Raw genomic sequence first — 72089 nt, forward strand, 5'->3', positions numbered from 1 at the left:
AATAGAAATGACATTGACCAAGCTGTTTCTCCCGAGGAGCGAGGGCAGTACCAACCTTCCAAATATTAGGGTTTACAATCTATCTTGCTTACTGAGAATAGGTCTGGACTGGATCTGACAGTCTTCTAGGTATTCCAACTATGCTCTAGAATCAAACATGGTCAGCCCCTTCAATTTAGCTGCCCTTCTACACAGCTCGCTACAAAAAATCCCAAGTCACATCAAACAGAGCTTACTATTCAGAGATACGATAGTGGCCTGGAGGGGGGTCCGGAAAAAGCTGGGCCTGTCGCTTTTCATATCCAAGTTTCTCCCAATCCACGGCAACCCAATGTTCCCACTCGGTCTTCAAATTTGAGCCTTTTTCCAAATGGAGAGACAAAGGGCTAATAAATGCCCCTCCTTTTTTCTGCATAGGGATGGAGGCTCACTAGACATTGTTGGCAGTGTTCCCCTGCCACCCAGGTGTTGGGTTGCTCAACCACGGACAGGCTATATACCAAGTCCGGGCTGGGCACACTCAGGACACGGTTATTCTGTGCATGTGAGCTTTATCATCATATATACGATGGGTCATGGCTCTGGGACCTAGTGGTGGTTCTTCGTATGTCCGGGGCCCTTCTCTTGTTTGCCTATTCGGGAGCTGTGATGTGCTCTGGATGCCACCCCCTGCCATCCCTCCTTCCGCCCCTCCCAGGGCAGATGCGGGCAGTGGGGGCTGCGCACACAGCGCATCGGCGCCATGCATTCTGCCCAAGTGACGTCAGTTCGGCGTCATGACGCTGGGCGTGAGTTTGTTCTTCTCAGCCGGTGCAATTTGGAATACAGAGTACCTTCCATGGATGGGTTCCGCCTACGTCAGCACTCTTCCGAGTTTGCGCCGTGCTCGCGTGATGCTGGTGTTTGTCAGCGTGCACCTGTGTGGCGTGCTTATAGTGAGGTCCTCCCCAGACACAGATTTGCCTGCACTTTTTGGTGACATCACGTCAGATCACCGCACCCCATCCTGTCCCCATGTATTCGGGTTTCCAGTACGCCTTTACAAGGTTATTCTTTCCACTACTATACTTGGGGAGTTTGTTCTCCATCTGGCCTAGACACTGTCTGACATCCTGGCATTGTATCATTGTTTTTTAGATTTCCTTGGGGTGTTACCATTGGCTTACTATTTTGTGTCACCACACATGCCAAGACATTTCCCTCCGTGTATATGGGGGCCTTCCTCTGTGCACTTTGCCGGTGTGCGGCTAGACATCACCTCAGCTCCCGCGGCGGACCAATTTTGTGGCCTTGGCTCCACACCTACCACACCTACTGCCCAGATTCCATCTAAGTACCCTAGGTGGAACACTTTTTTGACCACCAACCAGATCAAGTAACCATATTGTATCGGGCGACAGAGATGCGGATATATGCCCTCATCGTATTACTTAAGTTGATGAATATAATTTCTAACCCTTGTTGGTTCTACTGGTTTTAATAATTTTTACTTCCCTCATTATTGCTGTTAATATGATATTGGTACATATATAAACTCATAGAATGTATCCATCAACCAATACAGACCACTATGTGGCGCCAGGTTATGCACTGTTGTACCCTTGCTGCTTATTTTGCACATGCACATAATTTATGGGTGTGTTAGCATTATGAAATGACATTTACATGAAATGATTGTTTCATCTACGTGTTTTCTGTTTTTGAGATATGTCATGCAATTTTATGATCAATAAATGTGTACTTTTTTACCCACACCATGTCTGCAGCCTCATCTAAAGTCCCATTTTTCCTTTCTTTAAATACACTGAGGAAAATGCCTTTAAATCCTTTACGCTCATTAAGGAAGAATTTAACTTACCTCCTCACCACTTTTTGCATGTCATGCAATATGGGGACTTCATCAATAAAACCTGCCCGAAGAGGGCCATCAGATTTCAACCTTCTTTTTTTGACAAGCTAATTGCTGATAATCGTTATTCCATCTCAGATATCTATCGTGCACTGAACGGAAAATTTACGAAGCCATTACACAATACATCAATGTCTTCTTGGTTGAAAGATTTGCCAATCCATGCAGACTTGGACAATAGACATGTGCACAGAAAAATTTTTTTTTTGTTCTGTTTCGTATCGTTCCGTAGGTTCATTTCCGTTCGTTTTTCGTAAGACGCCCATTTTCCTGTTCGTTCCCGTTAGTTTTTCGTACGACGAGATTTTTTCGTATTCCGATCGTTTCGTATTTTCGTTACCGTTTTATTTTCGTACATGCGGGATGGTTCGTTATTCTGTTTAATTCATGTTCGTTACTTGTTAGACAATAATTTTCGTGAATTTTCGTCAATGATTTGCATTCTGTGTTTTGGATTCATTTTTCTGTTCGTGTTTTCGGCCGTGTGTTTCGTGTGACATCTATGACAATTTGTTGTGGATGTCATGTGGGCATGCGACTGAAGATACGAACAGAAAAAGGATTTTCGTCATTTTGTACTTTCGTAAATATATCGCGGGATTCGCGGCACTTTCAACACGCGGCTCATCCATATTAACGATTGTTAAGCCCCATACACTTGGTCAGACTTTTTTAACAACAAACATAAAAATGATCGTTTTCCGTTAGTTCTCAGAAAATTTGTTCGTTTTTAAACTCCATCAGAAAACCATTTTTGGGTTCAAAAGTCTGGCCAACTGATCTCCCTTCAGATGAAAATCCACAGAAAAGTTTATTTGGCTTTACTGTACTACTCAGCACAAAAGAGAAGCTGCTTTACTAACTACACTCACTGCCCATTCAAAAAAACGAAAATTACATCTGTGGCAAGGGATTTGCATTCTGTGTTTTGGGTCCTTTTTCTTTTGGTGTTTTCGGTCGTGCGTTCGTGTGACATCTGTGGCAAAAGATTTGCATTCTGTTGAATCCAAAATACGAACAGAAAAAAGGAATTCAAAATACAGGGTGCGGGTCTTTTGTTGTGGATGTCGTGTGAGCATACGACTGAGGGTGCGAACAGAGAAGGGATTCAAACAAGATACAGAGTGCAAATCTTTTGTTGTGGATGTCGTGTGAACATACGGCTGAGGATACGAGCAGAGAGGGGATTCAAACAGGATACAGAATGCAAATCTTTTGTTGTGGATGTCGTGTGAGCATGCGACTGGGGATGCGGACAGGGAAAGGATTCAAACAAAATGCAGAGTGCGGGTCTTTTGTTGTGGATGTCATATGAGCATACGACTGAGGGTGCGAACAGAGAAGGGATTCAAACAAGATACAGAGTGCAAATCTTTTGTTGTGGATGTCGTGTGAACATACGGCTGAGGATACGAGCAGAGAGGGGATTCAAACAGGATACAGAATGCAAATCTTTTCTTGTGGATGTCGCGTGAACATACGGCTGAGGATACGAACAGAGAGGGGATTCAAACAAAATACAGAATGCAAATCTTTTGTTGTAGGTGTCATGTGGACATGCGGCTGAGGATACGAGCAGAGAGGGGATTCAAACAGGATACAGAATGCAAATCTTTTGTTATAGATGTAATTTTCGTTCTTTTGCCGTTTTCGTTTTGTCGTATTTTCGTCAGATCGTTCGTTCGCATTTGCGGTTGTTCGTTATGCGGCTCATTCGTAATCCCGTCGTTTTCGTATTTTGGTGCTTTAATTTTTTCGTATGTACACATTATTCTGCGGGTACGAAAATGAACATTTTCGTACGGAAATAACATTCGTACGAACGGGAATGCACATATCTATTGGACAACATCCTTGCAGGTTATCAGTTGAATAACCATATCACCCCATGTGAATCTTGGAGGGAAACACAGTTTAAAATAATGCATAGAGCCTATTACCCATTCTCGATGAGCCATCCCTCTAGTACAGGGCCTACTTGTCCATGGTGTTCATTACACAAACCGTCTTTACTTCACCGTCTCTGGTTCTGTGCAAAGATTGAAACTTACTGGTCCTCGATACTCCAATTTATTCGCAGTGTTACAGGATTCTTACCTGACAAGGAACCTATGCTTTTATTGTTTGGCTTCCCCTGCACAGCGGAAATCCCTCGACGACTCTCAAAATGATTCCTCAAGGCTCCTTTCATTGGACACTTCTTGCAATCCTCGTTGCCCGTAGGAATATATTATTCCACTGGATTTCTTCCACTCCCCCAACCCTATCTGGAACAATTAGAAATCTCAAGATTCTACTTTTTAGAGAGAAACTGGATTCAAAATCCTATTCTACACAGCTGTGTAAAAAATTTGACAAGAAATGGTCACCTTTTATCGACCAATGCCTGACGTCCTCGGAAAAGAACTGCCTACAGTCACGTCCCTTCTTATTTATGGAAAAGGACTGCTCAACAAACGGAAGTCTCTCTCCAGCCGCAACCTCATCTAACATTTTATTGGCTTCATAAGTAACCTCCTGCTATGTGGACTACATGAGTAGATTTCAATTTATTCTAATTCTTTGTGTTAGTAATTTATACAGGATGATGAGATCACTGGGTTTAGTTTTTTCCTTGTATTTGTTATCTGCTAATACTAAGGTTTTTGTCTCGGGCAGCCGCGAGGGGACGGTGACCTACAGTCCGCCCTCGGCCTCCCTCCCTATGATTCACATTAGCACCTGTATTTTCCATCTTTTTCATTTCTCTTCTCTGGTCATCTTCATCGTGTTGCTAACAATGTCTTCTTCCTTCTTATTTCCTCACCCTCCTCTTGTTCCCCCCAATCTTTTTTCTTTTATTTTCTCTTTATCAAAAATAGAACAATTGTATTGTCTGGTCATCCATGATTTATAGGTTGCTTTGGACGTAATCTTGTCTTTCATGTTGAAGCTTTCTCAATAAAATATTATATTAAAAAAAAAGAAAAAAAATAGAAATGAAAGGCAAAACATTTTTGTATAGATATGAAAACAATTATAAATACCTTTGTTCCCTTTTTTTTCTAAGTGATCACATTCTCTCGGTTCTCAGATAAGTAAGAGCTGGATGGGGGAGCAGCAGCACACTAAGCTTCCCAGTGAATGGCTGTGCAGTGAGGGCATATCAGGAGAAGTCTGATAATTGGAGGAGAGCAGGCTGAGTTCCCAGCATAGCTAGAGAACTGACCACGGCTCCTGCTTAGTGTGGTGTGGTCAGTTTGTAATAGGAAAGCAGAGGGACTGGCAGGAACATCAGGGATTTCACACAATAAGCAATACAAAGAGAACAAGAGATTTTTTTTCATACAAATACATGGTACAGCAGGCATATCAGGAATATGGAGTGTTGGGGTAACAAATGCTTTAATACTATTTCTTTGAATTTTGCAATATTGACGATAAAGAATGTTGTGTATAAGTGCAGTAGGAAAGGCACTGGGGGGCATGCAATATTGTATTACCAGCAGACAGTTTCTTGTATAGGCTGGCAGCTATTGAGCAATCTTTGAGTAATACGAATCATTATATCCATGAATAAGATATTTGGTTTGCCATATTTCATAGAATTTTTTTTAATTGAGGGCATTCTTTCCAAGGATATATACAAATGCTTTCAATTCATCTATTGAGCCTGTGCATATAGCAAAAAATATAATCTATATTCTTGTGCCTTTGATACAGGTATACTGTAATTCTCCCACTGTAAATCTCCTATCACCAGGTAAAGATGTTTTATAGTGGGACACAACACATTACCGCTGCTGTTTCATGTACATGGAGGAAATGGGATCTCCCCCCAACAAATTTTGCCATTTAAAGGACCTTATTATGAGGAATACTAGAATATAGTGCCTTGAAATCTATTGCTATATTGCTACAAGCAGAGAACTTGGGTTTATTAATAGTATTCTTGACATAGGATACTAAGCTGATGGTGCATGTCCTCATATAGTCATCTACCAATGTACCTAATTTTCTGAGAGAATACTTATAATGATTTGTCAGCAGGTTGGGGCACTGAGATTTTGGGCAAAGAGAAGAAAATATGGATTCTTATGTATTTTACAATGGGAAATACCAATGTGTCCCTATCTCAGATGACCTCTCTAAAGGCAAACTACTACTGAAATTCATATATTTTGTTAGAAGAAATTGGTTGGTACCAGTCTTTGTTTTTCATGTGTTTTTGCACATTTTGGCTAAATGACAGTATCTTCTCCATTATCTGAGAGTTTGATATCTGAGTAGTATTAAAATTGTTCTGTAAATTATTTAGTGCTCTAGTCTATCCTCAAAATCATGCTCCCATTAAAATGTAATGCAGGTCTGTTTTTAGTTGTAATTAGTCTATTTATCTCACCACATGCTTAAGAAAGGCCCCTATATGAGGATTTGTCTGTAATCCTGGGAAATTGCTTGATTTTGGTTCGGCCTGCTTCTGTCGAAGGGGCATGAGTGAAAAAAGTCTGCCGACTGACTCCCGTCTATGTTCCCAGCCAATGGGGGGTCATCCTCTGTCAGAACACAATAGAACAGCAATGGAGATTGTAGTACAGCGGCTCCGACCTGAGCTGTTCGTTTTTTTTGTTCAGCCCGCTGGGTTAAAAGAAAAAAAAGTAGCAGTGTGTACTAGGCTTAAGATATAGAAATTTAAGCCTAGGCATACAACCTTAAGTTCCAAGGAAAGGTCATAAGATGACAAATTGATTATGTCTAATTGTTTGACCCTTGCAAAGTTCTATCGCAAATTGATTGACATTGGGTTTCATTTAATAAAACAGTAAAGTGCAAAATCTGGTCCAGCTCTGTATAGACACCAATCAGCTTCCAGGTTGTATTGTCAAAAATAATTAAACAAGGTGAAGTTAGAAGCTGATTGGCTACCATGCACATCTACATCAGATTTTGCACTTTGCCAGTTTTAGTAAATCAACCCCATTGAATGCACATAGGTGTGGTGTTGGCTGAGATACTAGGTGTGAGTGAAGAGAAATGTGATTGTTAAGCATTGCAACTGAAGTGTGTTTTGTGACATGTGTTTTGCTAGCTGAAAGTTGTTTGCATAACCAAATTACTGCTCCATATGAGCCTTTCTAACCTTGTTAAAGTACTTGCAGGATTCCTGCTGGCTGTTCCATAATTTGCAGGCTCCCTGCTGGGTGTTTCATAATTTCATGATTTACAGGATTCCCAGGACCATCACTAACTCCAGGACTTCTACAATTCTCAGTAGCAATGCAAGGTTTGTCTTGTGACCGGACGGGTATTTAAGTACTAGCCTTTAAAGTGGCTGGTGCTGTGTCTTGTCCTCAGATATCTCAAAAGCACTGTAATACCTGCCCGCGTGATAACGTACAGATTTATTAAAACAATGATTAAAACATCAAGTAAAAAACTCACATGGAGCAGTCTTGAGACGGTCACACATCCACGAGCTGCGAGCTCGTCTACCGTCCGTCAGGTGCTGCAAACCAATCATGAAGTCACGTGGTGTGACGAATACGCGTCGGGACTGGAGCACTGGATTGGTTTGCAGCACCTAACGGACGGTAGACGAGCTTGCAGCTCGTGGATGTGTGACCGTCTCAAGACTGCTCCATGTGAGTTTTTTACTTGATGTTTTAACCATTGTTTTAATAAATCTGTACGTTATCACGCGATGTGCCCTCCTTCTTCTCTCTCCCCCGCCCGTATTACTTTCTTTTGAGCTGCTGACGTTACTGATGTGGATGTGAGAAAGCTTTGGCAGAGAGAAGTCAGGAGTTTGACGAGCTCGCCGCTCGTGGCGATAGGCACCCCTTCATATTACACTGTGTAAGTTTACACTCACTTACTTTAACAGAGGTTCCCCAGTGGTGACAGGACTATGCTATAGTGTCTTCATTGTATCTCCCACATGTACTGCCTGGGACTGAGATCCATTAGATTCACCCATTCACACTCCAGGAAGGTATCCATCTACTAAGAGGTTGAAGCGTTTTATCTTGGTTTGGCTTTATGTGACAGCTATGAGGTAAGCTGCTAGGATCACAAGTGGTGTGGGCTGCACATTTTTTGGATTCGTTTGTTGCGCCTCTTCACAGATCTGGCTTTTGGAACTTTCACCTCAGACCATTCACCTATTTTATCCATTCTACATGCTTCACCTGGATTCCTTTTCTTCTCCTTTGATTGTGAGATTGGGACTGTTATGTATGTTCATTTAACCATTTATTCACCTTGTTCTATTCATTTTGCGCATTATATGTATTGATTCACTCAGCCATTAGTATTGACGGTTGCATTGCTTACTTGTTTGTCACATTATTTTTATTTCCTCACCTCTCCACCCACGGGTCCACCCTCCCTGTCACCCCCCCCCCCCTTCCCAACTGCTTATAAATCATAGGCAGCCTTTCACAGCGCAGACATCACCACCATTGTTGCCATTGGTGATGGTGTAAAGATTCAAGTTGCACCACAAAAGATTTATGGACGTTTCTTGTTTTTGTGTTTTTGTTGAAATATTTATTTTTGATTAAATTGGCGTATAACACTCACTTTTTTACCCTGAAAATAGAGGGTAAACTATGCCTGCGTGTTATACGCAGGGGTCTGTGGAAAGATTTTTTCCTGAAACTTCCCTCTTAAAGTTAGGGTGCATGTTATATGCCTGTGCGTGTTATACGCTGATAAATACGGTACTTAAAAACACTGTAATTTCAACACTGGATTATTAAATAATCATTAATTATCATCTAATTGAGCCCTACGCACTTCACTTGTATATGCACTACATTTTGCATTATTTATTAATGTTATAGCGCCCCCTATCATTACACACCCCAAACTAAACAAGGCTAGCACTATTGCACTTTGAGGGGAGCAGCTTATATTTAATCACAATTATTTAGCACTGGTTTATTTAGCTATTCCATAGTGCGAGGTCCTCTATTTTTCAAATATTTCTTTCCTGCTTAACAAAAAAAACATATACTAAAAAGTTTTTGGACACCTGACTATCAGACCCCAATTCAAATCACTGTGTTTGGGTGCTGCTAGTGAAGGGCGCCGAACAGCATACAAAGACATTTTAGACAACTTAGGCCTTTTCTGATGTAGCATCACTATACACCTAAGCATAGGCTCAAAAAGACATGGTGTAGTCAGTTTGGTGTGTAGATATGTAATTAGGCTACACAGAGCCCTGAGCTTGCCTCTGCTGAGCACATTTAGATCAAATTGGTATTTCAAGTGAGAGCTGGATTTTCTCCTTCCACATCAGTTCCTGACCTCACAAATGCTCTTTTGGCTAAATAGGTACACATTTTCTAGTATATACTTCAAAATCTTGAAGAAAGTCTTTTCACAAGAGAGCATGCCGTTATAACCATAAAGGTAGGCCAAATTTATATTAATGCCCATGGTTTTGGAATGGGATGGCTGAAGCCGCGTACAGAAAAAGATTGATTACTGTTGCCCTTGGATGGTAATCAACATCCTTAATAGAATAATATGCCACGTCCTAGTATTATGTAAATAGAAAACAATTCAGGAGGAATTGAAGGAAGAATGGACTTTGTCACTTTTGCCACCAGAAATGACAGAAACACCAGCCAGCTCCCTGGATTGAGAGTAGCTGGCCTGTCTAAAACGAAGGCTTGAGTGACCACACATTAAACCTGCTGTCAGGGTCCATGATCCTAAACGTGGAACAAAACAGTTCAGTAAAATCAGTCGTGAAGCCGTGTACACACGATCGGAATTTCCGATGAAATAAAATCTGATGGAATTTTCCGCCGGAATTCCGATGAAGCTGACTTCCATCAGTCTTGCATACACACTGTCAGACTAAATTCCGTACGTCCAAAACGCGGTGACGTAAAACACTACGACAAGCCGAGAAAAATGAATTTCGTTGCTTCCGAGCATGCGTTGACTTGATTCTGAGCATGCGTGGGTTTTTTCTCCGTCAGAGTTTCACACAGATGATAGGAATTTCCTATAGTTTTTTTTTGTTCATCGGAAAAAAATTCTATTTCTAAACACCGATGGAAAAAAGTCTGAGGCCCACACACGATCAGAATTTACGATGAAAAAAGTCCATCTGACTTTTTTCATCTGTAATTCCGATCGTGTGTACGCGGCATACCAAGCTTTTATAGGAATCTAGAAACGTTTGGCCATATGTTTTTTTTTTTCCATTTGTATTTTTTTTTTTTTATCCTTACCATAATAAATAAAGAAAATAAATGAAAATATATTATTTTTCATAAATACATTATAAATATCCGGTTGTGAAAGAAAAATGGTATATGACCATAAGATCTCTAAATTAGTGAGAAGTGCTGTTTATAACAGAGATTCTGCAGGGCCATACGATTTCTAAATTGGTGAAAAGTGTTATTTATATCAGAGACAATATACCTGGGGAACTAAAATCGTATTATGATTTTTTCTAATAACACAATTTATTTTCATTATATTGCTAATAGAATGAATAGTGTGTGTATTTCAACTGCCCATGAGTATTCCACATGCTTCTTAATATCCATTACAATTGTCTCAAAGCTAATTAAGGACCACAAAATCCTGTGTGCTTGGGTGCATACTAGAACAATTTATTTTTAAAATTGTTGTAGTGCTTTAATTTTAAGCAATAAGCATATTCCTACAGTACAGAATACATTGTGTGACAACCCCAAGAAAAAATACGTTATTATTCAATCTGCGGCCTGATTAATGGTTTCCTCTCCTGTACAGTTAGGTGTATGATGCAGCAGATAGAGCACGTCTTTAATGCAGCTAGAATAAAAATATAAAACACACACACACACATACTGGGACTTTCACAAAAATCAATACAAAGTAAAAAGGGAACAAGTCTTTTGCATGTAGTGTAGGAATTTGGTTTCACTATAAATAGTAAACTGCACTGATAGTTTACTAGAACAGCCAAAGTAGCTACCGTATTTATCGGCGTATACCGCGCACTTTTTTGCTCTGAAAATCAGGGCAAAATCGTGGGTGCGCGATATACGCCGATAACCGCTTCCCGCATCGAGTTTGAACCACTGTGCCGGCATATACCGAGCGCAGTACAATCGGGTATAGTCGGGCAGGCTCAGCTCCTCTCGCGGTCGCGTCCTGTACGTCCAGGACGTGACCGCGAGAGGAGCCGAGCCTGCCCGACTATACCCGAGTGTACTGCGCTCGGTATATGCCGGCGCAGTGGTTCAAACTCGGCACGGGAAGCGGGGATCGAGCGGCGGAGGACACCACGATGGCCGCAGAAGGACGCCGGACTCGACGAGGAGGACACCACCGAAGCCGCAGACGGACGCCGGACACGACGAGGCCGCCGATGGACGCTGCGCAAGACACCAAAACTGTAAGTACTAAAATGTGTTTTTTTTTACAGGAATGCGGGTCCACATTAGGGGTGCGCGCTATACGCCGGAGCGCGCAATACCCCGATAAATATATGGGCTTATTATTATTAATAATATATTGAATATTGTTTGGCTGCCATGCTAATCCAGTGACTTAAATTTGTTGTAAACCTGAATTATGAAATTTAAGTTGGGCACATACAGTATATCTGCAGTGTTTTGTTATCTCTCTTCAAAGAGCTATGTTCCATAGCTCTCTCCTGACCCGTTCCTCTGTTATAAGCCTGATAACTCTTGACAAATTCTTGAACACATCAGATAAAAGCAGCCTGAAATTTCTGTCAGGGGAGGTTGCTAAAATAGATTAGCAAGGAGCTGGCCCTGTTAAAAAACACCTTATGAAAGTCTCTGCCTATGAGGTGCCTTTCCCTCCAATCAGCAATTTTAGCTATCTTGGCTGTATGCCCAGACATCACACTCTGTTAAACAGGAAGATAACATCTCCTAACACGATCTGAACTTTCTAAACAGTATATACTGTAAATACGGAAGCGGGTGACAAACCCTGGGATTTTAACTGTGTTGGTAGTGGAAAATTCAATCCAAAACAATGAAATGAATATAAAAGTAATAATTTATTCAAACATACATATTAAATTTTTAAATACAAAATACAAAACAAGACATGGATGGTCTCATAGATGATATTGGCGACTATAACAGTAGCAAAAGAACCTGTTGGAAGAACCCCGACATGTTTCGCTCATTGAGCTTCATCAAGGGCAGTGCAACAAGCTATAAAATAAAGAAAAAAGAATAACACAAATAAGGCATTGTAAATATTGCCACAACCAGCAACAGTCTGAAAAACAGACCGCTGCTGTTACAATACAAAATGGTATATATTTATGTATAAATAGTATTTAGGGGACAAACATTTGTAATATGAATAGTTCATGAGAATACAGAGGTCACATACACGGGTTGTACAGTGAAAAGGACCGTGAGCAAACTTACCTATCCAGGTCCGAAAACATCCAATCGCATTAAAATCCGCTGTGTGCCATTAAATCAAACTGTGAAAAGAAATTCCACAGTGTTTGTACCGAATCTAGCATGCATCCCAAAACGGAGCCGCACCAACCAGTCAATCCAAGTATGGTATTCACAGTGCTATAGTAAAAAAAGGTGTACAGTGATGAGTACTAGGAGAATGCACCCCCAAAAGAAATTCTAGGGGGAAAATCTCAAGCGGTAGAACTGAAAATCGTAAACAAAAATGTTTTATTTGTATAAAAAAATGTATATATATAAATATATATATAATTACCTTGGGTAGGCAGTTGGATCGGATCCAAAGAGGGACTAACAAAATTGTGTCCAGCACAACAAGGGTTAAACAAACCAATGTGCACTAATCAGTTGGAGAGAAACCTCTGACAGAACTGGTTGCTGGTAAAAAAACATGAAAAAACATATAATCAATAGTGGTGTCAAAATGAACACCCAATGCAATATTGTTGAGATATCAAAAAAGCTGTAGGAGAAGACAAAAAGAGACAAACCTGTTTGAAGAGGTTGGAATCAAATGCCAGGGAAATAATAAGGCAAAGACAGCCTGGGGCTCTGACATTTCAGAGCCATAACAGAGGCAAAAGGAATTGACCTTTAAATACCCCCCAGCTGTGATGCAAAACTGCTGGGGGTGGGCCTGAATCAAGGAGTGCCCAGTGACAGGTGGGCTGGAAGGGGAGATCCATGGTGGACAGCCCCTAGGAGGCCAGTCCCGCCCATGGGACGAATCAGCGGTGAACTGCGCATGCGCGGTGACGCAATGTGGGCGTCATTAGAATGACGCTGGTCGCATTCGCCATTTTGGATGAGGGAAACACCACCTGGCAGACAGGAACCCCCTGCCAGTGTAGGTGAAGCCCCATCCAAACCCGCCAAGCCGCGGAGATGGATAAACTCGGTGGAGGGGAGCAGAAACAGAGAGGGAAAGCCATGTAAGCTGATCCACCGAGACGATTGAATGGCGGCCGCGCATGCGCAGTAGCAACGAATCGTCTCCACCATGGCGATACACTAAATCGCCATCTTGGATGTGGGAAACCAACCTGGCAAACTGAAAACAGACTGCCAGTGCAGGTCCAACAACTCCAGATGCACCGACCCAGAAAGAAGCGGGGCAGGATACTGAGGGAAGGGACAAACAACTAGATTGGAAAAAATCCTAAATGGTTGATGCTCTTCAAGGGGCGAGATGACTGACCTCGGTACCCACAACAAACCGGGGTGGCACAGAGTGAAAAAGGTCACCCCGGCCGTCAGCACCAAGTGGCAAGGGCACCACAGAGAGAAAGGGATCACCCTGGCGGACTTACCGATCGTGGTCCGTAAACCGGGTGCGCCCCTCGTGCCCATATAGCATGGAAAGGCTAGAAGGGATGGGGCCCAAAAGGGATGCATGCTTGGTGGAACAAAATTTGTATAGGAGTAAGAAGTTGTATATAGTGTTGAGCAGAATACGCCATATTCGATTTCGCGATATATCACGAATATATAGCCGAATATTCGAGAAATATTCGCTAAATTCGAATATTCGTGATATTTTATCGAAATGAAATGATTGCGAAATTTCGCTATTGCGAATGCGAACATAATTGCGAAATTTCGGTAGGAGCACTCTGATTGGCTCAGAATATTCGTGATATTGTATCGAAATTTCGCAAAATGCGAATGCGATATTTATTGCGGAATTTCGACAAATGCTGTAGGAGCACTCTGATTGGCTCAGAATATTCGTGATATTTTATCGAAATTTTGCAAAATGCGAATGCGATATTTATTGCGGAATTTCGACAAATGCTGTAGGAGCACTCTGATTGGCTCAGAATATTCGTGATATTTTATCGAAATTTCGCAAAATGCGAATGCAATATTTATTGCGGAATTTCGACAAATGCTGTAGGAGCACTCTGATTGGCTCAGAATATTCGTGATATTTTATCGAAATTTCGCAAAATGCGAATGCGATATTTATTGCGGAATTTAGACAAATGCTGTAGGAGCACTCTGATTGGCTCTGATGCAGAAGAAGGGCAAAGAAAATAATCGCGCGATATTCCTATTGCCGAATAATCGCATTGCGATTTTTCGGCAATATAAAATGATCGCTTCAGCTACTCGTTCCAAGGTCTCTAATCATACCAGCAATGCTTTTAGACGTCGATGGAGATCTCTAGGATGTGATCTGTTCTAAAAATAAAATTGAAAAAATTTGAATATTCGGAATAGCGAATATTCACCGCGAAATTCGAAATATATCGCGAATACTCGAATATGCCATATTCGAGCCGAATATTCGCAATACGAATATTCGTGAGCAACACTAGTTGTATATATGTGTTAAGTAACACAGCAGTGATGTACCCAATCAGCACAAAAAATGTTGGATCGCAAAAATTAACATCCAATAGAGGAGAAAAGTGCCCTGTCACTGGGCACTCCTTGATTCAGGCCCACCCCCAGCAGTTTTGCATCACAGCTGGGGGGTATTTAAAGGTAAATTCCCTTTGCCTCTGTTATGGCTCTGAAATGTCAGAGCCCCAGGCTGTCTTTGCCTTATTATTTCCCTGGCATTTGATTCCAACCTCTTCAAACAGGTTTGTCTCTTTTTGTCTTCTCCTACAGCTTTTTTGATATCTCAACAATATTGCATTGGGTGTTCATTTTGACACCACTATTGATTTTTTTTTTTTTCATATGTTTTTTACCAGCAACCAGTTCTGTCAGAGGTTTCTCTCCAACTGATTAGTGCACATTGGTTTGTTTAACCCTTGTTGTGCTGGACACAATTTTGTTAGTCCCTCTTTGGATCCGATCCAACTGCCTACCCAAGGTAATTATATATATATTTATATATATACATTTTTTTATACAAATAAAAACATTTTGTTTACTATTTTCAGTTCTACCGCTTGAGATTTTCCCCCTAGAATTTCTTTTGGGGGTGCATTCTCCTAGTACTCATCACTGTACACCTTTTTTTACTATAGCACTGTGAATACCATACTTGGATTGACTGGTTGGTGCGGCTCCGTTTTGGGATGCATGCTAGATTCGGTACAAACACTGTGGAATTTCTTTTCACAGTTTGATTTAATGGCACACAGCGGATTTTAATGCGATTGGATGTTTTCGGACCTGGATAGGTAAGTTTGCTCACGGTCCTTTTCACTGTACAACCCGTGTATGTGACCTCTGTATTCTCATGAACTATTCATATTACAAATGTTTGTCCCCTAAATACTATTTATACATAAATATATACCATTTTGTATTGTAACAGCAGCGGTCTGTTTTTCAGACTGTTGCTGGTTGTGGCAATATTTACAATGCCTTATTTGTGTTATTCTTTTTTCTTTATTTTATAGCTTGTTGCACTGCCCTTGATGAAGCTCAATGAGCGAAACATGTCGGGCTTCTTCCAACAGGTTCTTTTGCTACTGTTATAGTCGCCAATATCATCTATGAGACCATCCATGTCTTGTTTTGTATTTTGTATTTAAAAATGTAATATGTATGTTTGAATAAATTATTACTATTATATTCATTTCATTGTTTTGGATTGAATTTTCCACTACCAACACCGTTAAAATCCCAGGGTTTGTCACCCGCTTCCGTATTTCTTTTTTTCTGTTTATATCGGGATGTGGTGTTATTGATTTGAGTATCTGTGCCTCATTTACATATTTATATACTGTAAATGTGAAGACAGCAGATATGCATGTAAAACCTATGTAGGGAGATTTGGTTCATCACTGTGTATCATCTGAGGCTGTTCACTTCACTGGATGTATGGAGGGTTTACATCCACTTTAAGTGTTTCTTTCCGTAAAGACTTGTTTACACTGTGGTGACTGGCATTTTTCTGCACAGGATAAACAGTAGTCACTGCAAGGGCAAAAAGAAAACAATTGTTTTCTATGTACCCAGTTCATGCCAAAATGCTGATGTGATGTGCAGTGTGGTGCAGTGTGGTGCAGTGCAGAAAAATGCATGCATTTTTTTTGTAGCCTGGTGAATGGGTGTGCCTGTAATGATACTACAGTACAATGCACCATGCCGCTGTGTAGAGACTATAGTGACAGTTCAAATAAAGATAAAAATAAAAAAGTACACTGGAACTCACACGCTCCGCCCCATGTCGGACCTTGACAGCTGTTCATGTGCTGCATTTGTCTGTGTAGGCTAGTGTGAGCAAGCACTTGCTGATTCAAGATTTCATGAGTTTTGATTTTGAAAGCATGACTCAGACAGTACTAAAGCCAGACAGTCAGAAAACAATTATTTTTAGAGAGGATTTCAATGCCAGCCTGAATATTGCTTTCAGTACATGCTTAAAAATAAGTTCTAGGTTGTGTTCAAGCATAACAGTCATGAGAAAAGTATTATGTTTTTCTGTTTTACTGCGCATGCTCCCGTCGCAAATTTCCCGACGTGCTTTGCACGAAGTTACGACGCACCGACGTTTTGTGAATCGCGACGGGTAAAAAAGACTTGCGCCGGGAAAAAAAAATATTTAAAAAAAATTTGAAAGCGACGCGGGAAAGACAGGTATACTTTTACATGGTGTACTAAGTTTACACTTTGTAAAAGCAGCCCTATCTTTGCGACGGCAAACTAACACTTGCGGCAACGTAACGACGGGAAAACATTTCGTGGATCGCCCTAACTGCTAATTTGCATACCCGACGCTGGTTTACGACGCAAAATCCCCCCAGCGGCGGACGCGGTACTGCATCCTAAGATCCGACAGTGTAAAACTATTACACCTGTCGGATCTTAGGGATATCTATGCGCAGTCGCATAGATAGAAACAGGGATACGACGGCGTATCAGCAGATACGCCGTCGTATCCCTTTTGTGAATCTGGCCCAGAGATTCCCCAGTCCTTTTCTCTGCAGCCTCAGCTGCACTGCACAATGAATGAATGGGAAGTGCTGTGTGCTGAGAGTTTTCCTGTTCATTCACAAACTGAAGCATAGTAAGCATCGTTTTCTATGCTTCAGTTAAGAATAAATACAGGGGCAATATGTACACATCACTTACTCTGTTTATTCAGGAAATTAAGGGGCCAGTAAATGAAATATTTACTGGCCTCTTCCCCTGCTCTCCATCCTGAAACATAAACCGCAGCAGCTGGCGGAAGAGGAGGGAAGCTGGTAACACTGCGGGGGGGGGGGGGAGGCAAGGGGCAGGGGGAATCTGCAATGCAAGGGGTGATTATGGTGTGCCCAGGCACATACGTCACACCCTGTGCGCACGCCTATGGCCTGTAACAGTACAGGAAATATTGCTGCAGCCTAGCAAAGGCTGTAGGACTTTGCTGAACCTAGCACAATGTCCTATAATACTCCCTGAAAAAGTTTTCTTTTCATTCCTTACCCAGCACACACACACACTTTTCTGAATGGCTTCATTCAAAATTTGTCCTGCTGTGTCCTGTTGTGCTACCTCTTTGCATAGCAAATATACAGTATATCCCTTATATATATATATATATATATATTTTTTGCATTTCTTTCAAACTGAACTTCAAGCAAATGGCTAAATACTAAGATGAAATGCATTTAACATGGCTGTTTTACTTATCAAAGGTTTTTTTCCCTGCCCATCCACTGCAGACATTTACATATGCCAACTGTGCTCCATCAATTTCAGCCTTTGTGCCCATAATATGCAGCCACTGTGCCCGCCCGCTATCTGCCCAGCACTTACCCTATCGTGGTGGCATGTCAGGTAGCTGGTCAGGCGGTGAGCTGTGGGCAGTAGCACGGCGATGGATGCTGTGTCCTCCGACTCCTTCGTGCGTGTCTTCTTCCTGTATTCCTTGGCGCCAATAGGATCGCCCCTGCCTTCAGCCAATCAGGTGCCCGGTATTACAGCCGAGTCTCCTGATTGGCTGAGAGGTGGTTCTGTGTTAGCAAAGCAAATATTAATTTGCTTTGCTAACACACCTGGGTGCACTGCGAGCACAATGGTTTGCGCTCGCAGTGCACCTATTTTGATGCCTATTAGAGCCTATGGCTCTAATCAGGTGCTTCAAAAACACCCCCCCCCACCGCTGTAATTCAGGCGCCTAGTGCACGAAAAAGGGCTGGACGCCTGAATAGTGGGTGGGTACAGTGGCAATGCATGAATAGTACACAGAGGGGGTGGCTGGAGAGAGGGGGGTTGGCGCCCAAGCGACCCTAATGGACGCACCGCCACTGGACCATACTTCCAACAGTTGCATTTATAAAAAAATAGCAATTATTAATAAATATATTGTTGCAAAAATGCAAATGTTTTGTACTAATCTATCTAAAATTCAGTTTTAAGATTTAATTTAAGACAGTTTAGCACTGTAATTTTCAGTAATGCGTCTTCTTTTTTTGATTAAGTGTACATTTCTCAGGAAAGCTTTCAAGAGAGACTGATGGTGAGTGGCAGGAGACATTCTTCTTGTCTCTGGCAGTCAATGAAACCATAGTCTGGAGCAGAATAGTGCAATGTTCTAAGCAAAGGTCAAGGAACTAATATACAATGCAGTTATCTTTCAAAAGCAGCTGGCAATTTGTTATGCCCATTTGTTTGAAAAAAACGAATGAAAAAATATATTCACTTTATAATCCAGCCTTAAAAGGTTCAGAATGGTTGCAGCACATAATAGGAACCCAGCAGATGACTAAAATGATGATTTCTCTTTCACGCTCATATGTGGGACTCCAGTTCCTGCTTATGCCCTGATTTGGACTAAACATCTCATAATAAATTGCTGAATGTAAATTATTATAGATTTAGGAACTACGGCAGGGAGATCTCGCTCAGCCCACCACGCTCCACCTACAGTTTATCCAAAATATTACTTGTGAGTAAACCAACCTTTTAAAAATGACATAGAATACTATATATTTATATATACAGGGCTCAAAATTTCAAGTCATGAGCTACTAGCCAGGGCTTAAAGTTACTCGCCACTATTTTCCCCACCAAACCCCTCCCCTGCCTTGCTGCTAAGTCCGCCCCTAAACACGCCCTCGCAAATTATCTCATGAAATTACACTGTTAAATGTTTTATGCAGAATTAGGGTACAAAAACAAATATTAACAACAACAACTTTAACAATATTAACATGAAGCATATTTCATTGATTTGACTGTGATAAATAAAATAAGGACAAAAAATGATTGGCTACTAAAGGTACTGTACCCCAGTACAGTGAAAAAAAAGAAAAAAAAAAAAAAAAAGGCACCTGGAATGCATCCGGAAACGCATAAAAAATGAGAATGCAGAAATGCATTTGGAATGGCTTTGGAGGTCACATGTGAGGACTTAAATCAAGCTGCCTCCTCCTAAAAAAAAAAAGCATCAGCATGAAAAATGAATAACAAATGCACAATGTCGCACTACAAAAATGTGCTGGTTCCCAATAGAATACATGCATTCCCATTTTGACAGAGCGCATGGGAATATGAAAAAAGTAGCGCAAGCACAACTTTCTCAAATTGTGTTGCACCAAATCGCATTGCTACTGCGGTTACCATACGGCCTGCAACTGATGCGTTTTGGGTGCCACTGCCATTACATATGGTTCTGCGCGCATCTTCCAAGGGCAGTGCATTAACTTGTGGTACAGGAAACCAGCATGAAATGCGATTTTGCCGCAACACATTCTAGTGGCCCAACACAATTTAGCAAGCTGCACAGTGTCACAAATAGAAAGAGAGGGGGAGTTCACTGACAAAAATACACTTTCTGCTCCATCATCAGACTTGGTGTAAAGTTTGCCATTGACATGAGAGGTTGGAGTGCAGAGGAAGAAATCCCTGACCTGGAACACGCCTGCAAACACAGCTCTGAATGAGGACATGCCACATAACTGACCTCTAAGGACTCCACCACTCGCACAGGAAGCCGCTAACATTTCCTGTCATGTCACTGATAAGGTTTGAATGAATGAATGGTAGCTCTGGAGGCACCGTAGAGCGGAGGTCAATCTAATGCCTTGTACAGACGAGCATACATGTATGATGAAACCGGTCCACCGGACCGTTTTCACCGTACATGTCTGCCCGGGGATTTCTGTATGGTGGCTGTACTCACCATCATACAGAAATCCGCGCGTAAACAATACGCGAGGCGTGGCGACGTGTGTCCCCAATGCAGCCATGTGTCCCCAGTGCAGCCATGTGTCCCCAGTGCAGCCACGTGTCCCCAATGCAGCCACATGTCCCCAGTGAAGCCACGTGTCCCCAGTGCAGCCACGTGTCCCCAGTGCAGCCACGTGTCCCCAGTGCAGCCACGTGTCCCCAGTGCAGCCACGTGTCCCCAGTGCAGCCACGTGTCCCCAGTGCAGCTTGTGTCCCCAGTGCAGCCATGTGTCCCCAGTGCAGCCATGCGTTCCCAATGGAGTCATGTGTCCCCAAAGGAGCCATGGGTCCCCAATGCAGCCATGTGTCCCCAGTGCAGCCATGTGTCCCCATTGCAGCCATGCATCCCCAGTGCAGCCATGTGTCCCCAGTGCAGCCATGTGTCCCCAATGCAGCAAAATGTCCCCAGTGGAGTCTGTGTCCCCAGTGGAGCCTGTGTCCCCATTGCAGACTGTGTCCTCATTGCAGCCTGTGTCCCCAGTGCAGCCTACCTGTGCTGGGTAAGAGAGAGGAGCCGTAGCCGCCACCTGGTTGTTCAAAGCGCAGGGAACATAACAGCTTTCAATTCAATTACTGTGTTCCCCCCGCGAGCCGTCATATACAGCCCCTCCCCCTTGTCCAGGAAACTTTGATAGACAGATCACCCGTCCAATACTGGGATGGGTGATCTGTCCATCAAAGTGCCCGAACAAGGGCGAGGGGCTGTATATGACGGCTCGTGGCGGGGAACACAGCTACTAAATTTAAAGCTGTTATGTTCCCCACGCTCTGAACAACCAGGTGGTGGCGGCGGCGACAGCGACAGCACCGCGGCAACTCTCCTCTCCTCTCTCTTCAACTATATTCACTCCTTGCTCGCCCCCCTGCTCCCAGGCAGCCCACACTCGCCAGCCCTCAAAATTTACTTGCAAAATGCGAGCAGGCAAGTGTCAATTTTGAGGGCTGTATATAGTGACAAGTTTTGTAGCTCATTGGTAGTGAAAAACAGTAAGCTTTCTCTGCGTCAAACGTACATTTCAGGGCTTTTCTGTCCACCTATATTTTAAAGAAAGCAAAAGTTCACACATAAATATCTTTCCACACAGGGGGTTCTCACCATTGATCCTCGTTCTGTCTATCTCCTTAAACCATTCTTTTATCCCTGGCGCCTCCTTCAGTTTCCAGTGTTTCGGTATTAGTGCTTTTGCTGTATTCAACAAAAATGGGGTAAGTGACACTCTGTACTTCCAGGCCCTTCCATTGCATGAAATAGAAATTTCCATGGATCTAGTTCTATCTCCTTCCCTTCTATCTGCTTAATTAGATCCAGTATTTTCACCCAAAACGTTTGGATCACGCTACATTGCCACCAAATATGGGCATGGGTTCCTTCCTCCCCACATTCCCTCCAACACAAAGGTGAAATATCATGGTTCATTTTATGCATTTTAGAGGGGACATAATACCACTTAGTTTATAATGTATTTATTTTTTCCTTGTGTCCCTTGAGGTAGAATATACATAGTCCATAACCTTCTTCCTCAACATCTCTGGCACTACTTGGTTCAATTCTATCTCCCATCTTTCTAGGGGACTCATTAACCCATCCTCCAAAGGGGTTATCAGCAGCCTATATATTTTGGAGATCGTCCCTTTACAAGTTATTCCCCCCTGGTCTACTAATCTATCCCATGGATTTAACCTTTCGGCAGAACGGAGGGGTTTTGGAAGGGACTCAATAAAATGTTGGAGCTGCCTATATCTCCAACTATCCCACGATGTTACTTCATATTTTCCTCGTAGTTCTCCCAGTGAGCATAGCGTATTGATTTTTAGAACATCTTTTAATCTCAATCTGTCCGAATGGGTCCATTTTAGATAAAAAAAATTATCTTTCCCTGGGGGGAAGTAATTATTTCCCGTCAGGGACATCAATGGGCTATTATATTGCCCTATCATGCCTTTAGTTACCTTGTCCCACATTCTTAATGTTTCTGTTGTAATTGGTGCTAAAGCCCTGGGGAGATCTCTGTACTTTTTTGGTATCCAGATAGTCTGACCTAGAGCCGTTTTACTCATACTATCTTCTAGTGATACCCATTTCTTATGTGTTACATTATGGACCCAATCTATAACTCTCTTTATAACTGCTGCTTCGTAGTATTTCTGAAAATCTGGGAGAAACACCCCCCCATTGTCTCTGGGTCTACTCATTACTTTATAAGAGACCCGGCTTCCTCTTCCATTCCATATAAACTTCTGTATTAAAGTTCTCATAGTTCTAAAATACGCCCCTGGAATACAGATTGGGAGGCTCTGGAAAATATACAGGGCTTTCGGAAGGGTCATCATTTTAATTACATTTATCTTTCCTGACCATGACAATCTGTGTACTTGGTATGCTTTCAGATCATGTTTAATTTTATTCAAAAGAGGTATATAGTTATCCTGGTATAAATCTGCAGTTACCGATGAGAGGAATACTCCTAAGTACTTCAGTCCCCTCTCTCTCCAAACAAAGGGAAAGAGGGCTCTGAGTTCTATTTTCTCCTTTAAGGGGGTACCAATGTTTAATATCTCTGTTTTTTCCATATTGATTTTAAAATTCGAGACCCTTCCGTATTCCTCCATTTCTTCCATAATCTCGGGAAGTGATTGCCTAGGGCTTGCTATAAATAACATGATATCATCTGCATACGCAGATATCTTGTGTTCCTGCCCATAAGAGACATAAGGGGGTTCTAAGGATAATACAAACAGTAAGGGAGAGAGTGGGCATCCCTGCCATGTCCCATTGTAGAGCCTAAATGCCTCTGATAGTGTTCCATTGACCTGCATTTGAGCCGTGGGGTAAGAGTAAAGGACCTCTATCCACCTCAGCATTCGTGGTCCCAGGCTGAATTTATACAGTGTCTGCATCATATATTCCCAGTCAACTCTATCAAAGGCCTTTTCGGCATCTACTGATAAAAAAATAGGAGGTTTCCTTCTCTTTTTTACGTTGTGTACTAGTAAGATCGTCCTTAATATATTATCCCTTGTTTTCCTTCCAGGGACAAAGCCTGCCTGGTCCCTATCTATACAGTCTGGCATGTATAGCTTCAATCTTTCGGCCCAAATCCTTGCGTATATTTTTATATCTTCATTAATTAAGGAAATTGGCCTAAAGCTGGAGCATAATGTTGGGTCATTCCCTTCCTTTGACAATATTGTTATATGAGCCCCCAAAGCTTCCTTACATATCTCCTCACCCACAAATGTACACAGGGTAACACTCCTCAATACTTAAGCGAGAAAATAAAACCCTACGTCACCAAGCACGTGCTCCGGTCAACTAACCAAAACCTTCTCCAAATCCCTAAGTCCCGCTACAAATCTAGGGGAGAACGTAGATTTGCAGTCCAAGGACCCTGGCTTTGGAATGCTCTACCCACGACCATCCGCTTGGAAGAAAACCATTGGGTTTTTAGGAAAAAACTAAAGACCCACCTCTTCTGAAGGATAAAGACAACGCTGGATGCAAGTGCCTTGAGGCGATTAAGTTCGCATTTGTTGCGCTATACAAGTTACTCACTCACTCACTCACTCACTCATCTTCATTCCTCCCCCAATAGAATTCATATAAAGATAAAAATAAGGCGTCGGTATTCCCAGAATTGTTTTAAAGATGTATATCCATCTGGACCCGGACTTTTCCCGCTCTCAGGGCCAGATTTTCGTAGATCCGCGTATCTTTGCGCGGGCGTAACGTATACCGATTTAGGTTACGCCTCCGCAACTTAGACGGGCAAGTGCTGTATTCCCAAAACACTTGCTCCGTAAGTTACGGCGGTGTAGCGTAAATCGGCCGGCGTAAGCCCGCCTAATTCAAATTTGGAACAGGGGGGCGTGTGTTATGTAAAATAACCATGACCCAACGTGATTGACGTTTTTCACGAACGGCACATGCGCCGTCCGTGGAAATCTCCCAGTGTGCATTGCTCCTAATACAGATTCTGCCTGTGAAGGATTTAGCAGCTGAGAGCTGCAGGATAAGAAGCCAAGCTGGCAGAGGTACAACGTTTTGTGCACGAGTACTGGGACCGGACTGTGTGTTTGATGGTCAGGAGGACCGAGCTGCAGGGCTGATTAAGAGCTAAAGCTGAATCCCATGTTTTTGGCCACACAATATGGCGCCAGTCAGCTAAACGCTGAGGCTCCCGCGCTCTGAGCCCATCCCCGAGCGAAATGAGTGATATCATGACCCGGACCTGATGAGCCTGATAAGTGAGGGAGCGCGAGTAAGCATAACATTCTGAAAGCCTGTAACCAGAATTTAATGACCTGCTATTCCTGCTGTTCCTGGAGTTGGCGTGGATCCGATACCGATATCTCTATCTGCCCATCCACCACAAACCATAAGCTTCAATGCGCACAGCCTGATACTTGTAAGCGGCTCTGGCTTAGTGTGCTCCGCCGGCGGCTGTGGTTCAGGACGCGTGCGGTGTGGAGGAGCAGAGTGGTGGGACCTGGTAGAGCCGTGTGGGGGTCTTGGAGACCTGATCTGCCTGAGATACCTGCAAGCGGCTTGAGCCAAGTTTGTTCCAAGGGTGGGGTTCAGGACACAGTGCCGCACGGAGGAGCAGTGTGAGATCATCTGGCTAAACTGGTCGGGAGCTCAGAGATCTGATCTGTCCGATCGGAAGATTTTTTCAATTGGCGCCTAGTGAGAGAGGCGGAGAGGCAGTGGCACTGAGCGGGACAGTGAACGGAGCCAGAGAAGAAGGAAGATCCACAGAGGGAAAAAGCTGATACTTCCTCTATCTTACCTGCACTCCCCTGCACCATATACCTCCAGTCTGGAGGAACCCAGGAATCCTTGGTCGAGGATACATAGGAGACCGCACTTGGTTTGAGAGCGTTTTGAAAGACAAGCAACATTTAAAAAAAAATTGGACTTGAAATACAAGCGATGTCTTGATATCAGCGTCATGTCACAACTGGGTATAAAAGAGAAGGAGGCATCTCTAATTGTAGCGATATGGTTACATTTAATGAAGGTACAACATATTGCTACACTTAGATGCGCCTCTCTTCTCTTTTATACTCTGTAGCTCCTGCTGGATTTTGCTTCTAATCCCCTTGTGGAGGCTTTCATTTGTGGTTGGACATTTTATGGTTACACAACCTATCACATTGCTATAATCTTTTTATATGGATTATAAACTAAAGGACCTATGAATAAATGATTGTGGAATGAATCATTTAAGTTTCCATTATTTCTTATGGGGAAATTGGCTTTGATATACAAGTGCTTTGGAAGTATGTTTCTGGAACTAATTCAGCCTCTGTCTCCTGCTCCTGTTCATTCATTTTCAGTGCAGCTGAGGCTGCAGAGAAAGGGACTGACGAATCTGTGTCCTCTTCCCTTTCCCTGTCTCAAAGGGGAGATATCAGGGGTCCCACCAAAAAACAAAAACAAAAAAACACTGACACCGTCCCCCCCCCCCCCCCCCTCAAAAAAAGTAAAGCTTTCCAAAAAAAAATAACAGAAACATATACAATTGTAAAATAATTATTAAAAAAATGAAATTGCAAATAAAAAAAAAATACTGACACATGTGCCACTGTCACATGACATAAAAAAAGTATTGGTAATCGGTATCGGCCAGTACTTGAAAAAAGTAAAGGTACTTGTACTTGGTCTTAAAAAAGTGGTATCGGTGCAACCCTAACAGCAAGAAAGCAAAAGGTTTGACTATACATATTTTAAGTAGTGTTGTGATTTTGTTTGCATATTAGTTATTTAACAGTCCATACAAGTTAGCAGGCATATACCATATACCCTATATATGTTTACAGTGGCCCAGATTCAAGTAGAATCGCGCAATATTTGCGTGGGCAAAGAGCAAATTTTTTTCTCTGCGCCCACGCAAATATTGCGCTTTGCCCGCGATTCACGGAGCAGTTGCTCCGTAAATTGCGCGGGCAATATGCTAAGCAGCCGGGCGCAAGGCTGCCTAATGTAAATGATCCCGCCGGGGGCGGGAATCATTTAAATTAGGCGCGCTCCCGCGCCGAGCGAACAGCGCATGCTCCGTCGGGAAACTTTCCCGACGTGCATTGCGGCAAATGACGTCGCAAGGACGTCATTTGCTTGTAAGTGAACGTGAATGGCGTCCAGCGCCATTCACGGTTCACTTACGTAAACGACGTTAAATTTGAACGTCGCGAGCGGGAGGCGCAGCTATACTTTAGCATTGGCTGCGCCTGCTATAGCAGGAGCAACCTTATGCTGAAGGCGTCGTACGGAAACTCCGTACCTTGCGTGAGAAGGGCCCGCGCAACTTTTGTGAATCGGTGGTAGTATGCAATTTGCATACTACACGCCGATCACAAAGGCCGCGCCCCCTAGCGGCCAACGCAAGAATGCAGCCTGGGATGTGAAGGCATAAGGAGGCTTATGTTTGTCACATCCTAGGCTGCATTCGGTGTAACGAGGTTCCTGAATCAGGAGCACTCGTTACACCGGAGCAAGTAAGCACTTGCGCCGCGCAACCTATGGTTGCGCGGGCGCAAGTGCTTCTTGAATCTGGGCCAGTATATTTTAGAAAAACACTATTTTATGGTATACAATATATGGTATATTTCTGCAATAGCTGCAGCCTTTAAATGAATCTCAAGAGAAGCAACATCATCTCGCTCACTAAAATAAAAGAAAAGCATTGAAGTGATAAATGAATTTAGTATCTCATGCCAAATGGAATATTTGCCAATAGGTTCCATTTTGCAGCTACAAAAAAAAGATGTATTATATCAGAAATAATAAAGTTTCCCAATTTGCATAATTGCTGGGAAGGTGCAGAATTAGCAGAATCCATTCCATACATAATCTAGACATTTCATGGTCATTGTATACTCTACAGTTTTGATTTTGCTAAGTATATGCATTATTTCCCCACCAATATTGACAGGTAAAGACTACAATTTCAAAGATTTAGTAACACTTTACAATTTCAATCTGTTTTACCTGCACATTGGGCACACATAAAAGTGAAGTAAAGAAAAAGAACACTTTTAAAAGATAATTTTTTTTTTTTCACATGTCAGATAGTGGATAAATAAAAAAAAAAACTGGTAAAAACATATAGGAAATTAATTAATGGATATAAGAAATAACATGAACATATTTAAAACAATCTTTTTTGCTTTATAAACAATAATTAGAAAACCGATACATATTATATGCCAGTAACCTGACTTGGATCTGTCAATGATCTGTGTATGGGGGTTCCCCAGAACAATTAGACAATTAGGCCCCCTGCACTCTAATTACATCTTCATACAAGTTACCTAAATGGTTGTAAAAGCTGTGCTTTGATGTTAACGTTGAATTCTAAGCAGAGATATATAAAAACATATTGATTAATATAGGGCTGTATTAATAAATACATCATTAAATGTGTAAATACCTGAATATGGATTAGTGTCAGCCTCCGTGCCATCTACTGTACAGTCTATACAGAAGATCCCATGGAGTGAGAAAGAGGAGCTGCACCCCCCCCCCCAAAAAAAAATTGAGCACTGATCTGCACCCCAGTACAAATCCCCGTCAATCCCCCCTCCCAGCACAAATCTCCCAAAATCAACCCTCCTAGACCAAACCCCCCCAAATTTCCCCTGCTAGAACATATCTTACCTCAATTATTCCCCAAACTACCCCTTCCAGCACAATCCAGTCCCCCCAATACCCCCAAGCAAAAATCCCTCCTTCCCCTAATCCAGGACAAACCCCCATTCCAAATCACCACTCTTCGCATATTCCCTGCTAGAACAAAACGTACTCCTGTCAAACACAAATTTCCCCTCTCATCACAAATCCCTCCAAATTTCCCCTCCTAAAGCAAATCTTACCCCTGTCTCTCCTCAAATTCCCCCTTCCAGTACAAAGCCACACTTTACCTTTTCCAGTACATAGTTTCCCCCATCTCACCACCTAGCACTAACCCTCTTGTTCTTGCACTGGAATAACACCAGATGTCAAAGCTGAGTGGTGATGTCGGAGGTGGGCGGGCCTGCCCTGCATCCATCCCATTGGATGACGTTTTGACAGCTGCTCCTGTCCCGCCCACCTCTGACATCACCACTCAGCTTTGAAAGCTGGTGTTCTCCCCCATGCATGCCTCCACTTTAGCCACCAGTTTTGACACTAGAGCGGCTGCTGTTAGAACAGCATCACATGCAATAGATGTTGAAGCTATCTGACTGTGCCTTTTTTGATGCCCATGGTGTTTCTTCCTGTACCCCAGATGTTATGCCCCGTACACACGATCACTTTTTGTCATGAAAAAAAATGACATTTTTCATCATGAAAAAAAACGACGTTGCCCACACACCATAGTTTTTGAAAAATGATGAACAAAGCGCGGTGACGTCCAACACGTACGACGGCACTCTAAAGGGCAAGTTCTATTCACCTTTTGACTGCTTTTAGCTGGTTACTTGTTATTAAAAGACGATTCGCGCTTTTTTGTCTGTTACAGCGTGATGAATGTGCTTACTCCATTATAAATGGTAGTTTTACCTGAACGAGCGCTCCCGTCTCATAACTTGCTTCTGGGCATGCGCGGGTTTAAAATGTTGTTTTAGCCCACACGCAATCATTTTTTACAACACAAAAAACAACATTTTCAAAAATGACATAAAAAATTGAAGCATGTTCAAAAAAAAATGTTGTCGTTTTTTCAGAAGACGGAAAACGATGTGAAGCCCACACACGGTCATTTTAAATGACGTTTTTAAAAATGTCATTTTATTTCATGACAAAAAGTGATCGTGTGTATGCGGCATAAGGGTACTTGTTTTTAATAAATTATGTTCTGTTTTAAATTCAGTTCTACTAGTTCCAGCACCCTTTTTTCCTTTTTTAGAATTGAGGAGGAGCCTAGGGAAACTGACATCTAACCCTTTTGACAGGCACCTGGCTAGCAGAGATGCCACTGCGCAGCTACAAGGCTATGGGATTGCTGCTTGGGGACATGCTGGCTATCAGATCAGGACTTTAGAGAATTTGTTAACCCGACCCCTAAAAGATGAGAGAGGGGGCAGGGCTTGCCTTGGACAGAGATGGCCACATGAGAACGGTGCTCCGGGCTCCACGGGGACAAACCGGCACATTGCAGCCCACACAGCGGCGATTGAGACACCCAGCCTGTGCGACCACCTCACGCTGACTCCCGCCGGCATGATGAAGAAGCAGAAGGGGCCCCAGAAGCCGCAGAAGCTGACGGCATACTTCACCCTGGAGCAGAGGCAAGATGGTGCGGGCGCGCCTGTGCCTTCAGCAGCCAGCATTCCTCATCTCCTGCAGAGGAAGGATAAACCTTCTAAACAATCATCTCCTGCTGGCAACAGACACTCTCCTGCGTCCTTCTCTGTATCTGGGAGCCCTGAAAAGGCCAGATTTAAGCTGGATGGCACAAATTCTTCCCACAAGGTGAGTGTGGGCCTTGGAAACTCCCAGACTCTATTGATCGCTTTCCCACTAGCAATCAACCAGTGCTAGAACCGCGCTTAAAGATATGCTGGTCTTTCTGAGGAGTTCCCTTCATAGTGACATGATGGCATGTGTTCATAAGTTTGGGAGTGAGTTGCAGGCTGTGTCAGCATTAGTAGACCATGTTGAGAATAGGATGGGAGAATTTGCCACCACAATCAATAGCCTTGTGGATGCCCATGACGCTAGAGATGAATAGATGGAGGCAGTCAAGGCTAAGATCGCAGACATAGAGGACCGTTCCAAGAGGAACAACCTCAAAATACGCGGAGTCCCCGAATCTGTCCAGCAATCAGATCTGCGCGAATATGTCACCAAGATATTCACCTCAATCCTGCCTGACCTCACTGAAATGGATATAACAATAGACAGGATCCATAGGCTACCCAAACCCTTCTACCTCCCAGACAAAATACCAAGAGACATTATCCTGCGCCTGCATTTCTTTCATGTGAAAGAACGCCTGATGTCCACGGTGCATAACAGGGATCTCCTTCCCTCACAATACAAGGATCTCCAGTTCTTCTCCAATTTGTCTCAATTAACGTTGCAGAAACGACAAAGTCTTAATACTATTTCTAAGGCACAACGCAACCGTAAGTTAGTTTACAAGTGGGGGTTTCCAACCAAACTTATTATCACCAATGATGGAAAAGAGCATATGGTGGACTCCCTGGCCAAATTCTTGGAGCTGCTCAAAACATGGAACATAATTCAAGACAATCCCCCCCGTGGACCTAACAACCGCAGCCCCGATCGCACTGAGAAAGACTGGAATGTGGTCAATTCCAAAAACGCCTGCACACAACGCTGAAGGGGCGGTGGGCTGATATTATCGTATGGTTTACTCTTGTTTGCCCCTGTTCTGGAGGCACCTTGTTGAGCTTGACTTTTACCCCCTCTGGTTAACTGCAGCCATGAGCTGTACTCAGGTTGCCAAGACCTGTATCGCCTTTCAATGGACTCTTTTTTTCTGTTTGTGTGTTTCTTTTTTTCCATTGTCTCCGTTTTTGCAGTTGGTCTCGCAGCTATTTTTCTATCCCCCAAAGGAAAACTGGATGGACACCCACCTGATCGTGTGATCATGGAAGAAGCTCTCCTTAACTCACCGGTATGGGCTATCAAGCCATCTGATGTAAATGTTACCTATGCATTTTTTTGCTTATTGGCACAGTCCCTTGTTCCAGGAAGACTATCACCTTCTTGACTATTAATGCCAAAGGACTCAATCATCCAGTAAAGAGGAAGTCATTATGGAACGAAGCGACTCGATTTAACTGTGATGTCTTGTGCACTCAGGAGACTCACTTCAATAGCCAAAAGGTGCCTAGTTGTGCTCACCCTAAATATCCACATGTTTTTAAAGCAAGTGCTCCTGCTAAAAAGCGGGGAGTAATGACCGCGATTAGGGACACCATTGCATTTAAACTGCATAGTGAAATTGCTGACCCTCAGGGTCGTTATCACATTCTTGTGTGCGATATCAACTCTACCACCTATACAGTGGCTAATATCTACGCACCTAATGAGCACCAAATTCACTTCTTAAATGTGTCAGAAAGGTGAAAAGAGGCTTTCTTCTACTATGCAGAGACTTCAATCTCCCTCCTGATCCCTTGATGGACTCCACATCCTGTTCACGTAGACACCATCACTCTCTACAGTCAACGCTGAACTCACAGGATCTCTATGATGCTTGGAGGTGCCTCCACAGCACCGAGAGGGACTATTCTTTCTTTTCAATGAGTCATGGTGTTTATACAAGATTAGATCTTTTTCTTACAGATAAATGGCTATTGCCTACAATTATTGATTCTAAGATTAATGATATTACATGGTTGGATCACGCCTCTGTGACGCTCTCGGTTGCTGATTCGCCAGGCGTGAATACTACATTCGTCAGACGTTCCAACCCGAGTTTGTTCCAGGCTGATCACTCCAAAAGTGCTTTGCAGAAAGAACTGATTTTTTTCTTGTAATGTCGGCTCTGTATCTGATCCTATGGTCTTGTGGAATGCCCATAAAGCGTTTATAAGAGGGGTTTTAATCAAAATGGGTGCGAGGGCCAAGAGGAAGAGGGGGCAGCGTATACAAGATCAAATTTCTGATATACATACTCTAGAAGCCCAAAATAAACAGACTGCATCTCCACTGGTCTCTACCCGATTAACACAACTCAGGAGTGAGCTCCGCTTAATTTTACTTGACAACTTTGAAAAATCCTCCAAACGCATTAAGGTGACATACTATGTAAGTGGCAACAAAGCCAGGAAGCTCTTAGCCAATTGGCTTAGGGGGCTGAGACATAAGACAAAACTTCCCTATGTCATCCATCCCTTTACCCAAGATAAATTATTCCACCCACAAACGATAGCTGACGCGTTCAGCTGCTACTACAGTTCCCTCTATAATTTAAAAGATGACCCATCCACGGTTCAACCTACAGGACCCATAATCTCAGACTTTCTTGATAAAATTGACCTTCCCCAGGTGTCTTCTGCTCAATTGGAGGATTTAAATTTTCTCTTTTCAGAAGCTGAAATTGCTAAAGCCATAGATTCCCTGCCACAACAAAGCTCCTGGGCCTGATGGCTTCACTGGAGAATACAAGGCGTTCAAAATGGATCTAGTCCCTTATCTAGCAAATATTTTCAATCAAGCTGCCTCCTCAACCTCTTTTCCATCAGAAATGCTCAGGGCTATGATAGTGGCGCTACCGAAGCCTGGAAAGGATCCTGACATGCCACAAAATTTCAGGCCCATATCATTGCTTAACCACTTAACCCCCGGACCATATTGCTGGTCAAAGACCAGAGCACTTTTTGCGATTCGGCACTGCATCGCTTTAACTGACAATTGCACGGTCGTGCGAAGTGGCTCCCAAACAAAATTGGCATCTTTATATCCCCACAAATTGAGCTTTCTTTTGGTCACCTCTGCAGTTTTTATATAAAGTGGGCGGGGGGAGGGTTGGTTGGGACTTTAAATGAGGTAATGGGTCAATTACCTCCATCCCTAATTAGGTATAGAAAAGAGAAACAAGTGCGGGACTTTAAATGAAGCATGTGCGGGAAACAGTTTACAATAAATGGGGGGAATGAATCAAAGATAATAAATCTGGAATAGGTTTAAATATTTTATTACTTTCACATAATGCACCGTCCATGACTATATTGCACTATTGAAGAAATAGATAAACATATATGTTTCACAGATTAGTTGGGGGACAAGGTACGTGGGCAGTGACCCAAATATATAAATGCAATGAGTACAGCGAGCTGTACTATATTATTGAGACATAAAATAGATATCACATATTAAAATGGAAATTACATCGCATGACACTGCAGTGATAATACATTAATGCATGAGGTATAGAGCTCTACGCGTTTCGTGACTATTGGTCGCTCATCAGGAGCAGGCATGCATTACATTGGTTATCTGGAACGACATAAGCACATAGCTGGTTAAACGGGGCATCCAACATTTGTGGGGGCTGAGGACTCATCAAAAAGCCCCAGATGGTACTCACCAGGTTGCCGATTGCCGCTGGCACTAGAGTGAAGCTCCGGATGGACCCCAGGATTGGGGTGGTCACTGCCGGGGACTAGGGCTGGAGAATGAGGGGTGCAGGGCCCGTCAGGAGAGCGCACCCAGGTGGCACAGGCATGAGGCATGGTGTATTGAATGCACTGTGGTCGGTAAGGAATGATGGCTGTATTGGAAATAAATGAAGAATGTATTATGTTTGAATGGGATATGGAGATATGATGAAAAGGAAAAGGGGGGAAGGGGGGAGGAAAACAAGCAAAGGAGAAGGAAAAAAGAAAAAAGAAAAGGAAAGAGAGAAAAAAAAAAAAAGGAGAAAAAACAGGGATAGTTACATAGTTAGTCAGGTTGAAAAAAGACACAAGTCCATCCAGTTCAACCACAAAAAATAAAAAAACAAAAATAAAAAACACAGTAAAATCCTATACACCCAACTCCATTCCCACAGTTGATCCAGAGGAAGGCAAAAAACCCCAGCAGAGCATGATCCAATTTGCTACAGCAGGGGAAAAAATTCCTTCCTGATCCCCCGAGAGGCAATCGGATTTACCCTGGATCAACTTTACCTACAAATCTTAATACTCAAGTTATATTCTGTACATTTAGGAAAGAATCCAGGCCTTTCTTAAAGCAATCTACTGAGCTGGCCAGAACCACCTCTGGAGGGAGTCTGTTCCACATTTTCACAGCTCTTACTGTGAAGAAACCTTTCCGTATTTGGAGGTGAAATCTCTTTTCCTCTAGACGTAAAGAGTGCCCCCTTGTCCTCAGTGTTGACCGTAAAGTGAATAACTCAACACCAAGTTCACTGTATGGACCTCTTATATATTTGTACATGTTGATCATATCCCCCCTTATTCTCCTCTTCTCAAGAGTGAATAAATTCAGTTCCTCTAATCTTTCCTCATAGCTGAGCTCCTCCATGCCTCTTATCAGTTTGGTTGCCCTTCTCTGCACTTTCTCCAGTTCTCCGATGTCCTTTTTGAGAACTGGTGCCCAAAACTGAACTGCATATTCCAGATGAGGTCTTACTAATGATTTGTACAGGGGCAAAATTATATCTCTGTCTCTGGAGTCCATACCTCTCTTAATACAAGAAAGGACTTTGCTCGCTTTGGAAACCGCAGCTTGGCATTGCATGCCATTATTGAGCTTATGATCAACTAAAACCCCCAGATCCTTCTCCACTACAGATCCCCCCAGTTGTACTCCCCCTAGTATGTATGATGCATGCATATTCTTAGCCCCCAAGTGCATAACTTTACATTTATCTACATTAAACCTCATCTGCCACTTAGTCGCCCAATTAGACAGAGCATTGAGGTCGGCTTGTAAATTGGAGACATCCTGCAAGGACGTTATTCCACTGCATAGCTTGGTGTCATCTGCAAAGACAGAAATGTTACTTTTGATCTCAGACCCAATATCATTTATAAATATATTGAAAAGTAAGGGTCCCAGCACTGAACCTTGGGGTACACCACTGATAACATTGGACCATTCAGAGTAAGAATCATTAACCACGACTCTCTGAATTCTGTCTTTCAGCCAATTTTCTATCCATTTACAAACTGATATATCCAATCCTGTAGTCCTTACCTTACACATGAGCCGTGTTTGCGGAACTGTATCGAACGCTTTTGCAAAATCCAAATATATCACGTCCACAGCCACGCCTCTGTCCAGGGTTTTACTTACCTCTTCATAAAAGGAAATCAGGTTTGTCTGACAACTTCTGTCTTTCATGAATCCATGTTGTCTGCTGCTTAAATAGTTTTTTTCCTGCAAGAACTCATCCATGTGGTCTTTTATTAAACGTTCCAGTATCTTCCCAACTATAGAAGTTAGACTAACAGGTCTATAGTTACTTGGTAAAGACTTTGTTCCCTTTTTAAATATGGGCACCACATTGGCCCTGCGCCAATCCAGTGGTACTATTCCTGTCTTTAATGAGTCCCTAAATATTAGATACAGTGGCTTTGAAATGACAGAGCTCAACTCACCTAGGATCCGTGGATGGATGCCATCAGGTCCAGGTGCTTTATCCACCTTTATTCTGTCTAAATATTTCTGGACCATATCACTTTTGAGCCATTGTGGATTTGAGGCTGTGTCACTCCCACCCCCATTTTGGACATGAGCTCCCCCATGCTCCATTGTATACACAGAGCTGAAGAAAACATTTAATAAATTTGCCTTCTCTTTGTCCGCAGTCACCCACTCTAGATTATTTTGTAAGGGGCCTACATGCTCAGACTTCACCTTTTTACTATTAATATATTTAAAGAATTTTTTGGGGTTTGTCCTACTATCTTTTGCAATCTGTCGTTCGTATTGAATTTTTGCTTCCTTGATTTCCTTTTTGCATATCCTGTTATATTCTTTGTAACATTTAAACAACACTAGTGTTCCTTCATTTTTATATTTTTTAAAAGCTGCTTTCTTTTTGTTTATAGCTTTTTTAACTTTGACCGTGAGCCACATAGGTTTTATTTTTAGCCTTTTAAACTTATTGCCCATGGGAACATACTTTGCAGTGAGGTTCCACACAGTCTTTTTGAAGAATTCCCATTTCTGTTCTGTGTTCAGCTGTGCCAATAGTCCCTCCCAGTCCAAGTCCTGGAGAGCAGCCCTCATCCTTGGAAAATTTGCTCTCTTAAAATTTAGTGTTTTAATATTTCCTGTATGTATTTCTTGCTTATAGTTAATATTAAATGAAATCATGTTATGATCACTGCTACCCAGGTGTTCCTTTATCTGAACATTAGTAATAAGCTCTGCATGGTTTGAGATTATCAGGTCCAACAGGGCATCATTCCTAGTTGGGGCCTCAATAAACTGCACCATAAAATTGTCCTGCAATAGGTTTTTAAATTTTTGTCCTTTAACTGTCCCAGAAGTGCCATTAATCCAGTCAATTTCTGGGTAGTTAAAATCCCCCATTATTATCACCGTCCCAGACCTTGCAGCCCTTTCCATCTGTGCAAGGAGCTGAGTCTCCACCTCCTCATTAACATTGGGTGGTTTATAACAAACTCCAATGATTAATTTTGAACTACGCACATCTGTATGCAGTTCCACCCATAATGCTTCAGCCTCATCACACTCTCCATCAACCAGGTTCTCTTTCACGCTTGCTTTGAGGTCACTTCTCACATAGAGACAGACCCCTCCACCTTTCCTTTTTACCCTGTCTTTCCGAAAGAGAGCATAGCCAGGAATATTAATAGCCCAGTCATGTGAGGATTGAAGCCAAGTTTCAGCAATACCGATTACATCATAGCTCTCCTCATGCACCAGAGCTTCCAGCTCACCTGTTTTGCTTGGCAGACTTCTGGCATTGGTGAACAAACACTTAAATGTATTGTTACATTTTTTTTCTCTGGTGTTTTTCATATAATTTATAGTAGTACAAATGGCACTATTATTTCCAATGGCTGTTTGCAACATGGGAACTTTCTTGTCACCTGCCATAACCCTTCCCCCATCTATCCCCATTCCACTCTCCATTAATGTCTGACCACTAACTGACCTGTCTGCTCGATGTAATTCTAATTCACCCTCCCCCCTCAATCCTAGTTTAAATACTCCTCCAGCATTCCCATAAACCTCTCCCCCAGCACAGCAGACCCCCTTCCATTCAAGTGCAAACCGTCTTTAGCATATAGGTTGCACCCCAATGAAAAGTCAGCCCAGTGCTCTAGAAACCCAAATCCCTCCTTCCTACACCAGGTCTTTAGCCATGCATTCAGCTCTCTAATCTCCCCCTGCCTTTCCTGTGTTGCGCATGGCACAGGCAATATTTCAGAGAATATCACCTTGGAGGTCCTTCCCTTCATCTTGCAGCCTAGTTCTTTAAATTGATTCTTAAGGAGCCTCCACCTTCCATGTATACTGTCATTGGTTCCAACGTGGACCAAGACAGCTGGGTCATGCCCAGCCCCTCCCAGTAATTTATCCACCCGGTCCACCACATGCCGAACCCTGGCACCAGGGAGACAGCAAACCATTCGGTTGAAGCGATCCTGGCGACAAATTATTCTATCAGTCCTTCTGATTATAGAATCCCCTATTACCACCAACTGTCTAGGCCTACCTGCACTCCCCTCCCCACCTCTACTAGATGGGTTGCTCTCCCGGCTGTTAGGGGTAGCAGTAACATCTAGGGCTGCCACCTCTGTGTTTGCCACCTCCACATCATCACCCAACTTGGCAAATTTGTTTTGATGCACAAATACAGGACTGGCCTTCCCTTTCTTCACGCCCCTTCCACTCCCTCTAACTGCATTAACCCATCTCCCTATCTGATAATCCTGACTTGCCCCTCCACCCTCCACATCAACCTTACTGACCACTTGCTCAGCGAGCAGAGGACCCCTTTCAAGGTTGTTATTTCTACCCAGTGTTGCAACTTGCTCCTCCAGATCTCTAATACGAGCTTCCAGAAGGGCAACCTGCTCACATCTGTCACAGCGGTATCCATCTTGGAGCTGTTGCACCAATTTTGCATACATGTGACACGCTGTGCACTGAGCAAAACCTTCAACCCTGCTAGCACTCATTTCCCAGTTACAATATAATTACTTGTATGAAGAATAAGATGATACTTACAGTTTTAGAAGACTCCTGTCTTAACTCTGTTTTAAACTCCTGGTTTTTAACTCTTCCACTTGTAAAAAAAATTCCACTTCTAATCAGAAATTCCACATCAGATCCACTCTTAGCAAGGAGCCAGCTCTTATGGAGTTTTTACAGACACTTATATACTCACCTGTTAACAATTAGACACTCCCCTGTTAACAATTAAACACTCCCCTTAATTAGCAAAAAGGAAAAAAAGAAAAGAAAAAAGCTGTTTAAAAAGTGTCAGAGAAAAAAAAGACAAACAATTGAACACTTGCAGCAGAAACAGTTAAAAAGCAGCTAAAAGCAACTCCTGGTTTTTAACTCTTCCACTTGTAAAAAAAATTCCACTTCTAATCAGAAATTCCACATCAGATCCACTCTTAGCAAGGAGCCAGCTCTTATGGAGTTTTTACAGACACTTATATACTCACCTGTTAACAATTAGACACTCCCCTGTTAACAATTAAACACTCCCCTTAATTAGCAAAAAGGAAAAAAAGAAAAGAAAAAAGCTGTTTAAAAAGTGTCAGAGAAAAAAAGACAAACAATTGAACACTTGCAGCAGAAACAGTTAAAAAGCAGCTAAAAGCAACTCCTGGTTTTTAACTCTTCCACTTGTAAAAAAAATTCCACTTCTAATCAGAAATTCCACATCAGATCCACTCTTAGCAAGGAGCCAGCTCTTATGGAGTTTTTACAGACACTTATATACTCACCTGTTAACAATTAGACACTCCCCTGTTAACAATTAAACACTCCCCTTAATTAGCAAAAAGGAAAAAAAGAAAAGCAAAAAGCTGTTTAAAAAGTGTCAGAGAAAAAAAGACAAACAATTGAACACTTGCAGCAGAAACAGTTAAAAAGCAGCTAAAAGCAACTCCTGGTTTTTAACTCTTCCACTTGTAAAAAAAATTCCACTTCTAATCAGAAATTCCACATCAGATCCACTCTTAGCAAGGAGCCAGCTCTTATGGAGTTTTTACAGACACTTATATACTCACCTGTTAACAATTAGACACTCCCCTGTTAACAATTAAACACTCCCCTTAATTAGCAAAAAGGAAAAAAAGAAAAGAAAAAAGCTGTTTAAAAAGTGTCAGAGAAAAAAAGACAAACAATTGAACACTTGCAGCAGAAACAGTTAAAAAGCAGCTAAAAGCAACTCCTGGTTTTTAACTCTTCCACTTGTAAAAAAAATTCCACTTCTAATCAGAAATTCCACATCAGATCCACTCTTAGCAAGGAGCCAGCTCTTATGGAGTTTTTACAGACACTTATATACTCACCTGTTAACAATTAGACACTCCCCTGTTAACAATTAAACACTCCCCTTAATTAGCAAAAAGGAAAAAAAGAAAAGAAAAAAGCTGTTTAAAAAGTGTCAGAGAAAAAAAGACAAACAATTGAACACTTGCAGCAGAAACAGTTAAAAAGCAGCTAAAAGCAACTCCTGGTTTTTAACTCTTCCACTTGTAAAAAAAAATCCACTTCTAATCAGAAATTCCACATCAGAGATGTGGAAGAAAGACAAAGACAAAGAGAAATGGGAATATAAAGATAGTAAAGTGAGGTGAAGGTACTGGGTGTGGTGAGGTATAGGAGAGAGGAAGAGGATCACCTGTGAGTTCCGAGTGTGCTGCATGGAGTGATGACATGTGAAGAGCCAAATGCCTGTACCTGCCATAGGTTACACCCTCTTATAGGGACCACCCCCCCAATGTTACCCGCCCAGAGACACGCATACGAGGGGGAGGAGAAGGGAGGCGTCTGCATTGGTGCGGGGTAACCGCCCAATGATGCGGCGCCGTTTGACTCCTGTAACCCCTCGTGGATGGTATACCAATACACCGCACGGAGACCTAGTTCTGTGTCAGGTGATGGAGGCGTGACATCGACACGCACTGCCCGCCCATCCGTCCGTGCGTCTTCGGAGCACAGGACGGAGAGCGTGTGCAGTGAGTGTTGCTGCCCCCGGATAGGACCACAACCCACAGGGGGCCGGAGATGCCAACACCCTTGGCCATCCACGAGGGGTTACAGGAGTCAAACGGCGCCGCATCATTGGGCGGTTACCCCGCACCAATGCAGACGCCTCCCTTCTCCTCCCCCTCGTATGCGTGTCTCTGTGCGGGTAACATTGGGGGGTGGTCCCTATAAGAGGGTGTAACCTATGGCAGGTACAGGCATTTGGCTCTTCACATGTCATCACTCCATGCAGCACACTCGGAACTCACAGGTGATCCTCTTCCTCTCTCCTATACCTCACCACACCCAGTACCTTCACCTCACTTTACTATCTTTATATTCCCATTTCTCTTTGTCTTTCTTCCCCATCCCTGTTTTTTCTCCTTTTTTTTTTTCTCTCTTTCCTTTTCTTTTTTCTTTTTTCCTTCTCCTTTGCTTGTTTTCCTCCCCCCTTCCCCCCTTTTCCTTTTCATCATATCTCCATATCCCATTCAAACATAATACATTCTTCATTTATTTCCAATACAGCCATCATTCCTTACCGACCACAGTGCATTCAATACACCATGCCTCATGCCTGTGCCACCTGGGTGCGCTCTCCTGACGGGCCCTGCACCCCTCATTCTCCAGCCCTAGTCCCCGGCAGTGACCACCCCAATCCTGGGGTCCATCCGGAGCTTCACTCTAGTGCCAGCGGCAATCGGCAACCTGGTGAGTACCATCTGGGGCTTTTTGATGAGTCCTCAGCCCCCACAAATGTTGGATGCCCCGTTTAACCAGCTATGTGCTTATGTCGTTCCAGATAACCAATGTAATGCATGCCTGCTCCTGATGAGCGACCAACAGTCGCGAAACGCGTAGAGCTCTATACCTCATGCATTAATGTATTATCACTGCAGTGTCATGCGATGTAATTTCCATTTTAATATGTGATATCTATTTTATGTCTCAATAATATAGTACAGCTCGATGTACTCATTGCATTTATATATTTGGGTCACTGCCCACGTACCTTGTCCCCCAACTAATCTGTGAAACATATATGTTTATCTATTTCTTCAATAGTGCAATATAGTCATGGACGGTGCATTATGTGAAAGTAATAAAATATTTAAACCTATTCCAGATTTATTATCTTTGATTCATTCCCCCCATTTATTGTAAACAGTTTCCCGCACATGCTTCATTTAAAGTCCCGCACTTGTTTCTCTTTTCTATACTCTGCAGTTTTTAGTTTTTGCGCTATAAACAAAAATAGAGCGACAATTTTTTTTAAAAAATAATATTTTTTACTATTTGCTATAATAAATATCCCCCAAAAATATATAAAAAACATTTTTTTTCCTCAGTTTAGGTCGATACGTATTCTTCTACATATTTTTCTTAAAAAAAATAGCAATAAGTGTTTATTGATTGGTTTGCGCAAAAGTTATAGCGTTTACAAAATAGGGGGTATTTTTATGGCATTTTTATTAATATTTTTTTTTTACTAGTGAAGGGGTTAACACTAGGGGGCATGGAAGGGGTTAAGTATGTTCCCTGGGTGTGTTCTAACTGTAGGGGAAATGACTGAACATTGTATGAACAGAAGATCAGCATTTCTCTTCCTGACAGGACCAGGAGCTCTGTGTTTACACACACAGCTCCCGGTCCCTGCTCTGTAATGAGCAATCGCGTGTGCCCGGCGGCAATCGCGCCCACCGGGCACGCGCACGGGAGTCGGGGGCGAGTGCCCCTAGTGGCCTGCATGAGAGCCGACGTTATATTACGTGCTCTCGCGCAGGGGAGCCGACCTGCTGCCGTAAAACGACTGCGGCAGGTCGGCAAGTGGTTAACAATGATTTGAAGCTTTATGCCATGCTCCTAGCCAATAGATTGGTGGACCTTTTACCATTATTGATACACCTGGACCAGTCCGGGTTCACGAAGGGCCGACAGACAGCCGATGCAACTAGGCGCCTAATCAACATCGTGCACTTGGCCAATAAAAAAAAAACACCTTCTCTGCTCCTTGCTTTGGACGCGGAGAAGGCGTTTGACAGAATCCATCGGGAGTATTGGCTAGAGTGCTTTCCAAGTTTGGGTTTGAGGGCAGAATATACTTGGCTATTATGGCACTTTACACAACTCCCTCGGCCCAGGTGTATGTATCGGGGATGCTCTCCAAGTCATTCAATATATCCAATGAGACCTGTCACGGGTGCCCACTATCCTCTCTTATATTTAATTTTCTTATGGAGCCCTTGGCAACTTATATATGCTCTCACCCCCAGAAAAGTGGTTTCACGGTCGGAGGCCTACAACATACCATAAGCCTCTTTGCGGATGACATAATTTTGATGCTCACCAATGTTGAATCCTCCCTGGCTTTGGTCCACCAAGTGTTGCAATTATTTACGTCAGTGTCATATTACAAGATCAATGAAACCAAATTGCATATTCTAGGACTGGGAGTCCCTGCTCAAACTAAATATTCCCTTAGTACAAGGTTTACCTTTATATGGAAAGAGAAAGTATCTCTTACTTGGGTATTACACTCACCCCCACATCCGCCGAATTGGTGAATGAAAACTATACCCCATTTTTTCAATTGCTCCATACTAAGTTAGATAATCTAGCGAAATTCAAACTTTCGTGGTCGGGCGCTTGGCCGCCTTCAAAAATTCCACAACTCTTATATATCTTTAGAACTCTGCCCATTCCGTTCCCAGCCTCCTTCTTCTACTCAGCACAATCTATTCTAAACAAATTCCTCTTGGGGGGGAAATGGGCGCGATGTGCATTCAGCAAGATCATAAAGCATAGGAGGCCGGGAGGTATGGGCCACACTCATATTAAGGACTACTACACAGCCTCGATCCTAGCTCAGTTGAAAGGCTGGTTCCCTCATTCTAAGTCATCCCTGTGGGCCGCTATCGAACAACAACAGGTCCCAGGCCAGAATCTTTACAACTATCTTATTTCAAGTACCCTCCTTCCACGCCCTTCCTCGAAAGTCGGACCGACCATAAGAGCATCTACTGATGCCTGGCGAATACTAACATCAGAAATAAATGTGAAAAAAAACTGTGCTAAACCAAAATAAATTCAAAGCTGCCAGCACACAAACAAACAAAGCCAATAGAAAATACAAAAAATAAGTGCGGCGCTTGTAAGTGTAGCTCAACACAGTAATGGTGATAGCATACAAGTTATAACAAATAATGATAATAAAATGATGAAGTCCATATGTGAAAACCAAATATCACAGTGTGTGATACAGAAAAAATAATAATAATAATAAATATCCACTGTATGTGGAAATAGTCCGTGAACAAACAAGTGTAAAACTCTCCAATCGCTGGTATAGACTGACGAATAATTAATTGTCTGCAGGGATCTTAAAATCATCTAACATGTAAGGTGGGGTACTCTTACCATGTGTGGTGGACTCCAGCTGCTTTACAGCAGTGAGTCTATAGCGCTTGTTGGCCTCTCAGGGCCTTGGTCGCTGCAACCAGGATTCCGTGAACGTTGGTGCGTTTCTCAATCCTTAGGGTGGAACCAAAAACGGTACAAATGACAGGAACCAAACAAATCGGTTTTCAGATGCAGGGACGTAGGGAACAAATAGTTTCAATAGACTCAGAAATGGAAAAAAAGAAGAAGAGTGCTCCAATGGTGCAGGTCAAAACAAACCCTGACAGGTTTTATTTAAAATAGTCATAAACAATGACAAACCATAAAAATGAAGGTGATCACATGAATAAAAGCAGTATGGGCTGCTATAATGCAAAACCCATCGCGTTTCGGCTCCAACAACCATCAACAGGGGCATATCATTGCACCCCAATGCTGCTGAATTTTATACAAGAAATAACAATCCGACACTCCCCCAAGAGGGCGGAGTCGGAACAGGATGTAGCATAAAGTACTTCTTTAAAACACATACAATACAATATTATCCAAATTAATATAGAAATTCAGACTTAAACATACTTAGATGTGTCTAAAATGTAATATTAGCATAACATCAAATTTAAAATGTCAAAACATTAATGAATTGTCAAAGCCAAAGATATCTGCACATTCTCTTGTCCCAGAACAATACAATTCTCAATCTTAATTCATAAAGTTATCTACCATATAATAACATTGATATATATTGTACCCAATGCCATATTAGTAATAAAAACCTCTCACTGTTTATGCGCAAAGTTCTATGTGTATCCTGGTGACCCCAGGGGTTAATGATGAAAATTGGCACATAGGGGACACTCTATGGATGTGAATGTGTTAAATACAAAACGTCCTACGTCTCGAGCTATTCTACCGCGACTACCGCGGGAGACATCACACCTCCCAATGGCAGGAATCGTCCGCCATTGTGTGGAATAATCCTCAAGGGGAAAGAGTACAAGGAGTCTTGTCGGCGCCGCGGCGTTCAAATATGGTGCCACCGCGTCCGCATAAGTATTCCTCACAAGGAAGAGCGTCATTGTGGGACATACTATTAGAAACTTTGCTATTAGAGTAAATGAACATGTAGCCAAGAAGGGTTGTCCCAAACATACGGTATCCCATCATTACTTGGGGCTGGAGGGACTGTGGGGAAATTGGTACGTTGTTTCATATACTGTGGTCTTGTCCTGCTATAACGCAATACTGGCAAATGATTCAAGACCTTATAGCACAGGTCCTTAAGATTAATCTGGTCCTGTCCCCGGGGTTGGCGCTACTGTCCTTAGGTATGGACCTGGTTCCATACCAATTGAGGACACTGTTGTCCCACATTCTTTTAGCTGCTAGACTGGCCTTGGTCAGACATTGGAAGACCTCGCCACAGGCTAATCTTTCTGAAGTTATTCAAATAATTAATACTCATGACTCGTATGAACAATTATTTTCCTCGGGAATGGGTAAATATACAGGGCCAGATTCAGGTACAATAGCGCCGGTGTAACGTAAGCCATTTACGTTACACCGCCGCAAGTTTTCAGTTTTAGTGCCTGATCCACAAAGCACTTACCTGGAAACTTGCGGCGGTGTATCGTAAATACGTCCGGCGCAAGGCGGTCCAAATCGAATGGGCGGGTAACATTTAAATTAGGCGCGCTCCCGCGCCGGACCTACTGCGCATGCTCCGTTTCCTAACTCCCGGCGTGCTTTGCGCGAAGTGACGTCATTTTTTCGAACGCGACGCGTGTAGCATACTTCCGTATTCCCGGACGTGTTACGCAAACAACGTGAAATTTTAAATTTCAACGCGGGAACGACGGCCATACTTTAGACAGCAATACGTTTGCTGACTAAAGTTAAGGCACCCAAAACGACGACTAACTTTGCGCCGGGAAACTAGACTAGCGGCGACGTAGCGAACGCGAAAAACCACCGTGGATCGCCGTAACTCCTAATTTGCATACCCGACGCTGGTTTACGACGCAAACTCCCCCCAGCGGCGGCCGCGGTACTGCATCCTAAGATCCGACAGTGTAAAACAATTACACCTGTCGGATCTTAGGGATATCTATGCGTAACTGATTCTACGAATCAGTCGCATAGATACTCTGAGAGATACGACGGAGTATCTGAGATACTCCGTCGTATCTCCTTTGTGAATCTGGCCCACTGAGACTAATAAAATCTGGGAACCTTGGAATGAATGGTATAAAGCTAAGACTCAATCTAGCTCTCCGTGGGCCAGATTCAAGAAGCACTTGCGCCCGTGCAACCATAGGTTGCGCGGCGCAAGTGCTTACTTGCTCCGGTGTAACGAGTGCTCCTGATTCAGGAACCTCGTTACACCGACTGCAGCCTAGGATATGACAGACATAAGCCTCCTTATGCCTTCATATCTCAGGCTGCATTCTTGCGTTGGCCGCTAGGGGGCGCGGCCATTGTGATCGGCGTATAGTATGCAAATTGCATACTACCACCGATTCACAAAAGTTGTGCGGGCCCTGCGCACGCAAGGTACGGAGTTTCCGTACGGCGACTTTAGCGCAAGGTTGCTCCTGCTATAGCAGGGGCAACCAATGCTAAAGTATAGCCGCCCTTCCCGCTCGTGAAATTTAAATTTCACGTCGTTTACGTAAGTGATTCGTGAATGGCGCTGGACGCCATTAATGTTCACTTAGAAGCAAATGACGTCCTTGCGACGTCATTTGCCGCAATGCACGTCGGGAAAGTTTCCCGACGGAGCATGCGCTGTTCGCTCGGCGCGGGAGCGCGCCTAATTTAAATGATTCCCGCCCCCCGCGGGATCATTTACATTAGGCAGCCTTACGCCCGGCTATTTAGCATATCGCCCGCGCAATTTACGGAGCTACTGCTCCGTGAATCGCGGGCATTTCAAAATATTTGCGTGGGCGCAGAGCAAAACTCGTTGCCCTTTGCCCACGCAAATATTGCACGGATCTACCTGAATCTGGCCCCTTGAGTTTAATACTACCTTGTACATGGTGGATATGAAGGGTTATTGTTCATGGCAAATGATGACTACCGGTAACTGCATTTATTGTATTGTATTGTTTTCCCCAGTTTTACTCTGTTTTTCTTATTTTTAGTTTATTTGTAGTATATTAACATACTATTGCTACGGTTCTACATAGGAACCGGTCCCTCAGGACATGGTCGATTACAGGAAATAATTTCTACTCATTTATGATTAGTGTTGAGCGGAATACGCCATATTCGATTTCGTGATATATCACGAATATATAGACGAATATTTGTGAAATATTCGTTAAAATCGAATATTCGTGATATTTTATAAAAAAAAAAAAAAATTTGCGAAATTTCGCTGATGCGAATGCGAAATTGATTGCGAAATTCTCGTCCGCGCATGCACGCTAAGAACACGCGAGAACGGAGATCATTTCCTGGATCTTTGCCAGTCGATTTTCGGATCGCTATTTTGTGCTGCCCAGCGAAGCGAAGATGGTGGGGAGTAACTTTTCATCCAGTGAGGAAAATCTGCTGATTAGTGTAAGTAATTTCACCACTGTTATTTCATTATCTTTAACTGCATTTTAGACTAGTTTAAAAGTTAGGATATAAGATCAGATATTAGTATTTCCCAAACAGTGTGTCTGCAGCTGTTGCAAAACTACAACTCCCAGCATGCCTGGACAGCTTGCTGATGTGGGGGGGGTAAACTTTATTGGGGGGGGGATGTGAGAAAGGAGTGTTTTTTGTTTTTTTAGCAAGACAGGCACGCAGACAAAGACGCAGACAAAGACGCAGACAAAGACGTAGACAGCTACTAAACTAGAATAAAACTACTACACCTAAAACTTTTTTTTTTTTACACGGACAAAGACGTAGACTACGACACAGACAGCTACTAAACAGGAACTAAAATACTACACCTAAAACTTTTTTTTTTTTTCACGGACAAAGACGTAGACTACGACACGGACAGCTACTAAACAGGAACTAAAATACTACAGCTAAAACTTTTTTTTTTTTTTAGACTGAAGGACGCAGACAAGGACGAGGACTACAAATACTAAACTAATATGCACTAAACACTAACTCTACTTACACAAACTTATATGACTAAACTAAAGCTAATTTTTTTTTTTTTTTTTTTTTACACTGACTTTTTTTTTTTTTTTTTTTTTACACTGACTGACAAGGACAAAGACAAGGACTACAAATAATAAACTAATATGCACTAAACACTAACTCTACTTACACAAACTTATATGACTAAACTAAAGCTAATTTTATTTTTTATTTTTTTATACACAAAACACAGAGACTAAACACACACTAAACTAAGCTACCTTAAAGAAATGTACACTTACACTAACTACACAGAAATCTATCTAACACTAAGCTACACTAACCTGGACAAAACAACACAAATCTGAGCTTTTAGAAAAGCTGTTGGGTCTTTTGCTTTGAAAAAAGCAGTTGGTTATAGAAGCAGGAAACTCAGAACTGAAAGGACTATAGGGAGCACAATGCTCTAAGCTCTAAGATCGCAATACACTGGAAAAACGCACAGAAACACTCCACTCTCTCTAGCCACCTTGTGAATCTGCACTGAAATACTGCTGGGAGTGATCTTATATACTGGTCGTGCAGGCAGGTTCCTATTGGTTGCTATGGAGGTTGCTAACCTCTGACAACTGTGGTAGGAGAACTCTGATTGGCTCTGATGCAAAAGAAGGGCGGAGAAAGTATTCGCGAATATTCGTAATACGAATATTCGCGAAAGCGAATATTCGTCAACATAAAAGGATCGCCTCAGCTACTCGGCCCAGGGTCTCTAATCATACCAGCAATGCTTTTAGACGTCGATGGAGATCACTAGGATGTGATCTGTTTTCAAAATAAATTTGAAAAAATACGAATATTCGTAATAGCGAATTTTGACCGCGATATTCGAGTTATTCGCGAATACTCGAATATGCAATATTCGTAACGAATATTCGCAATACGAATATTCTTGAGCAACACTATTTATGATGCGAGACGCCATGGTATTTGTAGTGTATTGTGTGGATAAGCTACTTTTTATGTCCTGTTGGCTATTTCACCAATATGATGTCATGCATGATCTTGTATGTGTCATTTCTGTTTAAACTGCTAAAATCAATAAAAACTATGGAAACTAAAAAGATGAGAGAGGCCTGTAATTGTCATCGCAGGTATACCTCAACTATGAGAGACTGTGGAAATGTGGAAACAAATCCAGACAATCACATTGTCTGATTTGGAAAGAATTTATTTGGAAATTATGGTGGAAAATAAGTATTTGGTCAATATCAAAAGTTCATCTCAATACTTTGTTATATACGGTATCCTTTGTTGGCAATGACAGAGGTCAAACGTTTTCTGTAAGTCTTCACAAGGTTGTCACACACTGTTGCTGGTATGTTGGCCCATTCCTCCATGCAGATCTCCTCTAGAGCAGTGATGTTTTGGGGCTGTCGCTGGGCAACACAGATTTTCAACTCCCTCCAAAGGTTTTCTATGGGGTTGAGATCTGGAGACTGGCTAGGCCACTCCAGGACCTTAAAATGCTTCTTACAAAGCCACTCCTATATTGCCCAGGCGGTGTGTTTGGGATCATTCTCATGCTTAAAGACCCAGTAACGTTTCATCTTCAATGCCCTTGCTGATGGAAGGAGGTTTGCACTCAAAATCTCATGATGCATGGCCCTACTCATTCTTTCATGTACACGGATCAGTCGTCCTGTTCCCTTTGCAGAGAAACAGCCCCAAAGCATGATGTTGCCACCCCCATGCTTAACAGTAGATATGGTGTTCTTTGATTGCAACTCAGCATTCTCTCTCCTCCAAACACGACGAGTTGTGTTTCTATCAAACAGTTATACTTTGGTTTCATCTGACCATATGACATTCTACCAATCCTCTTTTGGATCATCCAAATGCTCTCTAGCAAACCTCAGACAGGCCCGGACATGTAATGGCTTAAGCTGGTGGACACGTTTGGCACTGCAGGATCTGAGTCCCTGGCGTCGTAGTGTGTTACTGATGGTAGCCTGTGTTACGTTGGTCCCAGCTCTCTGCAGATCATTCACTAGGTCCCCCCGTGTGGTTCTGGGATTTTTGCTCACCGTTCTTGTGATCATTTTGACTCCACGGGGTATGATCTTGTGTGGAGCCCTAGATCGAGGGAGATTATCAGTGGTCTTGTATGTCTTTCATTTTCTAATTATTGCTTCCACAGTTGATTTCTTCACACCAAGCTGCTTGCCTATTGCAGATTAGGGATGAGCTTCGAGTTCGAGTCGAACTCATGTTCGACTCGAACATTGCCTGTTAGCCTGTTTAACGAACAACGAACAATTTGGGGTGTTCGCGGCAAATTCGTAAAGCCGCGGAACACCCTGTTAAAGTCTATGGGAGAAATCTAACGTGCTAATTTTAAAGGCTGATATGCAAGTTATTGTCCTAAAAAGTGTTTGGGGACCTGGGTCCTGCCCCAGGGGACATGTATCAATGCAAAAAAAGTTTTAAAAACTGCCATTTTTTCGGGAGCAGTGCATTTAATAATGCTTAAAGTGAAACAATAAAAGTGAAATATTCCTTTAAATTTCATACATTGAGGGGGGGGTGTATAGTATGCTTGTTAAGCAGCGCATGTTTCCCGTACTTAGAACTGTCTCTGCACAAAGTGTCATTTCTGAAGGAAAAAAAGTCATTTAAAAATCACTTGCGGCTATAATGAATTGTCAGCTCCCGGCAATTCAGAGAGAATTCATTCATAAAAAAAAAAAGCGTGGGGGTCCCCCCAAATTCAATTACCAGGCCCTTCAGGTCTGGTATGGATATTAAGGGGAACCCCGCTGTCAATTTAAAAAAAAATGATGTGGGGGTTCCCCGCAAATATCCATTCCAGACCCTTCAGGTTTGGTGTGGATTTTAAGGGGAACTCCACTCCAAATAAAAAAAAAAATTGTGGAGTTCCCCCAAAAATCCACATCAGACCCCTTATCCGAGCACGCAAACTGGCCAGCTGCAGAAAAGAGGGGGGATGAGAGAGCGCCGTGCCACACCTATATAAGAACGGTCACTAGCTCCAGCCGCATCATTCGCCGGGCTGTCTTCGGTGGAGACAGGCGGCCGGCGATGCTGCGCTCTGGATCCCGGACCTGGATGATCTTCTCACCGCTGGACCCCGGTGGAGAGGAGATCACTCATCACTGGATACTGACAACGTTGAAGCGGGGAGCGGGGATCGAGAGTGGATTTCCACCACTGGATTATTTTTTATTTTTTTAATAAAGGACTTTTTTCCACGGTGTGTGTGTGTCTTTTTTTACAAATATTTACACTTCCTTAGTGAAATGGTAGGGGTACAATGTACCCCATTACCAATTCACATGGGGGGGCAGGATCTGGGGGTCCCATTTGTTAAAGGGGTCTTCTAAATTCTGATAAGCCCCCCGCCTGCAGACCCCCACAACCACCGGGCAAGGGTTGTGGGGATAAGGCCCTTGTCCCCATCAACATGGGGACATCCTCCCCATGCTGAGGGCATGTGGCCTGGTACGGTTCAGGAGGGGGGGCGCTCTCTCGTCCCCCCCCTCTTTCCTGCGGCCGGCCAGGTTACGTGCTCAGATAAGGGGTCTGGTGTGGATAAGCCATTTTTTTTACAATTTGGGGTGAAGTTCCACTTAAAATGCACACCAGACCTGAAGGGTCTGGAATGGATATTTGGGGGGAATCCCACGTTTTTTTTTTTTTAATGAATGAATTCTCTCTGAAATGCCAGGAGCCGACAGTTCGTTATAACCGCGAGTGATTTTTAAATCACTTTTTTTCCTTCAGAAATTACACTTGCAGAGACAGTTCTAAGTACGGGAAACAAGCGCTATTTCACAGGCATACTTTACACCCCCCTAGGTAGAAATTTTAAGGAATATTTCACTTTTATTGTTTCACTTAAGGCATTATTAAATTCACTGCTCCCGAAAAAACTGCAGTTTTTAAAACTTTATTTTGCATTGATACATGTCCCCTGGGGCAGGACCCAGGTCCCCAAACACTTTTTATGACAATAACTTGCATATTAGCCTTTAAAATTAGCACTTTAGATTTCAAACGTTTGAGTCCCATAGACTTTAACGGGGTTCTAAAGTTCACACAAACTTTTGGTGTGTTCGCAGGTTCTGGTGCGAACTGAACAGGGGGGTGTTCGGCTCATCCCTATTGCAGATTCAGTCTTCCCAGCCTGGTGTAGGTCTACCATTTTGTTTCTGGGGTCCTTCGACAGCTCTTTGGTCTTTACCATAGTGGAGTTTGGAGTGTGACTGTTTGAGGTTGTGGACAGGTGTCTTTTATACTGATAACAAGTTCAAACAGGTGCCATTAATATAGGTAATGAGTGGAGGACAGAGGAGCCTCTTAAAGAAGAAGATACAGGTCTGTGAGAGACAGAAATGTTGCTTGTTTTTTGGTGACCAAACACTTATTTTCCACCATAATTTGCAAATAAATTCTTTCCAAATCAGACAGTGTGATTGTCTGGATTTGTTTCCACATTTTGTCTCTCATAGTTGAGGTATACCTATGATGACAATTACAGGCCTCTCTCATCTTTTTAACCTCCCTAGCGGTATGATTATTTCAGATTTTAGGTGCTGAAAGCGGTACCATTATTTGCAAGGAAATTTGGCGTTTTATACTGTAGGCCTGTAATTGTTAGGAATAACTCACTTAAATCTGACCAAACAAGAGTCTAGTAGGCATATCGGGTATGACTTTTTTTTTTAAAACAAAATCATAAATTATAATATAGGAAATATTATAAATAATTATAACAAATAATAATATAATTATAATAAAAATTATTCAATAATGTAATCAACTCAAAATCACTGAAATTTGCTCAGTTGCAGAATTGTCGCTGTCATTATTTTTTTTTTTTTAATGACGAATTTCCCCACAAATCGCTATCGCACAATTCTGCAAGTGATTATAATTTATTATCGCTGTTTTCTAGCTGCTCTAAAACTATTTTTGACATAAAGGGACACTTTTGGTTGCTATGGACAATCTACAGTTTCCAGGCAGAAAGAACAGTTTTTATTATATAAAAGAACATGTAGGGCACTGGGCAGACCACTAGGGACAAGGGGGGGGTGTATTTTTTACATACAGTACTGTAATCTATAAGATTACAGTATACTGTATGTAAGGTGGTTGTTTACATTTTTGAATTTGGCGTCGTTCTCCGTGCGTTGTAATGTTGCAGGGAACGGAGATCGGCGGCACACAGAGGCACTGTGTGAATCGAGCGAGCACCCGATTGCTCACACAGCGCGGTGGCATGGCTGGATCCAGGGACAAGGTAAGTAAACCATGCCTGTGGATTCAGCGAGGCGAGCCCGAGTCTGACTCGGGGTTACCGATCGCAGCAAGAAAATGTAACCCCGAGTCAGACTCGGGAATACCGCCAAGGGGGTTAAGTGGGAGAACTTGCACAATTGGTGGCTGACTAAATACTTGTTTGCCCCACTGTATAATGGGGGATATATACCAAAAAAAAAATCTAAAGCAAAATTTCAAACAGTAGAGAAAGTGTCTTTTCATGCAGCTTTAAAGTCGACATTGAAAATGCACAAAGTCTTCAAAGAAAATGCTTGTCAGCTTTAAAGCTTTAGGCCTGGTTCACACCTATGCATGTTTAGTGTATCTTGCATTTTGAAGATTTGCACTGCAGTCCATTTAACATGGATTCCTATGGAACACATTCTGTAGTGCAAATCTGCAAAATGCAAAAAGTAGACATGTGCGGTTCATTCCAAATTAATATTCGGACAAATTTTTTGTTATTCGGACATTCAGATATGTCCGAATACCCGAATTACAATATAAACAAATTTTACCGAATGCTCCGATTAACGTAACGAAATTTGTCTGAATTTTGGAAATTCGGACTGAAATTCAAACTGAATTTTACATTCGACTCCAGTCAAATTCTAACTAAACATATTGCTGAAATCAAATACTGTGTGTTATTAGAGTACCATTTCAAAATAATTCTGGTTTTGTTAAGTCAAAGGTGCTTTAGTCATTGTACTCATTTGATAAAGATTTTTCTTTTGTTTGTTCACTTTGCTGCATTCAAATCGAAATTCAAACATTTTCTTTTCGACCGAAAAAATTTGTAAATTTGAAGAAAATTTGAAAATAATGAATACGAATTCCAAATACGAATTGAACAAATCAATCGGATTGAACTAAACTAAATAACTAGATTAACTAATCAAAACAAAACAAAACAACATTTTTTTTTGTCATGCACATGTCTAACAAAAAGCACTAAAAATGCATAGGTGTGAACCAGGCCTTACATTGTATTACAAAACAGTAGGCCCTCTCTGACAGTGTACATTTGGAGTGCATATTTGACTCTGGAAATTATTTTTTCTTTTACAAGCCTTTTTTCAAATAGCTTTGGCAGTGGCTTTTTCATCAAATGGTAAAAACTGCTTTGACAATCAGACAGAAATTGGCCAGTGGTTCCCTGTTGCCGCTCTTGTTCTCATTGATGGAAAACCATCCTGCTCTTTGACAATTTCTATCACTGAGATTTGAAAGATCACAGATTTTGCAGTATTGCAAAATTTACCGTCAGCAAGACATTTTTATTAAGGAAGAATAGGCTAAAATATGCTAGAGGAAAGGAGTATAGGCAGATGTTTTACTAATAGAATAAGAAACCGCAGCTGAAACAGCAGCGTTAAATTGCAGTGCACCATGGTTTAAAAACAACTCTATTGGGCAAATCTGCACAGAGAATTAGCTGGGGCTTTGAATCTTGAGCCCACAGGATTCACATGGTAGTGACAAACTCAAACCTCATCGGTTGGGCAAAGTGACAGAGAAATTAACTCATCAGTGTTCTGTTTCTTCACTGTCCGGTCGCAGGGTAGGGGTGAGAAGAGGGGCTCTAAATTAAAGTAAAACTGCAGCAGAAAAACATATCCCCACCCTGCTATACTGGGCGGTGCTGTTGGCAAAGCTGTATAAATCTCAGGCTGGATGAGCAGAAATACAAATCCTTTGACAGGAAAAACAGTTCATTTATGTGTATTTCATATACAGTAAAACATTGGTTTACGAGCATAATTTGTTCCAGAAACATGCTTGTAAACCCAAAGCACTTGTATATCAAAGAATTTTTTTTCAGGGTATAAGAGAGAAGAGAGGCATTTCTAATGCTGCGTACACACGGTCGTTTTTCAGCATGAAAAAAAATGTCATTTTCAGCATGTCCAAAAAACGAAATTTTTCCAACTTCATCATTAAAAACGACGTTGCACACACACCATCGTTTTTGAAAAATGATGAACAAAGCGCGGTGACGTACACCACGTACGACGGCACTCTAAAGGGGACGTTTTATTCGCCTTTGGGCTGCTTGTAGCTGATTCCTTGTTAGTAAAAGACGATTCGCGCTTTTTTGTCTGTTACAGCGTGATGAATGTGCTTACTCCATTATGAATGGTAGTTTTACCTGAACGAGCGCTCCCGTCTCATAACTCGCTTCTGGGCATGCGCGGGTTTAAAACGTCGTTTTTACCCACACACGATCATTTTGTACAACACGAAAAACGACATTTTGAAAAACGACATGAAAAAATTCAGCATGTCCAAATTTTTTTTTTCGTTTTTCAGAACCTGAAAAACTATGTGAAGCCCACACACGATCATTTTAAATGACGTTTTAAAAAATAAATTATTTTTTCAAAGCCGAAAAACGACCGTGTGTACGCGGCATTAGTGTAGCAATAAGTTGCTAAATGTTGTACCTTCATTAAATGTAACCATATTGCTACACTTAGAGGCTCCTCTCTTCTTTTTTATACTCAGTTGTGACATGACGCTACTCTTATATCAAGACATCGCTTGTATAGCAAGGCAAAATGTATTAAAAAATTAGCTTATCTTGCAAAACGCTCTTAAACCAAGTTGCTCTCAAGCCAAGGTTTTACTGTATGTAGTTAGTTGTTTGTCTGGAGTTTAACTTTATTAAGCATTCTACTTCACTCTGATGATTGTGTAGCCCCCTGCTCCTAAATAAATGGGGCTATAATGTAAATTTAGTTTTTGGCTGAGCTGTAAACAGCTCAGATTGATTGTATATAGTTTATTTGGTTTCTGTCTTTCTCACTGTTGGCAGTAGGTGTCACTGGTACCATAGGTCAGTATGAGAATTACAACAAGCTGAGCTGTAATGAATATTATTTTTTCCAGAAACAGCCCAGTAGGAGGTTCCTGGTCGCTGTGCGTTCTGGGAGAGGGTATTTATGGGACAGTGCTCTAGTCAGTCCTTGCCTCATGGCCTTCCAGGCCTGAGGCCACATTACTGCAAGCTCTGCAAGTAGGCCCATAAGCCTGTATGGGGCCTACTAATCCTGAGGTGGTCCTAGGCTGTCTTGTCTGCGTGGAAGCAGCTGAGCCAAGCTGAGGATATCCAGGGGAGGATCCTTGCTGGAGAGAGCCAGGATGAAGGATGGTCTCTCAGGAAGGCCTGCTGACTCGTTTGGAGGACGCACCTAAGCTAAACTACCCTCACAGTACTGCCGGGTTGGCTTAAAGGTTCTGGTACTGTGAAGCTGTTCTACAATTCTACATCAAGGTAACAAGCTACTGGCTGCTAAGCCTGTGAGAGAGGCTTGTCCATGAGTTCTACTGGCTGCTAAGCCTGTGAGAGAGGCTTATCCAGAAATCATACTGATTGCTAGGTCTGTGAGAGAGACTTATCCGTGAGTGCTACTAGCTGCTAAGTCCTGTGAGAGAGGCTTATCCAGAAACCATGCCAGTTGCTAGGTCTGTGTGAGAGACCTATCCAGGTATTCAAGATCTGCTAAAAGAATGCTGTTTTTGTCCTTTGGATTCAAGGAGTCCATCGGTGATCTGCTAAAGGTATCTGAAACCTCCCCTAACCCTCTATCCTATTACTGCTTCTACATTAAAGCATTGAAAAAAACTAAAGTGACTGGCGCCCACATTTGTTCTAACTTGCCATTATAGCCATGTACTCAGCCCTGGGGTGAGTGTAAGCTTGCTCCCTGTCCCTGGAGGTACCTCTGTGCTCACAGTATACCATACCTCCCAACTTTGGAACTTGGGAATGAGGGACATCTATGAATGGAAAACACATGCGGAGTGCACCACGACAAAAATGGGTGTGGATAAAATGTGCTTAATATTGAGGTGGCTTAAAGAAGCATGGTTAAACAGAAACTGTGATAGCTGCATTAGTTATCTTTTTCTTTCTTTTTTAGGCTTTCTTCTATTCTCACCTGATGATCCAGCCAGTACATTTGTTTTTCAAAAGAACAAGCTGTCCTGCAGATGTAGCAGTAAGTGTGTTGAGACAAACAATTTACCACTGACAGGGTTGCTTACAATGATCAGCTTTTATTTAATCTGTGTGCTACACTTTATAAAGTGTTAGTGCATCTACAACTGCTAGTCCAGCTAACACTCCCCTCCCCCCAGACTGACAATGCTGCCATCCAAAGGTGCCCCCTGTGCTCCTTATTTCAGAGTGTAGGCACGCTAATACAGGAGGTATGTTACTGGCCAAATCACCAGGTGACAACAGAGGGGGGGGGGAAAAAGCCTAAAAAAGAAAATGAATGCAGCCATCACATCTAATGAGTGGTAACCTGGCCTGAAATATATATATATATATATATATATATATATATATATATATATATATATATATATATATATATATTTTAAATACTGCTTTAAGTCTACATATGGAATATGGTGTACACAGCCTGCAGTCCTTGTACCCACAAAGTACTCCCTAATTTATGTGCTATGAGTGAGAGGCTCATTGACATAAACCTGCCATGTATACACTCAGATACAGATAAGGACTGGTGTATATTTAGTCAGAAGTCCGACCTTTCACATCAGGTGTCCTCCTTCACAATAAAGCAAACTCCTTTCACACCATGAGTATAATCATCTTCTCCTCTAGACATGTCAAAACCTAGGGGGAAGACAGTTTTTAACCCTTTTATGGGCAGCTGGGGGGAGAGATGCCGCTGATGAAGGGGTATGAGAGCGTGACTCACAATACACTACTGGCTGTCAGATCGGCACTTTATAGAGTTTGCTTACCTTTCCATTTCTGGGAGGAGATGGGGGATGGGTAAGCAACCTGTAAAATTCCAATGTGACCGTGCCAATGCAGGAGTGCTACAGTGACAGTGTGAAGCTGGAGAGGAATGTGAGCACATCCCACACCTCCTCGGGGCTCATTCCTGCTCTGATTTGACTTTTCTCGTTCATCGCTAAGCTGACGGGAGTAGTGATGCCGCTGTCACTACTTCTGTTAGCCTTTGTAGCGGCAGAAATGCTCCTCCCGCCCCCCCGCTCACGTTACCATCACCCTCCTGCTTGTCCCTGCTCTGTGGCCCCGCCACTGCTGTTGATGATGGTCCCTCCAGAACTTTAAACTGACTGTCGGGAAAATGCGGCGCTAGCTGCCTCCGCAACAACCAATAAAAAAAAAGAGTTCCCACTCTGCTACTGCCTCCTGGGGCCCCACTGATGGATGGATGGGGCCCCAGCAAATGTTATTTAATGGTCAGTCAATCTAGAGGCTGCTCACAAGCATTTCTCCTGCCTCCTACGTGCTGTGCAGAACAAGAGTGAGTGGCAGTGGAGGCAATGCACGAAACAGCTCAGCTGTGCGGGACTGCGGGACATAAGTCAGAATGTGGGGCTGTCCCACAGAATCCGGGACTGTTGGGAGGTATGGTATACCCAGGGAGGCGCTACAATTGTATACAGTTAAAGTAGTTTGACTGTGCCTGCACAATTGAGTTTGAGCGTGATTGCTTGGAAATGTAGCAGGAATGCAAATGAGGTAATTTTAAACATTTTTCAAAGTGTAGCTGTACCCCCATAGAGGCTTCTAATAGACTCTATACCCCATCCTCTCTTATCTCTGAAACCTTGGGTTCCATCTTGCAATGTAGCTTTAGTAATGAGAAACTCACACAAAATCACTAAACAACTCAGATATGTTTACTGAGATAAAAAAAAAAAAAGGAACACTAAAAATGGCATGCATAAAACACAGCTTAAATTGGACAGAGGGCATTCCTCATAACTGGTATGCAAAAGTACTTAACATAAATCCTTTACAAGACATATGTGAAGAGGTATACAGAGAGACAAATATCCAACACCTTTAACTTATGTATTGGATACCTTTCCTCTGAAGCCTCAGCACATAGACCAACAATCAATGATAGACATATGCATACAAATAACACAATGTAACTTGAATGCTGTCCTGCAAATTGGCTCCCTCTAGGTTGTAGTTCAATTATTTAGCAATAGAATGCAAAGCAGTGGTGCATACAAAGAGGAGATGATAAATGTTCTTTCAATTCTGGATATCTTCAGCTAGCCTGTAGTTTATACTGCAGTGTGATTTGTAATCCAGAGTAAGGGAACAGACATAAAAGAATAATAGCAGAATGAACAAATGAATGCTTTGATTGAAGAATTAATAACATGTGTGTGTTCCTCTTCAAGTGTGAGGCCCCATACACACCATAGAATCTATCCGCAGATAAATCCCATCAAATGGGTTTCTGCGGATAGATCCTATGGTGTGTACACGCCAACGGATATTTATCCGCGGATAAATCTCCCCTGGGATGGATTTCCAGCAGATGGATATTTGCTGACATGCACAACAAATCCATCTGCTGGAATCCATTCCAACGGATGGATCCGCTCGTCTGTACAGACTTACCGGATTCCCCGCACGCGTCGTAATGATTTGACGCATGCGTGGAATTCCTTATATGACAGCGTCGCGCCCGTCGCCGCGTCATAATAGCGGCGACGGCGCGACACGTCATCGGCAGAGGATTTCAGCGCGGATTTCAATGCGATGGTGTGTACACGCCATCGCATAGAAATCCTCTGAAATCCTCGAGAGGATTTATCCGCGGATACGGTCCGCTGGACCGTATCTGCGGATAAATCCTCTCGTGTGTATGGGGCCTGAGGAGAAATTAATTACAGTACTGGCTTCTGGGTGCAATAGGGAAGAATAGACCCCAAGCGCCTCTTAGGTGGTGTCTGTAAAAAGGTAGAGTCTAGGGTTGAGCGAATCCGAACTGTAAAGTTTGGGTTCGTCCCGGACTTTTGGATTTTTGGTACCCGGACCCGAACCCGAACAATTTACTGTAAGTTCGGGTTTGAGTTCGGTGTTCGGCAATTTAATGGCACGCTGCAGGGCAGCCAATCAACATTTGTTTAACTCGTGTGACCTAGAAGCCATCACAGCCATGCCTACTAATGGCATGGCTGTGATTGGCCAGTGCAGCATGTGACCCAGCCTCTATAAAAGCTAGAGGCACAGAGCACAGCACGTCACTCTGCTTTAGAAAGGGTAGAGAAAGGCTGGCGCTGCTGCTGCTCTGAGGGAGAGAAGTAGATAGGAGCCAGACTCAGTCCTGCTCCAGAAATCAAATTACCGTATTTATCTGCCTATAGCGCGCACCGGCGTATAGCGCACACCCCTAATCTAGACTTGAAATTCCTGGAAATTTTCTTTTTAATACTTACAGTTTTGGTGTCTTGCCCGGCGTCCATCGGCGGCCTTGTCCGGTCCGGCGTCCATCTGCGGCCTTCGTGGTGTCCTCCCCGCTTCTCCCGTGCTGTCTCTGACATGCGCACCCATGATTTTGCCCTGATTTTAACGGCAAAAAAGTGTGCGGTATACGTTGTTAAATACGGTACTCAGCGATCTACATAGCACAGCACTCTGCTTTAGATACTTTAGGGAAAGGTTGCTGCTGTTGTTTTTAGGGAGAGAATTAGATAGGAGTCAGTCAGTCCTGCTTCAAAAATCAAATTACTCAGCGATCTACATAGCACAGCAAGACACTCTGCTTTAGATACCTTAGGGAAAGGTTGCTGCTGTTGTTTTTTTGGAGAGAATTAGATAGGAGTCAGTCAGTCCTGCTTCAGAAATTAAATTACTCAGCGATCTACAGTACATGTTGCCCAGAATGTGTTTCTAGCATGAAATGGTGCCGACATCTCGCACAAGCTGGAATAGACAAAGCACATTCCAGCGAGCGCGTCATAGAAGCGACGGGGATCCGACTTGGATTCCCGCCAATTCTAGTTGCGGCATTTGGTATGGATTCCTGAGAGAGAGAACTCCACGCCAATTTTTAAATAAAAAAACGACATGGGTTCCCCCCCAGGAGCATACCAGGCCCTTGGGTATGGGTTGCAAGGAGACCCCCCTACGCCAAAAAAACGACGTAGGGGGTCCCCTACAATCCACACCAGACCCGTATCCAAAGCATGCTACCCGGCCGGCCAGGAAAGGAGTGGGGACGAGCGAGCGCCCCCCCCCCCCCTGAGCCGTACCAGGCCGCATGCCCTCAACATGGGGGGGTCTGGTGCTCTGGGGCAGGGGGGCGCACTGCAGGGCCCCCCCACCCCAGAGCACCCTGTCCCCATGTTGATAAGGACAGGGCCTCTTCCCGACAACCCTGGCCGTTGGTTGTCGGGGTCTGCGGGCGGGGGGCTTATCGGAATCTGGGAGCCCCCTCAAATAAGGGGGCCCCCAGATACCGGCCCCCCACCCTAAGTGAATGGATATTGGGTACATCGTACCCCTACCCATTCACCGGGAGGCAAAGTGTTAAAGTTAATAAACACACGACACAGGGTTTTTAAAATAATTTATTAGTCTGCTCCGGAGGCCCCCCTGTCTTCTTTAGCTCTTTTATCAGGGGGGCTTCTTCTTCCACTCTCCGGGGGGTCTTCTGCTCTCCGGGGGGTCTTCTACGCTCTCGGGGGTCTTCTCCGCTCTCCGGGGGGGGGGTCTTCTCCGCTCTGGGGGGTCTTCTTCTATCTTCGCCGCTGTTGACTCGGCGCACCCCGGTTCTTCTCGCGCTGTCTGGTGCCTTCTCCTTCAGTGCTGGCCGCCCGCTATCTTCGTGTGTTAGCTCAGTTACTAGCAGGCAGCCAGCACGCTCTTCTGTGACGTCATCTTCTTCTCTTCTTCTCCCTTCTTCCGATGTTGACCCGACGGTTCTTCTCGCTGCAATGACAGGTGCGGGGCTTGCATCCGACTTATATAGGCCTCACAGTCCCATCATACTCCAGTACCTACCCACGTGGCACCTACCCACGTGGGTAGGTACCGGAGAATGATGGGACTGTGAGGCCTATATAAGTCGGATGCAAGCCGCGCACCTGCCATTGCAGCGAGAAGAGCCGACGGGTCAACATCGGAAGAAGGGAGAAGAAGAGAAGAGAAGAAGAAGACGTCACAGAAGAGCGTGCTGGCCGCCTGCTAGTAACTGAGCTAACACACGAAGATGTTAAAAAAAATACCACCTGGGTCACCAACCATCTCCACAATGTCCCATGGAAGCGTTCAGCTCTCTATCTCCCAAACACTGGAGCGGAAGAGGAAGTACCCCCCTACCCACCCACGATCCCTGGCCCTGAATGCCAGAATTTCAAAATTCCTGGCCTTTGAAATGCTGTCATTCCATCTGGTGGAGACGCAGAGTTTTAAAAGCCTGATGGCATTGGCTGTCCCACAGTACGTCGTGCCCAGCCGCCACTACTTTTCCAGGTGAGCCATCCCTTCCCTGCACAACCAAGTGGGGGACAAAATCAGGTGTGCACTGCACAACTCCATCTGTGACAAGGTCCACCTAACAACGGATACGTGGACCAGTAAGCACGGTCAGGGACGTTATATCTCCCAGTCCCTAACAGCACACTGGGTAAATGCAGTGGCGGCTGGGCCTGAGGCGGATAGCAGTTTGGCGCATGTCCTTCCACCACCGAGGATTGCAGGGCGCTTCAGTTTGCCTCCTGTTGCTAACTCCTCCTACTCCGCTTCCTCATCCTCTACTGCCTCCTCATCCGGTCAGCGTAACACATTCACCACCAACTTCAGCACAGCCATGGTTAAACGACAGTAGGCAGTTTTAAAACTTTCCTGGGGGAAAAAATCCACACCGCGCAGGAGTTGTGGAGGGACATGGAACAACAGACCGATGAGTGGTTAGTGGCAGTGAGCCTCAAGCCGGGCCTGGGGGTGTGCGATAATGGGCGAAATCTCGTAGCAGCTCTGGGCCTAGCTGGTTTGACGCACATCCCTTGCCTGGCGCATGTGCTGAATTTGGTGGTGCAGAGGTTCCTTAAAAATTACCCCGATATGCCACAGCTGCTGCAGAAAGTGCGGGCCGTCTGTGCGCACTTTCGGCATTCTCACCCTGCTGCTGCTTGCCTGTCAGTGCTGCAGCGTAACTTCGTAACTAACGTTGGCTACCTCGTCCTCCTCCACCACCGCTTCCACCTACACCACCACATCCACCTCCTACTCCATATGGACCTCGTCCTCCTAGGTCAAGATTATTATTATTTTTTATGTATTTTATGTTATTTTAAGTTATTTACCTATCCACATTTGTTTGCAGAGTACTTGCCATGCTCTTACCAACATTTTGCAGCCCTCTAGCCCTTTCCATTACTTTTTTAGAGACATTTTAGTACTCAAAAGTTCTGGTCCCCATTGACTTCAATGGGGTTCAGGTTCAGGGTCAAGTTCGGGTCAAATTCGGGTCCCGAACCCGGACTTTTTTTCGAAGGTCGGCCGAACCCGTCGAATCCGAACATCCAGGTGTCCGCTCAACTCTAGGAGAGTCACATCCGTGGAACTACGAGTCTCACCAGCCAGTCTGTAAGAGAACTACTCAGCAATACTGTTATCATTATCAGGATGGGCTGTGCCCGCCCACTACTATGGACATCAGATGAATGGAGGGCTCCAGTTAGAATTCCCTTGTGTCTGTGTCCTGTGGAAATGGCGCCACCGTGCCACGCTGCAACTCCCAGTGGACTGGAATGCAGGTGTACGCTGAGGATCTGGAGCCCAGACTGGTCTGCTCTGCTGCGATAGCAGTGCTGTCCTCTGAGGTCCCTCTGAGGGTGGTGATCTGGCTCTCCGCTGTCTAGGCCACAGATTCTCACTCCGTCACACAGACCTCCTGCTGGCAGGTTCAGAATGGCATCCAGAGAGGCTGAAAACAGACCTCACCCACCTTTTTATGTCCTCTCCCAGCACGCAGTTCTGTGTGCATTGCATTCTGTGTCTTGTGGTCCAGATTGGCCCGGCCAACAGTATCATTGCTCGAGACTACATGTTCCATGATGCATTGCACTAGTCATTCTCACAGGTGGAAACAACCTCCCTTATAGAGTCCAGCATGCACTAGAGGGAGCCAAACTTGTACATAAAAAACGACAAACTGTCGCTTAATGATAACTACAGTAGCAAACCTTGGCTACAAAAGCATGCATTTGTAATTCAACATTGATACAGTGGACTGGATTCACTAATGTAAATGCGCTTACAGTTGAAAAATCTGTTCATGAAAATTATAATTCAACCACACAAACTACAGTAAACATATGTGGAATCCCTTAAGCAGGATGTTTTACTACAAAAGGCGTACTGTTAATCCATGACATGCCTAAAATAAAAATAATATTTTTACTATAAGTTTCGGGTCTATCCAAGCACTGTTATCATTTTTGTATGCAAAGAAAAAACAACATCACATGTGCACTGCTGTAATTTTTTTTTTTTTTTTTTTACTTTTTTAAATGTTGTATATATATAATGTGGTACACCTTATGGGAACAGGGGATATAAATCAACTGTATTTGGATGTTTGCATGCACTTGTAAATGTTTGCACATTTCTCACATGCACGATTGTGCAGTAATGGTTTATCCATGCATTTGTTTATTTTAATTAGTAATTCAGCCCCAGTATCTTTTATCTAAAAATTTCGAAAGGACTAGTATACACAAACACTAAACGTAACCAACCATTTTGCTGCACAGCCTTCACAGAATATTTTGCTTCACTCTGAACTATGTTGCACTAGAAATAAAGCAGAGCTCCAATCGTTTTTGTGTTTATTAAAAAGTCAGCAGCTACAAAAAGTGTAGCTGCTGACTTTTGAAAAATACACACTCACCTGTCCCAGGATCCCGCAATTCTCTCCCTCTCCTCTCGTCGGCATTACAACTGTAGGTGCCTGGTTGTGACAGCTTGCGGATTCACAGCCGGGTGCGCACTGCGCATGTGCACGTTGTGCTGTGCCTCCTGAAAGGTCGGGCAATCTTGTGGGAGCTTTGATGTGTCTCAGATGATTACAGAGAGGGAGGGGAGAGGAGAACTTCCACTCGGATCACCTAGGCAGTCTGAGCGGAAGTAGGAGCGGGAACCTGTCAAAACTAGGCACCCGCACTCCCCGGTCTCCCAAGAGGAAGTCTCTGCTGTGATCAAGGCCCTGAAATTGGGTTCGGCCCCAGGCCCGGATGGCTTTTCCTCTCTATATTTTAAAAAATTTGCTCCTACACTTTCAGGCAAAATGGCACAACTGTTCAACTCGTTTTTGCAGGGTGGCCCTCTTCCAGAGGAGATGCTACTTGCGAGCATGTCCCTAATCCCTAAACCAAATAAGAATCACTCCCTCCCTCAAAACTACAGGCCCATATCTGTAATTAACAACAACCTCAAAATCTTTAGCAGAATTCTGGCAGACCATTTGGCGAGCGTGATTTCCTCCCTCATATCCCCTTTTCAGGCTGGCTTTATTCCCCATCGTCTAATCACGGACAACATCCGTCTAGCAACTAACATAATCCAGGATGCCAATTTATACTCCAAAAAATTGATCCTATTGAGCCTAGACATACAAAAGGCATTCGATAGTGTTTCATGGGACTATTTTTCGGCCCTATTAAGTCGCATGGGTTTTAGAGGGGAGTTCCTGCAAGCCTTTCTAGCATTGTATAACAACCCACGCACCCTGATTAAGATACCGGGTTGTAGCTCCAATTTCTTTCGTTTGTGCAGTGGGACGAGACAGGGGTGCCCCCTCTCTCCCCTAATTTTTGCCTTGGCCCTTGAACCCCTGGCTATTGAAATGTTGCGTAACCCAGATATCTCAGGTTACCGTAAGGGCCAGGCTGAATATAAATTCTGCATGTATGCAGATGACGTACTAATGTTTATCACCAACCCTCTGGTCACCCTGCCTAACCTATTTAATACTTTGTCCAGATTTGCTAAAGTCTCTGGTCTTGCGGTAAATGTCTCGAAGTCTGCTGCCATCCCCGTCGGTTACCCCCACTCTGAACTTGATCACCTTAGGCATAATTTTAAATTCTCCTGGGCTATTCAATCTCTCCCTTATCTAGGTATTAATCTCACTAGTGACTATCGTAAACTCTTTGACACAAATTATCCCCCTATTGTTACTAAAATAAAACAACTGCTCAGAGCGTGGGCTCCTCTACATATCTCATTTTTAGGTAGAGTGACTGCCCTGAAGATGACTTGTCTCCTTAAATTAATGTATTTATTTAGATCCCTTCCACTTAGATTACCCAAACTTTATGTCCTCAAAATTCAATCCCTATTTAACAATTTCATTTGGAAGAATAGACCCCCTAGATTTGCAAAGGATGTACTTTACCGTTCCTCTTAAAGGGGAGGCCTGGGGGTTCCCCAGATTTGGCTCTATTATTTGTCCAGTAGATTTTCTCAACAGGCCCAATGGAATATCCGTAATCCTAAAGTTCCATGGGTTAGATTTGAACAGGACTCGATAGCCCCATTTTATCTCCCTGGTCTCATGTGGTCCTCGAATCCGACAGGATATGCCCTCCGTTCCAAAAATCTCATAGTAGCCTCTTCTCTGGACCTCTGGGACAGTTACAAAACCAAGTTTGGCCTGGTTTCGCGGCCCCCTTTGAATGCATCATTTGTAGGGGACTCACGTTTTACCCCGGCCTATTCCTGCCCTGAGTCTTTCCAGACTTGGGTGGCTTTGGGCCTGACCAGACTTCGGGACTTCCTACAGGACTCCAAGTTTGTATCCTTTGTAACACTGCAGGCAAAATTTGGTATCCTAGGGGGGGAATTCTTTCATTTTCTCCAAATCCGCCACTTTTTTCAATCCCACTACGGAACCCCCCAGACCGTCCTTCTGACTTTGAGACTTTGTGCAGTTCAGCTCCTAGAGGCAGGGGTCTAATATCAGGGATCTATGTCATGTTGGTCACAGCTCTTCAGTCTACTGAGTTGAAATATAGATCCCAATGGGAACGGGAGTTGCAGTTAGACACAAATGACGTGGACTGGCAGTCCTGCTGGATCAATATGCGCAAATGCACTCTCTCTCTCACAGTCAGGGAAACGGCAGTTAAACTGCTAACCCGCTGGTATTACACCCCTATTCGTCTACACAGTATGTTCCCACAAGTTTCCCAGTCTTGCTTTAGGGGCTGTGGGGAGCCAGGCTCTTATATCCATTTGTTCTGGGAATGTTCCAGGCTAAAACCCACCTGGGTGGAGGCACTGAAACTGATTGACACCCTTGCAGGGGAACACGTTGATCTCAAGCATACTCATTGTCTCCTTTTTGATAAAATCGAAGAAGTACCGATCCCCATGATTAGACTCATTCACTCGATTTGCCTGGCCATGTTGTGGGCTATTGCCCTTTGCTGGAAGACGGACGTGGTCCCTTTCTCATTAATACTGACTAGGGTAGAACAAATGATGCTCTCTGAAAAAATATTCCATACCCTGTATGATTCGCTGCCTGAGTTTGATGCCAAATGGAACCCATGGTTTCTGTTCAGACTCCAGGACTGATCTTTTTCTTTTATCTCTTTATTGTTTATTTATGTTTCTTTCCTTTTCTTCTTTTTCTGGCTCTCTGCTTTTCAGGATAGCTTTTCCTCGGTCTTCCTTTTGACCGTAGCATTACCACATTACGATTATGTCTCAGGTTTACTTTTATGTTAGTTGAGTCATGTATCAGTATTTTTACATCTACGTGTAATATGTTCTGTATATTAATTCTCATGTTGTATTCAGATATTTCAATATGTGCCAGTGCTCTTTGGCCTTGCAAGAAGCATAAATTAGTAGTAAATTATACATCTAACTTCCTGACTACCAATCACATTTTTGGAAATCCTGGAGCACCAGGACAGTGGAAACACTCACACAATGACCCCATTTTGGAAAGCAACCACTCTGAGATATTTTTGAAGAAGCATAATAAGTCTTTTAAAAATGTAATTTTTTTGCCACAGGTTTTTGGAAAATGTAGGAAAGAAAATGTTGCCATTAATAGGATATTTCTTACACACATCATATGCATACTTAGAATTACACCCCAAAACATATTTTGCTACTCCTCCTGAGTATGGGGATACTACATGTGAGACTTTTCACAGCCTAGCCACACAGAGGGGCCCAGAATCCATGGAGCACCTTCAGGCTTTTTAGGGGCATACATTATGCATCTACTTTCCTGGCTACCTGACTGGCCTTCCTGACTATTACATTTTTTGGGGCCCTTGAGCACCAAGACAGTGGAAACACCCATAAAATTACCAGATTTTGGAAAACACCCCAAGGTATTTTCTAAGAGGCATGGGGTGGACTTAATTTTTTTGACACAGGATTTTGCAAAATGCAGAATGACATTTTTTTTTTGCACAAAGTTGTCAATTTAATAAGATATTTTTCACATACAGCACGGGACACTTAGGGGCAGATTCACGTAGATGGGCGTAAATTTGGGCGGGCGTAACGTATCTGATTTATGTTACGCCGCCGCAAGTTTTTCAGGCAAGTGCTTTATTCACAAAGCATTGCGTGTAAAGTTGCGGCGGCGTAACGTAAATCACCCGGCGGAATTCAAATTCGGCGGGTAGGGGGTGTGTATCATTTAAATGAAGCGCGTCCCTGCGCCGAACAAACTGCGCATGCGCCGTCCCTAAAATATCCCAGCGTGCATTGCTCTAAATGACGTCGCAAGGACGTCATCGGTTTTGACGTGGACGTAAATTACGTCCAGCACCATTCACGGACGACTTACGCAAACAACGTAATTTTTAAAATTTTTGACGTGGGAACGACGGCCATACTTAACATTGACTGCGCCTCATAGACCCAGGGACAACTTTACGTCGGGAAAAGCCTAACGTAAACGTCGTAACTTTACTGCGTCGGCCGCGCATACGTTCGTGGAATTCGCGTATCTAGCTAATTTGCATACTCGACGGGGAAATCGACGGAAGCGCCACCTAACAGGCAAAAAAAAATTTCAGTTAAGATCCGACGGCGTAAGAGACTTACGCCTGTCGGATCTAATGGATATCTATGAGTAACTGATTCTAAGAATCAGTCGTATTAGATACCACGGCACAACGCTGAGATCCGACGGCGTATCTGGAGATACGCCGTCGTATCTGGAGATACGCCGTCGTATCTGGAGATACGCCGTCGTATCTCCGTTGTGAATCTGGGCCTTAGAATTCCAACCCAAAACACATTCTGCTACCTCTTCTTAGTTTGGCGATACCATGCGTGAGACTTGTTCAGTGTTTGGACTGATTATGTACCAGACATTGTATCTTGTGAATCACACAAATTAACAAATTGTGTCAAAATCAATGTTCTGTAATGATCACCTCTATATGAGTGATCAGGGAATATAGCTTGGTGTGGTGTCACCTATAGCAGTCCCTATTCCTATAAGCCAAGCAAGCCTTTTGGTACATGGCTGACCTGTAGGAATTCCATGTTCACTAGCCAGGAAGTACAGAAGGCAAAAGAAAGGAAGAGCAAAATAGATCCTGTGATTACAGGAGTGCAGTTGTCTGCAAGGGGTGGCTGGGACTGGTGTCTTGAAAGAACATAATTAGTTGGATGTGCAGATGGGCCAGTTCAGGCACAGAGACATAATCATCATAAGGGCAAAGGATCGGTCCAGGCAACAGGCAGAAACAGAGTCAAAAACAGATAAATCAGCAACACTTATATTAGCTATGCTGGTCCATCAACACTGTGGCTGGTGTGATGGTGATTAGAGAACCGTGACTGGCTGCACTCTTTGGGCTCATTCACACACATGAGCCATGGTTTTACCACCCATCAACCACAACCCCTTTTAGCTGCAGAGGCTGGGGGTGTACACCTGCCATGGGTGCGATGCTTTAACTGTGTAAGGAATTTTACCCCCTATATGCGCGCTGATTGTGACCCATTCATGTGAATAGGGTTGCGTGTCTGGGGGCTTAAAGGGATTGTAAAGGTTAAAAAGAAATATCCCTAAATAGCTCCCTTTACCTTAGTGCAGTCCTCCTTCACTTACCTCATCCTTCAATTTTGCTTTTAAATTTCCTTATTTCTTCTGAGAAATCCTCACTTCCTGTTTTTCTGTCTGTAACTCCACACAGTAATGCAAGGCTTTCTCCCTGGTGTGGAGTGTCGTGCTCGCCCCTCCCTTGAGGGTGGAGGGGGCGAGCAGGAGAGTTAGGACACTCTCTATGTAGCAGATAGAGAAAGGAGCTGTGTGTTAGTGGGTGTCCTGACTCTCCTGCTCGCCCCCTCCCCCTTTAAAAGCAAAATCGAAGGATGAGGTAAGTGAAGGAGACTGGTTCACATCTGCGGGGCATTGGCACTCCGCATTGCACAAAAAACATGTGCGTTTTCTAGGCAGTGTCTGCACGTTCTTCTATGGGAACGCATCTGATTTGCAGACGTGTTCTGTTCCAAACACAAATTCTCTGCCTGCTCACTACACCTCCCCCTTCCCAGGTAAAGCTAATCCGCAGCTATAATGGAGATGAACCGCTGAACAGCTGTTTTTTATTTTTGCAGAGAAAACAGAGCTGGAATTCACACCACACAAGTGTGAACCCAGACTTAAAAACAATATGACTTGTGTGGCAGTGATAAGGAACACTGCGACTGGTGTGGTGGTGATTAGGGACACTGTGAGTGGGTGCTGGTGATTAGAGTCACTAACTGGTAAGAGTATGTAAAAAAAATGTACACAGGTTTTAATAAATCAACCCCATTCTTTACTATTATGATTGCTGTAATTGGCTACAGCTATTACATGGTACAGGGCTGCTGTAATTGGCCATATACCATGCGCCCAAACACAGAGATTACAATCATGAGCAATGTTGTCATGACTAAAAGCCATGCATGACAGTTGTTTACTTGTGATTATGTGATCATTGTGATTGGGTACAGCAATCACATGGTACCTGGGCCAATCACAGTGGCCGAGTATTGTGAGTAGGTAATTTATGTGTCTGGAGGACACTGTGGTCACAGATCTTGCTGCTGCGCATCCCAGTGCCATCTTTCCATGACTGGAGAGCACTTGCCAGCTGTATATATACATTGGCCATGCGGGAAGTGGATAATGACCACAGAGCTTACGTAATAGCAAATTAAGCTAAGGTAAAATTATTCTTTTAAAAAAAATAGTAGGGTGGGAGGGTTTTGGATGTTTGTTTTTTTACTGAAGCTGGGATTTAATCTACATTGGTGGTGCACGTACCATTCAGATCTACTCCTGTAGCCGATCCTTGCATATTTTGCATATCACATTCTTTATGCCACAGATTTTCTATTGAGAAAAAAGTGTACACTAACTACAGCGATAATAATAAATATATATTTCAAAGTCTATGAGCTGGCTTGAACTGAGACTGTCATTATTGTTGTCGCTATTTGTCAGTGTAATGTTTATGACTTTAAGATCTACCGTATATTCTGCTTGATGATCTACAAGTTGCTTCTTATGTGCTCTGCCTCTGAATACTAACCGGCTGCCTTATATATACCATGATTTTGGAAATCCTACTGTGATCTGTTTATTATCAAAGTTACAGCTTTCATATCTCTACAAACTATCCATATGATATATGTGATGGACAATAATATAAAGCTGTGAGATAATATGAATAAACAATGACAACATGTATAGTTATGAGATACAAGCTTATTTAACTGAATCCATGGATGGATGGATGGACTTTTCTGCTTTGCCTGCTTGTTTACTACTTGCTTTAAGCATTATTTTTCTATGCTCCACATGATATTGTTGATTTCTAGCTACTGTATATATTATGTCTTGGGATATGGGATAACTGGCTTGCAGTGCATATATATATGTAATTGTTATATACTGTTATATTATAACATTATTTATACACTTTATGAATACTGTATATTATAACAGTATTTATATACTTCATGATTACCTATAATATCGTTCACTGAAGTGAAGTACAGTAGATCCCATATTGTGAAAGCCTAATATATTAAAATCATATTAATTCTGCATCTAATGTCTACAGGGTGCTCAGATGTTCGGTGCATAAGATGAGAATATTGTCATTTTTAATACAGTATATGTTGAAGGTTAAAGGTGTTTTGTATGAATTTTTTTATTTTTAATATGAATTTTGATATAAAAGGATACATATTATTTTAATTAGTGAGTAGATGCTCCTTAATCCTCATTAATAAATTATATTT

At 43.1% G+C, this 72089-nt stretch overlaps 4 long non-coding RNA genes across 4 annotated transcripts; 2 read left to right on the forward strand and 2 right to left on the reverse strand.

Annotated features, from left to right (window-relative positions):
• Positions 1-11919: 11919 nt before the first annotated feature.
• LOC120939654 lies at positions 11920-12937 on the reverse strand. The gene is made up of 4 exons (XR_005749337.1): positions 12867-12937; positions 12632-12753; positions 12319-12474; positions 11920-12096 (listed from the first exon to the last, which is right to left on the reverse strand). It is a non-coding gene; the product is annotated as an uncharacterized LOC120939654 (long non-coding RNA).
• Positions 12938-14895: 1958 nt separating this feature from the next.
• LOC120939655 lies at positions 14896-15879 on the forward strand. The gene is made up of 4 exons (XR_005749338.1): positions 14896-14966; positions 15081-15202; positions 15360-15515; positions 15738-15879. It is a non-coding gene; the product is annotated as an uncharacterized LOC120939655 (long non-coding RNA).
• A 17152-nt stretch (positions 15880-33031) lies between these two features.
• Positions 33032-40030, reverse strand: LOC120940941. The gene is made up of 3 exons (XR_005749492.1): positions 39807-40030; positions 33546-33728; positions 33032-33454 (listed from the first exon to the last, which is right to left on the reverse strand). It is a non-coding gene; the product is annotated as an uncharacterized LOC120940941 (long non-coding RNA).
• Positions 40031-40355: 325 nt separating this feature from the next.
• LOC120940942 lies at positions 40356-41267 on the forward strand. The gene is made up of 3 exons (XR_005749493.1): positions 40356-40424; positions 40682-40864; positions 40956-41267. It is a non-coding gene; the product is annotated as an uncharacterized LOC120940942 (long non-coding RNA).
• Positions 41268-72089: the final 30822 nt, after the last annotated feature.

Source organism: Rana temporaria, chromosome 5 (genome assembly GCF_905171775.1).
Source record: "Rana temporaria chromosome 5, aRanTem1.1, whole genome shotgun sequence".
NCBI lineage: Eukaryota > Metazoa > Chordata > Amphibia > Anura > Ranidae > Rana > Rana temporaria.